At 44.7% G+C, this 71691-nt stretch overlaps 2 protein-coding genes and 1 long non-coding RNA gene across 3 annotated transcripts in view; 2 read left to right on the top strand and 1 right to left on the bottom strand.

Moving 5' to 3' along the window:
* The first annotated feature begins 11675 nt into the window (after nt 1-11675).
* LOC137904238 (guanine nucleotide-binding protein G(olf) subunit alpha) lies at nt 11676-44591 on the top strand. The gene is made up of 12 exons (XM_068748389.1): nt 11676-11814; nt 12080-12152; nt 12677-12731; nt 12825-12944; nt 17773-17870; nt 39224-39278; nt 39372-39445; nt 40217-40275; nt 40391-40511; nt 41144-41274; nt 42969-43036; nt 44445-44591. Exons 1-12 carry the CDS (start codon nt 11676-11678, stop codon nt 44589-44591), a joined length of 1140 nt encoding a protein of 379 aa, XP_068604490.1.
* Nucleotides 44592-47132: 2541 nt separating this feature from the next.
* Nucleotides 47133-60891, bottom strand: mppe1 (metallophosphoesterase 1). The gene is made up of 8 exons (XM_068749113.1): nt 60698-60891; nt 60488-60596; nt 58672-58775; nt 55485-55565; nt 54614-54722; nt 48594-48716; nt 48312-48452; nt 47133-47913 (listed from the first exon to the last, which is right to left on the bottom strand). The coding sequence occupies exons 1-8, from the start codon at nt 60889-60891 to the stop codon at nt 47728-47730; spliced, it is 1047 nt and encodes a 348-aa protein (XP_068605214.1). The 3' UTR covers nt 47133-47727.
* An 8910-nt stretch (nt 60892-69801) lies between these two features.
* The window catches only part of LOC137905071 (uncharacterized), a 3892-nt gene continuing 2002 nt past the window's right edge, over nt 69802-71691 (top strand). The window contains exon 1 of the long non-coding RNA XR_011105831.1: nt 69802-70000. This is a non-coding gene — a long non-coding RNA (uncharacterized lncRNA). The remainder of the gene's footprint in view (nt 70001-71691) is intronic.

The raw sequence follows: 71691 nt of genomic DNA, 5'->3' as shown, positions 1-71691 counted from the left end.
GGGCTGCTTCTTTTTGTGTGTACTACAGTATAATGTAGGGCTGCTTCTTTTTGTGTGTACTACAGTATAATGTAGGGCTGCTTCCTGTTGTGTGTACTGCAGTATAATGTAGGGCTGCTTCCTGTTGTGTGTATTACAGTATAATGTAGGGTTGCTTCTTTTTGTGTGTACTGCAGTATAATGGAGGGCTGCTTCTTTTTGTGTGTACTACAGTATAATGTAGGGCTGCTTCTTTTTGTGTGTACTACAGTATAATGTAGGGCTGCTTCTTTTTGTGTGTACTGCAGTATAATGGAGGGCTGCTTCTTGTTGTGTGTATTACAGTATAATGTAGGGCTGCTTACTGTTGTGTTTACTGCAGTATAATGTAGGGCTGCTTCCTGTTGTGTGTATTACAGTATAATGTAGGGCTGCTTCTTGTTGTGTGTACTGCAGTATAATGTAGGGTTGCTTTCTGTTGTGTGTACTACAGTATAATGTAGGGCTGCTTCTTTTTGTGTGTACTACAGTATAATGTAGGGCTGCTTCTTTTTGTGTGTACTGCAGTATAATGGAGGGCTGCTTCTTGTTGTGTGTATTACAGTGTAATGTAGGGCTGCTTCCTGTTGTGTTTACTGCAGTATAATGCAGGGCTGCTTCCTATTGTGTGTACTATAGTATAATGTAGGGCTGCTTCCTGTTGTGTGTATTACAGTATAATGTAGGGCTGCTTCCTGTTGTGTGTATTACAGTATAATGTAGGGTTCCTTCTTTTTGTGTGTACTGCAGTATAATGGAGGGCTGCTTCTTTTTGTGTGTACTAAAGTATAATGTAGGGCTGCTTCTTTTTGTGTGTACTACAGTATAATGTAGGGCTGCTTCTTTTTGTGTGTACTATAGTATAATGTAGGGCTGCTTCCTGTTGTGTGTACTGCAGTATAATGTAGGGCTGCTTCCTGTTGTGTGTATTACAGTATACTGTAGGGTTGCTTCCTGTTGTGTGTACTGCAGTATAATGTAGGGCTGCTTCCTGTTGTGTGTATTACAGTATAATGTAGGGTTGCTTCTTTTTGTGTGTACTGCAGTATAATGGAGGGCTGCTTCTTTTTGTGTGTACTACAGTATAATGTAGGGCTGCTTCTTTTTGTGTGTACTACAGTATAATGTAGGGCTGCTTCCTGTTGTGTGTATTACAGTATAATGTAGGGCTGCTTCTTTTTGTGTGTACTGCAGTATAATGGAGGGCTGCTTCTTGTTGTGTGTACTGCAGTATAATGTAGGGTTGCTTTCTGTTGTGTGTATTACAGTATAATGTAGGGTTGCTTCTTTTTGTGTGTACTGCAGTATAATGGAGGGCTGCTTCTTTTTGTGTGTACTACAGTATAATGTAGGGCTGCTTCTTGTTGTGTGTACTGCAGTGTAATGTAGGGCTGCTTCTTTTTGTGTGTACTGCAGTATAATGTAGGGCTGCTTCTTTTTGTGTGTACTACAGTATAATGTAGGGCTGCTTCTTTTTGTGTGTACTGCAGTATAATGGAGGGCTGCTTCTTTTTGTGTGTACTACAGTATAATGTAGGGCTGCTTCTTTTTGTGTGTACTGCAGTATAATGGAGGGCTGCTTCTTGTTGTGTGTATTACAGTAATGTAGGGCTGCTTCCTGTTGTGTTTACTGCAGTATAATGTAGGGCTGCTTCTTTTTGTGTGTATTACAGTATAATGTAGGGCTGCTTCTTTTTGTGTGTATTACAGTATAATGTAGGGCTGCTTCTTTTTGTGTGTACTGCAGTATAATGGAGGGCTGCTTCTTTTTGTGTGTACTACAGTATAATGTAGGGCTGCTTCTTTTTGTGTGTACTGCAGTATAATGGAGGGCTGCTTCTTGTTGTGTGTATTACAGTATAATGTAGGGCTGCTTCCTGTTGTGTTTACTGCAGTATAATGTAGGGCTGCTTCCTGTTGTGTTTACTGCAGTATAATGTAGGGCTGCTTCCTGTTGTGTGTATTATAGTATAATGTAGGGCTGCTTCCTGTTGTGTGTATTACAGTATAATGTAGGGCTGCTTCCTGTGTGTACTATAGTATAATGTAGGGCTGCTTCCTGTTGTGTGTATTACAGTATAATGTAGGGTTGCTTCCTGTTGTGTGTACTATAGTATAATGTCGGGCTGCTTCCTGTTGTGTGTATTACAGTATAATGTAGGGTTGCTTCTTTTTGTGTGTACTACAGTATAATGGAGGGCTGCTTCTTTTTGTGTGTACTACAGTATAATGTAGGGCTGCTTCTTTTTGTGTGTACTATAGTATAATGTAGGGCTGCTTCCTGTTGTGTGTATTACAGTATAATGTAGGGTAGCTTCTTGTGTGTACTACAGTATAATGGAGGGCTGCTTCCTGTTGTGTGTATTACAGTATAATGTAGGGTAGCTTCTTGTGTGTATTGCAGTATAATGTAGGGCTGCTTCTTTTTGTGTGTACTGCAGTATAATGTCGGGCTGCATCTTCTTGTGTGTACTGCAGTATAATGTAGGGTTGCTTCTTTTTGTGTGTACTGCAGTATAATGTCGGGCTGCATCTTCTTGTGTGTACTGCAGTATAATGTAGGGTTGCTTCTTGTGTGTACTGCAGTATAATGTAGGGCTGCTTCTTTTTGTGTGTATTACAGTATAATGTAGGGCTGCTTCTTTTTGTGTGTACTGCAGTATAATGTCGGGCTACATCGTCTTGTGTGTACTGCAGTATAATGTAGGGCTGCTTCCTGTTGTGTGTACTGCAGTATAATGTAGGGCTGCTTCCTGTTGTGTGTATTACAGTATAATGTCGGGCTGCTTCTTGTGTGTACTGCAGTATAATGTAGGGCTGCTTCTTTTTGTGTGTATTACAGTATAATGTAGGGCTGCTTCTTTTTGTGTGTACTGCAGTATAATGTCGGGCTGCATCTTCTTGTGTGTACTGCAGTATAATGTAGGGCTGCTTCCTGTTGTGTGTACTGCAGTATAATGTAGGGCTGCTTCCTGTTGTGTGTATTACAGTATAATGTAGGGCTGCTTCCTGTTGTGTGTATTACAGTATAATGTAGGGTTGCTTCTTGTGTGTACTGCAGTATAACGTAGAGCTGCTTCTTTTTGTGTGTACTGCAGTATAATGTAGTGCTGCTTCTTGAGTGTACTGCAGTATAATGTAGTGCTGCTTCTTGTGTGTACTGCAGTATAATGTAGTGCTGCTTCTTGTGTGTACTGCAGTATAATGTAGTGCTGCTTCTTGTGTGTACTGCAGTATAATGTAGTGCTGCTTCTTGTGTGTACTGCAGTATAATGTAGTGCTGCTTCTTGTGTGTACTGCAGTATAATGTAGTGCTGCTTCTTGTGTGTACTGCAGTATAATGTAGTGCTGCTTCTTGAGTGTACTGCAGTATAATGTAGTGCTGCTTCTTGTGTGTACTGCAGTATAATGTAGTGCTGCTTCTTGTGTGTACTGCAGTATAATGTAGTGCTGCTTCTTGTGTGTACTGCAGTATAATGTAGTGCTGCTTCTTGTGTGTACTGCAGTATAATGTAGTGCTGCTTCTTGTGTGTACTGCAGTATAATGTAGTGCTGCTTCTTGTGTGTACTGCAGTATAATGTAGTACAGTGTTCTGTGGTGTTATTGCGAGTTTAATCATGTTTATACTGGACATTTGGCACGAGATCTCTTCGCATTTATTTGGTAGGACGTTTGTTCTTTGACAACTAGCATAATATGATACGTGTTCGAGTATTTGTGTTTAGGGATTTGTCAAAGAAAATTTTGAGTATAATACCGGTATTTCAATGTAGGGGAGTTTTGAATTATGTAATAGACAGTATAACATTGCTACGTAGGCTTACAAAGATGTGCAGAGAGGCGTTTGGCCTGTACGATCTTGCTTGCTCTGATAAGTACAGTTAGTATAGTTAGTATAGTTAGTATAGTTAGTATAGTTAGTACAGTTAGTATAGTTAGTATAGTTAGTATAGTTAGTACAGTTAGTACAATTAGTATAGTTGGTATAGTTAGTATAGTTCGTACAGTTAGTATAGTTAGTATAGTTAGTACAGTTAGTACAGTTAGTACAGTTAGTATAGTTAGTATAGTTAGTACAGTTAGTATAGTTGGTATAGTTAGTATAGTTTGTACAGTTAGTACAGTTAGTATAGTTAGTACAGCTACTATAGTAGGTATAGTTAGTATAGTTAGTACAGCTAGTATAGTTGGTATAGTTAGTATAGTTAGTACAGCTAGTATAGTTAGTACAGCTAGTATAGTTAGTATAGTTAGTATAGTTCGTACAGCTAGTATAGTTGGTACAGTTCGTATAGTTAGTACAGCTAGTATAGTTAGTATAGTTAGTATAGTGTGCAACCAGTGATGTAAATATGTCCCCTATGATTAGCCTTGTCTGTTTGTATGTAATTAAAGAGTTATTGTCTATAAGCATCCACTCAAAAACCGCTTTGCGGAGATCTCAAACATGTTCTGTGGGTAAAGGCGTACATATATATATTTAGATTTATTTAGTGCTGTGTATCATAGTACACGTCACCTTGGGTGTGGTATGAGCTGTTCGGGGACCGTGGATAGAAAAGCACATTTTTGAGCTTACAGTATAATAGAGTGCATTTACGTATAGTGGCCTGTACTATGGTACAGAGTACGATAGTATCATAAGGTATGATTACTACATAGTGTGGGAATATAGTAGTATTATGATACCCAGCACCTTTTGACATGCAGCCTCATTGTGATCTTGGTCCCAAAGGGGAACCCGCTGGCCGTGGAGGCGTAGGATATCATTTTGACGTTGTTTTTGAATCATTATAATTGGCTCTGAACTTGAGCTCACCGGCTTCATTCACAGCAGGAGCTGATTTTCCCAGCATCCCGGTGTTGTGTGTTCAGCGTGTGTTTGGACGGAGGTGTTGTGTGAGGGCGGGGCCTCCCAACCCTGCTGCAACACTCTCTCGGGTCGGGACGCGTTTGAGCCGCTTCACACACAGCCTGCAGATCATTTAACCGCCACCATCGCGCCTTTCGTTTTCCAGCTGCTGTTAGGAGTCGAAGCTTTTCAGTCATCCATAAGTAGCAGTTTTTTTTTATGTTACCACACGTGCAGTAACCATCACACTGGAAGCCGAAGCAGTGTGTGTGTGTGCGTGTGTGTGTGAGCACACAATGACGTTTTATTTACACGCTAGTGCAACTGCCCCTTGAAACAACCACACATGCAGGGGCCCTGGCATGCGGAGAGGGAATAGGGCGAAGGCGCCGCCATGATCGCCGCACCCGGAGCAGTTTGCTCAAGGGCACCTCGGCAGTGCTCTGGAGGTAGACTGACCCCTCTCCAGCCACCAGCCACATTTTGTCTGGACTGGGACTCGAACCGGTGAACCGCTTCCCAGCCCAAGGCCCAACCCTCTGAGTCACTGCTGCCCCCCAAAAAAGTGTTTAAAAAATAAATTAATAAAAGTTAACAGCTTAACTTTCAAAAGAGAAAAGTGTTGCTCAGGAAGCGGCGCGTCGGAGGAGGAAGACCTCTAGTTGGTTCTTTCTTTGCCCTCGACCTGGAGGACTGAGGACCAATAAAATCCCAACTCATACACATTCACATTTTTTCAGTTGCTCGTGGAACCATACTGCCTGTATTTAAACGTCGTTGCTGTATATAATAAAGGGCATCGATTTAATTTCCTGGCTAAAGAGCTCTGGCTGCTTACACACAGGAAGAAATGCCTCATCCTGATGACAGTCGAGCGACTTGGCGGCTGCATGGCTTTAACGGCGTCGGCCGCTTTCTTTACCACACCGACTTCCAGGGCCGACGGCCCCCGGGGTCGCCCTACAGACACCGGCGCTGTCTGGTTCCGCTTAAACACCTTCGGGACGTCCCGCCCACCGGGTCTCCGGCGGGACTCTTGTTGCATGCCAGAGGACGGAGGTGGTTTGTGTTCCTCTGAAAGTGGACACCTTTCAAATAGTGTTAGATTTCAAGGCAGCTAATCTGGGTCGCTTTATCTGTTTGTGTTCGCTGCGGGTATGAAGTCGAATCCAAAAATGAAACGACGTGTTCAGCTTGTCGTGTTCATGAATACGTAATCCTCTCAAATGGAATCAAGTACTTAATATAGGTTGATCACTTCCTGCGTATCTCAACGCTGAAATCCTGGGTGAGCGTTGTAATAAATAAACACACGTCTGACAATAAACGACTTCCTTTTAAAGTTTTGTATTCAAATGCATTCAAATATCAGAGCAGTTTTGTAGGATGTAGTTTGAATACTTTACAGGTAAATAATAAGTGTAGTCGACATGAGACTCATGGTTATTTGATTATTGCACAAACATTGTAACCGAAATTAGGCTTTGTAAATCGACTGAACCTTGCATGTCAAATGTTGTACGACTGTCTCCGACAAGGATTTACGTAGAAAAGTACATTTATACTCGATGGTCATTCCACTAAACGGCTAAATCATTCAAGTACATTTTTAAAGTGTCAGAAACTGAGTGTGGGAATAAAGTCCGGCGTTGTGATGTGAGCGGCAGAGACGATGATGCTGAGCACAAGGTGTTCCCTTTAATATGGATCCTGTCCTATCTTTGGCCCCATTAGGTCAAAACCTGCAAAGCAGCAAATGTGTTCCTCCGGGAGAACGTTCCAGTTTCGAACACAGGAAAGGAAGCACTTTATTGCCCGTCCTCTTGGAGTAGATTGCGTCCGGGCTCATGATAATTTCTCTTAGAGCTCCTTAGGGCTCCTTACCTGGCTCTTTCATATCTCAGCCTTATCGCCGTACGTGAACCTCAACCCAATGGACTACTGCTGCAGGCCAATGGGCACGGCAGCTTGCAGGAAGTCGCTCATTGTTAGGCTTTGTCTTTTACCCACCCGGAGTAATCAGTAGATCCAAGCAGAGTCGGGTGAACTTTGCTTCTGTCTGAACGGGTTTTATCTTTGACCATTGCTGAACTTTGCTATGAAGGGCGCAGCGTTTCCCGGTTAACTTAATGAGCAGCACGAGGCGCTGGAGTGTGAATTATCACCTGATTTATGATCCTGATAGGCAGGCTGCACTGTGATTTGTCTTGATGCTCTTATCAGCTGAGTCAAAGTGAGCCATGTAACGTCAGCAGGACGCTGGACCGTGTACTCGCTTGCTTTTCCTGTAGATTAGTAAAGGCATCATAAAAAAAAAAAATGAAAGCAGCCTAATTTTAGCTGGAGATTATTTGGAAGAATGCTTCATTTTTTTTTACAGTGCATCCTTCAGATAACTTCAGGAAGTACAGAAGATTTACGCATAAAAACTAGGAAAGCACCGTAGAGCTCAAACGTCCACCAAGCTGCTCATTCCCGTCGCAATTGGATTTACACCATCCACATCAAAGGGTTCTAAATAATTCTTGGTGTCTTTATACGGAAACCATGAGAAGAAAAAGTGAACTAACTGATTTTTGAATCCATAAATGAGGCTTTCAATGTTAAAATGTAATATTGTTTTCCTGACCTCATTCTGGATCAGCTCCAGAAGACATCTTGCGCAATGGTTCATATCGGATCCCATGAGGTTCGGTGAGTGTGAATATTTTACAAGATATGATGTGTTATTTTTTTATTTTTAAAAGCCTCCATTATAATAGGGAACACCTGGATTTTTTTTTGTATCCAGACGGGAATCCGGATCGCTCTCACAATTTACCCATCTTCAGATCCATCCAGCAGTTTTTCTGTAATCCTGCTAACAGACAGACAAACACCATCAAAAACATAAAGTCCTTGGCGGAGGTAATGACCTCTTTTAAGTGTTACATCGTATTAGTTTTATCATTTTTAAAGTCAGGACGGCCATGTGTATGAAGATGAATCTATTTATGGTATAATTTTGCAGCTATCATATTTTCCAAATGACTCAGTTATTAGCAGTTATTTTTAAGGCCCTTACACTGCAAAAGTGTGGGAATGAAGCCCCAACAGCGTGGTTGCCATTAAAAAAAAAAAACAGGCCCACAATAAGTCTGAGAACAGTTAAAAGATCTTTGTCAGAATTTACTCATAGTCGCGCATTTATTTTTAAAGATACGTGTTCCAATGTTTCTTACAGATATAATAACAATACTTGAGATATGTCTGAAGACGTGCAGAAACATTCTTACTTTGAATTATAATTTGTTTCTGTTTTATTTTCCCCCACAATAAGTACTTTTTATTTCAGCTTATTGTGGTACATATGTGCCCTATTTTTAGGAACAAAAATAATTCTGAGTTTACGTTGTATGTTGTTGTATCACCGCATTCTACAAAGCAGTTTGTCGTCAAGTCTGGTTTCAGGTCATCAGAGGGAACCGTCAGCCAAAATGTATAGTGTGAAACATGAATACTGTATTCAAGAGAGGTAATGGGGTGGAGGAGGATTTTACAAGATATTTGCAGTATTGCAGGTTCAACACAAATAGACAAGAACACAGGTTTATTCCTAAAAGGCAGAATATTTGTTTACAGCCAAACAGAATTGTGACTCTTAAATGCAGCCTCAGCCTGCTGTGCTGCTTCCCACCACTAGAGGGCGGTGTGGGCCACTCACTTTTTTGACCTTGCACTCAGAGGTGGGCAGACAGGATTTTTTCCCTTCCCCTTTTCCTCTTTCGTGAGGGTGGAGGTGTGGTGATGTTTTCATGCCACCACAGGTGAAGTCAGGCCTACAGTTTTGATTTGCATGCTGCACAACATTGTTGCACTCCTAACACAACATGAAACCGGTATTTGTGTTGCATTTACATAATGGAGACAAGAATACATTCCTCGTTAGGTGTCGCACAAGCAACCATTCATGTTTCACGTGTGCGTGCGAGCCATGTGCATTTGCAGTATAATCAAGTGGTACCGTTGTAATTATGTTGTCTTTGTTTGGCCAGCGTTGTGTGTTAGTCGTAGCTCAATGGTGAAGCTGGCCCACCAAGATCGACCAGTTTCTCTTGAATGAAGAGAACTTCCTCCTCTATCTCCCGCGTGCTAATAGACATGCACAGAGACGTTAATCAGAAAGTATGTCTGCTAATGTTATCCACAAATAACATAATGATAGTCCACATGCACAGCGTGCTGAAAGCCAGTAAGAAGTCAAACCTGACACACGCACGCACGCACGCACGCACGCACGCACGCACGCACGCACGCACGCACGCACGCACGCCATTTAGTGAGGAGGAAGCTGCAGAAAGCCAAAGTAAATGTCAGACAATGCGCACAACTGTTTTTCTATTTCCTCCTTACTGGCCAATAAACGACGAGCCCTGCCAGAGTGCAGTTACTGTGGTGAGTCCTGTTTTGGCCAGGAAATTGATAAAAAAATATTAAACTGGCTAAATTGGGACGTGCAGTATTTTCAATAAGTAAATTGTTTCCCCAGAAAACATCACGAGAAGGTTGATGTGTGCTCAACATTGAGATGTGTTATAAACCAAATCATTATTTCTGTGGCATGACTATAACTCCATAGGATGATCAAACACTTGAATAAAGATATTAAGTATTGCTGTTTTATTATTATTTTAAACCAGTAAACCAGTAAACCAGTTGTTTCGCGCTCCAGCTAGTTTTTATGTTGAACAGCAGGAACGGTTCCTTTTTTTGTTTTTGGCTTGAAAAAACTAAACAGTTTGTTATATCATTGTTTCTGTTACTTGTGGTCATTAGTCCCAACAACATGTGATTCTTCCTTCGCTTACTCAACTTTTTTTTTTTTTTCATTTTGAATAATTTTGCAGGTTTTCAAGGGTAAGATTATCTTGAATTTACCCAAAAGGGAAAGATGAGGAGAAACGTTATGTTCCTCTTTCTGCTCCAGTCATTTATTTTGTGAATTTCTCAGAGGTCTCCGCCTTCAGGATGTTTAAATGCTGCGACCCCAGGCCCTAGATTGACGTACAGTATATCAGGTGAAATACCCTGTTTTTTGTTTATTTACTGCCTATCATGGAAGATGTAGCCTTCACTCGAGTAAAGTTCACAGTTATAGCCATATCTTTGTAAACCTTTCTAAATAATGATTGTAGGTTTTAGCAGTTAAGTTAAAAGTATTGCATTTTCTTCCAAGGTGTAGAAATATATCACACATGCGATGCAATTACTGTTACAGTAAATGTGATTATACACAAAAGTAAATGTTCCGTTAGCAAGATCACTCAAAAGGTTCTGAACGGATCTTGATGAAATTTGTAGGAACTTTTATGAATGTTACCAGGAACATTTGATGATCCAGAAGAGGTGCTGGATCAGTTTGAAATGTTCTGTAACATTGCAGTCAATGGAGCTTCAAAATGTGTTCCTCAATATCTCGGTTGATTATTGATCGATGTTTATGGAATTTGACACGGTCGTGTAGGGTGGGGGTCTCTATCTCACCACCGAAGTTGGATCCGATCCAGAATGGAATCAGGAATGCATGTTAGATTTTGACATTTAAAACTCCATTTATGTACTCCAAAATATAGTTAAAATAACTACACATCAACTCTGATTCACTTTGACTTTTCATGTTGGTGTATGAAGACACCGAGAACAATCTAGAACCTTCTGGTGCTGATCCAGATCACCATCTGGACGGTGTAGATCCAGCTAGGAGGAGGTCTGTGCTCGCTTTTCTAGTTTATTAATATGTAAGCAGCATTTCACATTTGAGTTCATTTTAACTTAATATATGAAATATTTTGTATGGACAAAATCGTAATCTGTAAAATACTATAATACAAGATTTTCCTCTGAATTACAGTTTAATTAAGTTTAAATACTCACAACATACAAGACCATTACATTTGCCCTTACTTGAGTACTTATGCTTTGTTGCATTGCAAGTTGTGATTGTGTCGTTCTGTTTTTGAATAAAGTGCATTTACCAGGATAAACTTTATCTTTTGCTCTCATTTATACCGCTGCACTTCTACATTCAGAAAGTTACCAACTTAAGATTTAAAACGCATCTTGCAAATGTTAAATACTTTTGTGTTAAATCATCAGTGCACCAATAATAATAATTATATTGTGACGTGCGTGAGAAAAGCCACAGAGCGGCCCTGAGACCGGCGGTGCAGGTGAAGTCCGCTTAAAATGGGCTGCCAGTTTGGGTCAGGGCCCCCTCGCTGCCTGGGTTGCCCGTTTGGGTCAGAAGAGGAGCCCCAAAGGAAGAGGAAGGCGCCCGTGCCCCCGGCCCGGGACAGCGAGCTGCAACCCGCTCCCCCAGTGCGGCGGAGCCGCGGCTTTTCCCCACCTCCACGGGCCACGGCTACTTCCTGGTGCCACAGCGAGAGGCAGTGCTGAGTTAAAGAGACGGAAATTCAGACACCGAGAGAAGAGCGGGGCTGAAGACGCGACAGGAAACCGAAACCCCTCTTTCTCTTCTTATTTATATATAGTTCTCTTCTCTTTCTTTTTCTTTAACCGAATCTTCGTGGGTTTATTTGAACGAGCGGGTTGGATGATGGTCGATTGCGGCTAAAGCGGAATTCAGACGTGGAACGTATCCCTTTCCTCCGACGGAGAAGCCTCGCAGATATTTCCCCTTTTTTTATATATATATATATATATATATTTTACATGAGACTCATTCTCTCATTTCGTAAAAACAATATCATCACAGTCATTTTACATTTTCTACGATTCCACAAGGAAGGGTCGGGGCGACGGAAGATGGGTTGTTTGGGCAACAGCAAGACTGAAGACCAGCGTATCGACGAAAAGGCGCAACGAGAGGCGAATAAAAAGATAGAAAAGCAGCTGCAAAAGGAAAGACAAGCGTATAAAGCCACGCACAGGCTGCTGCTGCTGGGTAAGCTGCGGGTGCTGGGTCGGGCTGGGTACTGGGAAAGCTCCGGCTACTGGCTAAGGGCTAGCTTGAAGTGCTAGCTAAGCCGAGCACGAAGCTCGGGGTGACAGCGCTGCCTGTAATCGGTCATGGGGGGGGAAGCGAAGCCCCACAACCTTCCACTACACCGGACAGATCTCCAGAATGTTCTCGCCAGCTCCGGTTCCGTATTCGTGTTGATTTGTTGTTGTTGTTGTTGACGTTTGTGTTTTCGTGTCTCTGGTCGAAGGTGCGGGAGAGTCCGGAAAAAGCACCATCGTGAAGCAGATGCGGATCCTGCACGTGAACGGCTTCAACGCGGAGTGAGTGCCCCCCCCCCCCCCCCCCGTTCCCCCCCCCCGTTCCCCCCCCCCCCTTATCATGCATGTCACGCAGAGGCCAGATAATCCATGTGAGAGGGTGAGGGTGAAAGGTTGATGGGCCTTATTGATCATTTGTTTTGCAGCAAGGCCTCGCTTCTTGCCTTGCATTGATCTCTTTTAAACCGGCCCGGGCACGTCAGAGGGCTGTACTTGTACCTGCACCTGTACCTGTACCTGTACCTGCACCTGTACCTGCACCTGTACTTGCACCTGTACTTGTACCTGCACCTGTACTTGCACCTGCACCTGTACTTGCACCTGTACCTGTACCTGCACCTGTACTTGTACCTGCACCTGTACCTGTACCCGCAGCTCCACCCTGCTGCGTGTTTGTAGTCCCATCAGTCACTCCTGCCCAGCTCGCTGCTTTGATGGTCTCTTTTGATGGTCTCTGCAGTGGTTGATTCGTTTGTGTGTTTTTTTTTATAATAACTGTTCCACCCACATATTTTGTCCCCATGCAGAGAAAAGAAACAGAAAATCCAAGACATTCGGAAAAACGTGAAGGATGCCATAGTGGTGAGTGCCGCCTGATGCTTCGCGGAAGCCGGTCTGCCTGATCACTGCACCTGACCTCGCGCTCATTGATGCTTGTGGCTTCCTGTTTTACAGACTATCGTGTCTGCGATGACCACTTTAATACCCCCCGTCCCGCTAGCCAATCCAGAGGACCAATTCAGGATCGAATACATCAAAAGCATAGCGCCGCTCTCTGACTTTGACTATTCACAGGTGAGGCTTGTGTAATGGTGAGAGACTCGGCGTTGGCTCGTTTCTTATTCTGGTCTGTCTTGATGTTTGCGTGGGGGTTTGATGGTGTGTGTTGTGAGCAGTGGCGGCTCCCTGACTTTCAAAGAGGGGAAGCTCATTGTCGGCCTACATCGTAAAATCTGTCAATTTATTTATACATCCTTTCCTTTTCAAGAAGCTGGTTTGTGATCCGGTCGTAGCAGGTCGCCGTCTCTTCGTAGCAGGGGAGCTGGAGTGACCTGCTACTTTCAGCACTAAGTCAGGCTTAGGTGTCGCTATTCAAGGCTAAGTTCCTCCTCGTCGGGAAGACTGTCAAATGGCTCGGCCATCGTGCGCACCTTGCTAGCTGGTTAGCTCACGCTGACCTAGCTAACAGCATGAACGATCGAACGAACAAACGATGAGACGCCAGCTCATTGCAGGGCAACTAATGTTTCCTTTCTTTCCAATTGACTCTTTTTTTTTTTATGACGATGTTTGATATTTTTAACAAAGAAAAACAAATAGCTTTAATTTTCCCTCAGCGAAAATGAATTTATGAATGAAATCACTCACTTACCTGAAACCTGAATTCCGCTGTTAGTTGATTCAACGGCTCGGTGAAGATTTTAGTCCCCTGATAAGGATACGTGTCGTATCGTTATGCTTTGGCAGATGAAACCAGAGGGGTCCCTATCAGTGTGTGATCTGTTGGAATGTAGATAAGGTTGTAGGTCACTTTTAGAAGGTGTGTTGGTTTTGTTCGTGTTGTCATGGCTCCTGGAACAGGAACGACTCGTTACAGAGCTGTAAATGTGCTCTTGTGATTTCGAATTCGAACCTTTTTTTTCTTTCGATCATATGTTTTCGGCCCTTTTGCTGTCGGTTGTGTTGGGGCTGACAACGATCCCTGACCCGTCACGTTGTGGCTGAGGTTCAAACTTTTAGTTTATTGTCATTACAGCTGAAAACATTGACAGATTAAAAGACAAAAAATCTGTAACTACTTTAATTCTGGCTTCTGTAATGTGCAGATGAGTTGCATATCTGTTTTATATTGGGGGGGCACTTAGAGAGCGTATACCTCTGCTGAAGCTGCACGAAATGTTCTGGATCTACACACCGCTCTGGACCCATCTCCATCTAAACACCTCTCATCAATTCCAAGGGCCAGGACGAGACTTTCTTGAAGTCCATTGACTTTTGAGATGTTTTAATATTTAAGTAACGTACGAAAATGAAGGGCAGCACCGTGGTCCAGTGGGTAGCGTCACAGAAAGAAGGTTCTGGGTTCAATTCCACCTGGGACCTTTCTGTCTCTGTCTGTTTGGGTTCTCTCCGGCTTCTCTCCGGGTTCTCTGGCTTCCTCCCATCACCAAAAGTCATGATGCGTCAGTGGATTGGTCGCTACAAATTGTCCGTGGGTATGAGTGCTTGCGGTCTTTTTGTGCCACCCTGCGGTGAACTGGCGACTTGTCCAGGCTGTATCCCGCCTCTCACCGGTAGTCGGCCGGGATAGGCGAAGCGGCTGAAGGCGAGAGGATGATGATCGTCCCGTCGTCAAGACGATGAATGAATGAAACGGCAATGAAAGTCTAACTTCCGTAATGGAGGGGATGATGTTGAGTTTCTTTGAGCTCTGATCTGTAGAGTCCGTTTGGCCCTTCAGAAGGGTGAACATTTATTGCTGTTTAATTGATAGGCGCTCCGGGTACTTCTGATATCTTTCTCTCACTTGCTTTTCTCAAGTTGGCATCAGAACTAGATTAATTGGAATAAGGTTCCTAATTGTGTTTCTTACACATACTACTACTTGTGTCTACACCAAGCAGGCTTTTAAATCTAGCTAGTATTTAGTTCCTGTGGCAGGTTCTCCACTTCCTTCTTTTCTCTCCATTCTATCACTTCACCTCTTTTGCCTTAAAGTTGCGTTGTTGTTCTCTCTTCTCGCTGCCACCATCATGCAGGATGTTCCCCAGAATCCCTCTCAGCAACTTTATTTCAAGGATATCCATTAAAAGGATTTGGGTGTTAATTTCCTGAGGAGGGGCCCACGGTGTGAGTGTCAACAAAGCAGCAGTAATCCGTGCTGCTGGGACGTTGTGTTGCGTGGGGGGATTATTTTTGAATCCATAAATGGGGTTTTCAATGTTAAAATTGAAATTTTCTTCCTGACCTGAAATTGGGTGGTAGGATAGAGACCCCCCCCCCCCCCACCCACCCTACACGACTGTGTGAAATTCCATAAACATCGGTCAATAATCAACCGAGATACTGAGGAACAAAATTTGAAGCTCTGTAATGTTAAAGAGAATGTCAAAGTGATCCAGAAACCAGGATCTCTTCTGGATCATCTTTTCCTGGTAACATTCCCAACATTCCCTGAAAATGTCATCAAGATCCGTCCGTAACTTATTGAGTTATCTTGCTAACAGAGAGACAGACAGACCAACGGCAGTGATGACGTGACCCCCCCCCCCGTCGGAGGCCATAAGAGTGGCTCAGTCAAACCACAGAAAGCGACAATGGCAAGATGTGAGGAAATAATAGATGCAGTTGTTACTAAATAACAACACTTAGATAGCAAGTTCATTAAACTTCCAAAAGGCGAATTCAATCAATCAATCAATAACTGAGTAGATGCGTGTGGAGGGTTGACTTTCGGTCTGTATTTTGTCTTTGACGCTTTTGCAAGGCGAGGCTTTCCCCTTGTCGAGCAGGGAGGTTCGGTTTTAGTCATGCTCTAGCTTTTTCTCAAATCTTTCTACGTTACCTTGCTGTAACAGTTGGCCATACGAAACAAGGCATCTACGCATGTGAATAGCATTGTGGGTACCTTCTGAAATGGGGAAAACTCAGAATAGTCTTCGACTGCAGATGTCTGTCTGATGCTTATTATTAACCTGCAACAACAAACAGATAAACTTCAGGCTCCACTATAGCGTGTTCTTGTTCTGCACCTTTCCCTCTGGGTACGGTATTTATTACTCAGTTGTGGGACGTGAACCTTGTGTAAGCGTTCAACTCCACCTGTTGCTGAGCCGATCAGTCTCAGAAGCTTTTCCTCTGTTTGAATGCTCTAGTTTTGTGATGCCAGGCATCCATTCTTAGATCCACGTTATGAAAGCCGAAGCGTCTCAAACCGCTGCTCCCTCTCTTCTGCGCTAGTCCTTCCTTTCGTTAAAGCTAAATCTGTCTGTTCTCTTTAACTGAGCTGGCCCATGAAAGTCAGGTCTCTCTGGGCTGGGTGACGATTATCTAACAGTCTTTTCAAATATAATGAGCATGCTGATGATTGCTGACTGATAAGTCAGCTGGTTGTCTGTCTCTCAATGTACAAAGGGATTCAGGGATCGTGGTTGTTGCTGGAAGTTTTTCTCTCGGGCCAAAGGTCCCTTTAAAACTTCACCCAAATGAATTCTCATGCCATTTGCTGCAAAACGTTGTTTAGGCCATTTTCTTCAGTCAGCCTGACCTACATGATTCCAGTGAAATATTGCATCACACACACAACTTGATTAACAATCGCTACGTTTACATGGACAAAATGTCTTTAATCCAATCAGAGTTCAGAGTAAAATTGTGATCGGATGCTCTGCGTTCATGGACCCTAAAAATATTGATCCGATTGGGACTTGCGTGTTCATGCATCACACTTATATTTTGACATGCGTAATCTATACCAAATATACCGTAAATAGTAGAAGAAGCCGTAGCGACTTCCGATGTAAACAAAACATGACTCCGCCCTTTCCTGCTTGACACTTCAGTGTTATTTAGCTCCTTTCCCCTGTTTGTGCTGTTGCGTTCCTCCTTTAATATCTCCGGTAACGTGTTTGTCTCAGATATTGACCAGTTCTGTCTTTGGCTCGCTCTGCTTCAGCTAGCTTCCGGGAATAGCAGCAGCGCGTGTAGCTGACGTCACACACATGCGCTGTAAGGACGGCTTCTACCGATACATGGGAATAAGTGTGTTCATGCTCCCTGATCGGATTATCAATCGGTATAAACCACCCCTCTCTATCAGAATAGAATCTTAATCGGATTGAGCTTGATCGGGTCAGACTAATCCGAATTGGGTGTGTGAAGAATTTTTATTCCGATCAGGCTTCTAATCCCATTAAATGTGTCCATGTAAACGCACTAAGGCTGATCTTAGATTGAGTACAGACAGACTCCACCATGAGAACCAGTGTTTGGTGATGGAGGGGGGCGGGGGGAGTGAAATTTGACTTGAGAAGAGCGGGGAAAAAGGGTTAAAAATAAAATAAAAGCTTGTCCACGTTCCATATATGGAATGATCATATCGCGAGTATCGAGTACAAATTGTTAACGTAAATATTTTAACGCTTCCAGATGAAATTCGCTGGTCGGATAGAGGCCCCCACCCTCCATGACTGTAATTATGACCATAAACATTGGTCAGTATTCAACCGGTATATTGAGGAACATATTTTGAAGCGTCATTGATTGCAACGTTAACGAACATTTCAGAGTGATCCAGAATCCAGGATCTCTTCTGGATCATCACCATCATCTGTTTATGGTATTATTCCCATCATTTCCGGAAAACTTCATCAAGAGCCATCCAGAACCCTTTGAGTTATCGCGCTAACGGTTGGATAGACAGACAAACGCTGGCGATTACGTAACGTCCGCCCCGCCTCGGACGTGCAATACCCAACGTGTAGAGATGACGAACCCATGAAGACCGCAAATAAGCCTTCCCTTAAACGGGAACAATGCAGAATACACTGGTAGCACCATCTTTGAAAGTTCTATGTATCGGTTTGCGTGTCTGTTTCTTGATATTTGCCGAATTTATCCACAGGAGTTCTTTGATCATGCAAAAAAGCTGTGGGACGACGAAGGAGTCAAGGCGTGCTTCGAGAGGTCCAACGAGTACCAGCTCATCGACTGTGCACAATAGTAAGTTCATACGTTAAAAGACAGTTTGTATTTGTTTTATGTGGTCTCGGTTACGAGTTAGCTTTGAGAAGAGGTTCTTCTTGTGCGCCGCGTTGCTCAGGAAACGGCGGTGCCACGAGTTTGGCTGTTCACCAACTACGTAGAACCGGCGTGCTGCGCGGTGACGCCGGTCCTCGGCGTCTCTCACTCGGCGTCCACGCAGGGATCAATGGGGAAATCACCTGGCATACCCAACACAATACCGTACAAACTGTCTATCAATAAACTTTATATATACTGGTAGTCGTCGTCTTACGACAACAATTGGCTCCGAGGGTTTTGTCGTATACCGACTCGGTCGCCCCGTGTTAAATTACAGTAAATTTATTATGCTGCGGAAAAAATCGGATGGGTGAGAAACTCTCACACTCGTTCTCTCGCTCTCTTTCCGGTATGCCGTAAAAAACCTCGGAAACAGACAAAAAACGCGAGCCGCATATGTTGTAAGTGGACGACTGCCTGTGTATGTATATATACACATATATCCTATGTACCGTATAAATGGCCTGTACGTATGCAAATATAAGAATATTTTGCCGACCGATAACTTGGCCGAAATTTATTGTGAACGGGGGTTTCGTTTAATGACTAAATCGTTTAGCGACCAGGTCTTCGGAACGTAACCTCGTTGTGAAGTGAGGACCACCTGTGTGTGTGTGTGTGTGTGTGTGTGTGTGTGTATGGGAAGTTTTTTCATATGTATATGAGATGTAGTCGGTTGTTCTTCCAGCAATAAAAGCACAAGACGGACTGCAATCTTTTGTCACACACCTGTTTTGTGTGTCGTGTGTGCGTGTGGTTAGAGCTCTGTGTGTACTGATATCATGTCGTATGTGAATATTGCTTACACGCTTATCCTGGGTGTGGCTCCACATACATCTGATGTCAGTTTGTGGAACTATTTGCTACAGCAAAGTGAAACGCCTGATGTGGCCTGTATTAAATGGTTTTTGTTTTTATTTTGAATCGCGCTGATGTAGTAAAGCTGCAGTGTTTTCATTTCAGTGTTGGTGATGCTAATAATGTACTGGTGGATGCAGTAGGTTTCTGCCTGTGTATGGGTCATGTCCCTCTCCTGCCTCTTTAAGGAATGCTTCGGATATGCAAAGCGAGTCACTGATTGCAATGTTCTCTGGATTGGCGTGCATTATGAGGACAAGTACGTTACAGAGCAACCCTCCTGTCCCAAAGGTTGACTCTCTCTATCGCTCGGGACTCGGTCAAAGGCTCACTTAATCAGGGACTGTGGTTGTTTTTCTGTTGTCAAACCTATTGTCCACATTTCATGGGTTTAGTGTTGAGGTGTTGTAAAAATGCCACAGCCAGTCAATTTGCTGTTTTCCACAATGTAATCCATTTCTGGAGCATAAATTTGGTTTTCGGGTAAGTCTTCCCTGGTAGTTCTGCCTGGAAGCAGCTTCTATAGAAAGGAGAGCGACAGTCGGGTGACGGTGGAGAGTTCCATGTATCCGTAAGGGGAAGCTCTGTGTTTGTCTTTGCTGCTCTGAGTCAGGCTGTGTGCAGTGTGACTGCACAATATGTTAAAAGCAAAAACAACGTGTTTGTTTTAGTCAATAATTCACTATCACAGTGATACCACATATTGCCATAAAATGTTCTTTCCGGACTCGGCAAATGCAGTGGTTGAAATCAGGAAGACGTTTTTTATATTGCGAGTCAGAGAAAAGCAACAGACACTTGCAACCAGTTGAAGGATTGAACAAACAACTGTCCTTTGACACGAGTAAACATTACCAGAGTAAAATCGATGCAGAGCAGACGCTCTATTCAATTCAAATGATATTGCTTTATGTGACTTTGCCGGTCCCCGTGTCCCTTCCTCGTTCCAGCCTTCTCCTTGTCACTTTTGTTCACCTTTTTCTCCATTCCTCTGTCCTCACTATACTCTCTCTCCTCTGGTTATTGCCCCTGATTGTTTAACAGCTTTAACAGTTTCAACTTTCACTTTACTCTGAAATCTTTAAATACAGTGATTTCTTTCCGCTAGATAAGCATTAGAAATCCCTTTATTGATTTGAAACATCAGATTATGTGTCTGTTGTCTGTTTATTGTATTGATCTGGAGTTTAAGATCTCTATGCTGATAGAGGGTTTCATGACAACAGAGCTGTGTGTGTTCAGGCCCGCTCATATATACAGTGGAACCTCGGTTCTCGAATATAATTAGTTCCGTAGTACTGCTCGAAAACCGAAAATATATTGCCCACAAGAAATAATGGTAATTAGATTAATCCATTCCTAGGCAACAGATAAATGTTCCTCTACATGCCTACAGTTATATTAATATGCAACTACGTGTATCTAAACAACAGAAAACACATAAAAGTGTAAATGATACGAAAAGCATAATCAAAGTTAATTTAACACGGTTCTGTATCATTTACATATTGTTTTGGCTGCGTGTCGGGAGACAAAGGGACGGTTTATTCCTTTGAAAAGGGAGTCCGCCTTCTTCCGCATGTCTTCGGTTCGCCTCGGCGCCATTCGTGCTTGCGTGTCTTCGTTTTGTATTTTTAACGGTTTATTTAACCTGGCAAGCTTTCCCCGGCTCCTCTCGTGTGTTCCAACACACACCTATTGTTATTATGACAGACAGCTTCAGTAGCCAACGTCGTGAAATGGAGGAGCGATCATAACTTTGGCCAATATTTAAAACTGTCTTGTTTGCAGAATGTCTGCTGTTTTGTTTTGGCTGCTCTCTGAAGTTGAGAGAAGACACGTTTGTCTTTCAGGCTTGTTTGACGCTGTCCATTTCCACCAGCGCTAGCTGACTCTCTCACAAACCTGCTGTAAGTCCAGGAGGCGTTCATTTTGTCTTTTACACCCGCTCTCTCGCATGTTTTTGTACTGAGCTTCCACAGACCTGCGTTGCTGCTAAAGGTTATGTTTAGGATCAGAAGTATGATACGAGTTATTCAATTAAAGGGACTTGACCTCAGCGGGGCTGTTTGTGGGAGAAACAGAGTAGCAGGCAGCAACCTTCCATGCTAATAGTCAAACACGCAATACATATAACAATGTGAATGCACATTTAAATGGTAATATATATAAATATAACAGTCCTTTTCTACACATTCATGGTGCTCAAATCTTTACAATGCCTCACATTCCTGCACACATTCTCACACCGCCGGGCCCCCGGGAGCAATTTAGCGTTCAGTCTTAGACACTTTGACATGTGGAAAATCGGAGCCGAGATTCAAACCACTGAGCTATCGGTCACTGGACGACCCGCTCTACCCACAGAGCCGTTTGTATACCCATGTTATTATATCTGCGCTGTCCTTCACAGACCTTGCTCCTATATGTTTTCCAGCACGCCTGCTGGACAGTCCATTGGACAGATGCACAGGAAGCAACTATGGGCCAGTGGCAAGCCCTTGTATTATCAAGGAGCGTGTCCATAATATTGATTCCTTTGGAATCCTTTCACCCATTGATCTGCCCTCTGATTTCACATCTATATGTTTTAGAGCACAGATATGTCTGCACGTTGATTGATCATGTGCTATTTTTAGCTTGCGGGCTTATTCTGTTGTAATACATCGGATTTGTCAGTGGCAAAATCAAATGCTTCATGAGAAAATCTGAAAAAATACTTCTTCTTTTTTCTTGTGTGGAAAAAGTTTGATGCAGTCAAGGGGTGTTTGATATTCACAAACAATTTTATTTCAACATTTTCTTGGATTTTGTTAGTATCAATAATTACAGAGTAGTTTTATTATACTTAAAAACTACTACTAATTTTACCTTCTAAGGTGTTTCAGTTAATTAGCTATGTGAACTCAGCTAATCAACCAATGCTGTGATTGTTGACTATTGTTATCTGGTTATTTCAACAAAATTGTGTTAGTTGACAGCGCAACCATCATATTATTGATTGTGCTGACAGTGAAAATGAGTTAAATACAGCAGCATTAAAGCTAATAAGTCATTCGATGAGGTTATGGGAAAAGGTGGTTGAGGCTAGACAGAAGTATTTGTGAGAAGCAGTATGGCTTTATGCAGAGGAAGAGTACCACAGATGCAACGCTAGCGTTGAGGCTAGCAATGGAGAAGTACAGGGAAGGTCAGAAGGAGCTGCATTGTGTCTTTGTAGATCTAGAGAAAGCCTAGGACAGGGTGACGAGAGGAACTGTGGTACTGCATGAGGTACTGCGGTACTACATGAGGTACTGTGGTACTGCATGAGGAAGTCTGGAGTGGCAGAGAAGTATGTCAGAGTAGTTCAGGACATGTAGGACAGCAGTGAAGTGTGCAGTAGGAGTGAGAGGGGAGTTTACTGTAGAGGTGGGATGCACCAGGGATCAGCTCTGAGCCCCTTTTTGTTTGCCATGGTGATGGATAGAATAACGGATGAGGTGAGACAGGAAGCTCCCTGGAATGTGATGTTTGCAGACGACATTGTGATCTGCAGTGAGAGCAGGTAGAGGAGAATCTAGAGAAGTGGAGGTCTGCTCTAGAAAAGAGAGGAATGAAGGTGAGCAGGGGTAAAACAGAGTACATGTGTGTACATGAGAAGGTCCCAGGGGGGACAGTGAAGCTACAAGGAATAGACGTAAAGAAGGTAGAGGACTTCAGGTACCTCGGGTCAACAGAGCAGAGTGATGGAGAGAATATGGAAAGGAGGTGAAGAATCGTGTGCAGGCAGGCTGGAACGGGGGGAGGAAAGTATCAGTATTTAAATGTTTTTTAACTGAATGCTTACAGGAGCATCATATATTTGTGGAGCCAAGTGGTGACTCTGTTGATGGGGTGTAATCTACCTATTTGAGGAAAAGAGAGGTGATAAGTTCTTATGTTGCCGTTGCATCGTGCTTAACTACCACAGTGGTAACTGGTAATAGTCTAGAGAGGAAGAGGCTGGAAGTATGCCTGTGTTCCGAGACTGGGTTTTTCCATAAACCAAGTGAACCCTTATATTGTTTCCCGTTTTGAGTACAAATAGAGGTAGGTTTTCAAAAACAGAGGAAAGGTCAGGATCAGAGTTGAGGACATGTCAGTGTTTGTTTAAATACAGGTCTTATTTCAGTAGAATGGACTACTGTTATAGAACATTACATAGAAAAACATGTCAGAGAATCTTCATTTTTTTCTTACTTGCATTTCTTATCAATAAATGTCTCTTTATATTCATCCCCAATAGAATGACAGATCCTTATCAAATGAAAACATGTATTAATTGGAAGACCCGTTTTCACGATAAAGCCATTATTTAACATGACCCACTTGTCTGAAACTTGCTGTTTCTTTTCCATAGTCTGATGGAGAATGTTAAAGTGAGTTATTTCCTTCAGACGACAATCATATATCATTTTAAACAAATGTGCACTTGAAGGCAAAATTCCTTTCAAAACATCCAACAAATAAATTGGCAGAACTGGGTATACAGATAGTGTCTTTATTTAGTTTGAAACGTACAAATAAAAATTGTTTGCAGAGCTGAAGCAGGGTTATTTCGTGACATGTGACTTAATCAATGGCACGTTGCTTCTGGGATCTGGATGTGTTAAGCTCTTGTTAGCACCTTTATGGTTCGTGTAGAGATGAGAAAACATTATCTGGCAAACAGTTTCAATTTTGGGTCTGGTTTCTTGTGGTTGTGTTGAAAAAAAGAAGGGGGGGGGGGATTGCTTGGTGGACTTGTGTACCACTGTCGAATTCGAAGTTGCTTTCTGTGGCGGAATGATTGCAGCGGTATTGTATTTTTTCAGTCATAAAGCATTTGTCTCTTGTGTGTCTGCACGCTATTGTGTAGTTGCAGATGTCTGGGAACCTTCACTCAGCTTGCTTCAGTCGTCACTTGATCAATGGCAACAAGAAATAACTTTGAATTATGGAATCTTTTAGTTAGATTTTGTTAATACTTCCTGGAAATTAGTGCCTTTCTGAAAATGTATTTTGTTTTCTTTATTTTTTTAGGCTATTCATAAAAGAATAGCGAAAACAAACAGGAATTCAAAACTTTTAAGGCCCGTTCGAATCGCCCCGTGGAGCCCTGGCTTGAAAGAGCTACAGTGTTCTGATTGACAGCGCGGCGGGTGAATGGTGTGAACTGCAGTGTCGAGTCCCGGCCAATCAGATGGAACTCCCAGCATTCCTGGCTACCTTGTGTCTGCTTCTTTTCCGTCAGCCGTGTCGCTGTCATTTTGTCCCAGAGCATCACTCTGCTGGGCCAGGCTTTGAGCGGGGGCCACCTGGACTTCGTGTCCCATGTTGACGAGGGATATTGACATTACATCCATAAGGTGACGAGTGGAGAAATTCCGCTGGCTGTTGATATGAATATGTAGATAAGAGTAGAAAGTCGCCCTAGCCACGCTAATTTTGCTAGCTGCGATGCTAGTATGAGTGTGTTCCTGCTTCGGGTTTGTTCAGCTATAATATGTAATATTGGATATGCGTGCAAATCCTTATGGAAGGAAGGCTTGTTGTAAAGTGAGAGCGCTCCATCAACTTGCACACCAGATAATTAAGGCTTGTGTGATGTGTCTAGAGGCCATGTGTTGGTAAAGGGTCGATTTAAGGATCGAATCCAACTCTGGAGGAGCTTCCGATGAGCGAGGACACGTTCATCGGCGGAGAACGATCCCAGACATTCCAGTTAAATGGATGGAGAGCCATCCCAAAGAACCCTGAGAGAATAAATGTTGCTTCAATGGCTGCCATGGTTTATTTTTACTTAATCTGGAGGTTAGACTGGCTCGTAGCTACCTCGTATGTTCAGTATCAAGCTAAAAAAAAAGCTGTCAAAGAAGGCCACTGCTCCATTGTTCACTTTACTTTTCAAAAGCTTGTAAGCTACAATTTTCACTCATCTTAAATAAATGAAACACATTTTCTTACCAGATCTTTGATTCAATTTGTCCAGTATTGACAAACTGCCTGCCAGAGCCATATATGTATTTGATGCTTTCAGTTCAATTAATTGAATCCAAGTCAATGGAACACTCGTATTGTGAGATGAGTGTATCGCTACAGCCATAATTGTCTATAAATAATATTATTTTAATAATAATAACTTTCTGAGAATATAGTCTATTCACTGCTGAAATTTCGGAAGAATGTGAAACTGATTTTTGGGTATGCAGGCTAGCTACTTTAGCTTTGTATGTCCAGCAGCAGCACTAATATAGAGGTTGTAAGAACTCGGAGCTTCTTGTTATCCATCCTGCTATGTATTATTGTTATACGTCACCAGAATTAAAAGGACCATATTAATGTGGTAATAATGCAGTGTGGTGTAGTTCGTCCAGGATGGACAGTTCTCTGCAGATCGGACTGTGGAGATAACCTTGAGACAGGCCGGATATGGTTCTTGGCCCAGGCTGATGCTGGTACTGGTCACGGGACTCTGTCATCAGCCTTAAGGCCACTGACAGTCATCTGAGGCACTAAAGTACTAAGAATGGCCAGCATTGTCAGACAGCCCCAGCCCCTGAAGGGCTACAGAAACAGAGGGGCTAAGCGTGGATGAGTAGAGGATTCTTCTATGAAACAAGAAACAACGGAACTACGATGATGTGCGAGTTTGGAAGAAGAAATAAATGACCAGTAATCTTTGTTCAGTAAAGAGAGCGTGTTGCAGCCGATGCTTTGGTGTGTTTTGGGTTCGGGTTAGGGGAAAGTGATTTTTAGCATCACTCTGAAAGTCCTTAAAAAAACAACCAAACCAAAAAATAAATACATGCATATTTTCCACCTCAGTTTAATTCATTGTCTGTTATTTTAGCACAAATTCAAATCCTAACAATTATTACACGCTTTTACACAGTCGTGGTTGAAGTACTTAATTTCATTACTTGAGTAAAAGTACAGATACTACTACTGATAGTAGTGATTTTGGCAAATCAATCATTTGCTTAAGTAAAAGTAAAGAAGTATTTGCTGTAGAAAATACTTAAGGACTGAAAGTAAATCGTATTAAGCACTGAATCATTTTGCAACTTCAAAAACAAATGTGTGTATGTATGTATATATAACAATACTTCTGAAGATGCATAATGTATTTTAGACTGTTCCTGTTCAGTTCACCGTGGTTTAACTAATCCAGACATAAATGAAAAAAGAGGAGATTTATTTAGATCTTGTTCATCACCAACAGGTAAAGTCACAATCAGACTCAGCCCAACTCTAACCGTGTTCAACAAAATGCACGATGGATAAAAGGCCAGTAAAACCAGTGAAAAGTCCTTACCAATGGTAAATAAAACAATTCACCACCATAACAACGTGATACAATAATCAAAGACATGAATTATTTGCTTTATACCAGCTAAATGGGAAAGCAATAGTTGCTCAGTAATAAATAAACAGCATTATTTACCACTAACGTTGAACATATCTCAATTCAAGTTGAACTACATCCTAGCCTTATGTTCTGTGTATTTGCATGAACCCTGAGCAAATTCAAGTCCAAGGCAGAAGTTTAATATGACTTTGTTAAATGAGGGGGACATTAGGTCGGGCCGGGGGTGTTCTGACGGAGTGTCTGCTTCGTCCTCGATGGTGACGGAAGTCATCTTTGTGTCACGAAAGCTTCAGCTAATAGCCTACATCCATGAGTTGTAGCGGCTACAGCTAGTTCCTGAAATCGCTCGCCTGAGCCACACGGCACCACTTCCTGTTGACGATCCATGTCCCGGTGCCACCGACTGTTCCTGAGTGTGGATAATGGTGCATTTTGGTCGATTTTGAATGGAAAAAACGCGATGATATGCACTTTGCAGATGTAACGAGGGCCTTTTATTAAATGTAGTGGAGTAGAAAGTATTAGTAGTAGTGTATCTGATTTATTTGTCAAATGTAGTGGAGTAGAAGGTTCTAAGCATAAAATCTACTCGAGTAAAGTACCTGATCCTCAAAAACAATTAAGAACAGTACTTAAGTAACTTTACTTCGTTACTGACCACCTCTGCTTTTACACAACTTATACGCCTGAAGGGAAAAAATAAAAGCCTTTAAACTAGATTGATAAAATCAGATGAGCCTGCTGTCAGCTGACTGAGTAAAAGACAAAGAGGGCACTTTGGAAGTGCTTTCGTGTATGTGTGTTTATTAATGTATCTGAGTGTGTTAGTGTGTGTGTTAATGTATCTGAGTGTGTTAGTGTATCTGAGTGTGTGTTAATGTATCTGAGTGTGTTAATGTATCTGAGTGTGTTAGTGTATCTGAGTGTGTTAGTGTATCTGAGTGTGTTAATGTATCTGAGTGTGTTAGTGTGTGTGTTAATGTATCTGAGTGTGTTAGTGTATCTGAGTGTGTTAGTGTGTGTGTTAATGTATCTGAGTGTGTTAGTGTATCTGAGTGTGTGTTAATGTATCTGAGTGTGTTAATGTATCTGAGTGTGTTAGTGTATCTGAGTGTGTTAGTGTGTGTTAATGTATCTGAGTGTGTTAGTGTGTGTGTTAATGTATCTGAGTGTGTTAGTGTATCTGAGTGTGTTAATGTATCTGAGTGTGTTAGTGTATCTGAGTGTGTTAGTGTGTGTGTTAATGTATCTGAGTGTGTTAGTGTATCTGAGTGTGTGTTAATGTATCTGAGTGTGTTAATGTATCTGAGTGTGTTAGTGTATCTGAGTGTGTTAGTGTGTGTTAATGTATCTGAGTGTGTTAGTGTGTGTGTTAATGTATCTGAGTGTGTTAGTGTATCTGAGTGTGTTAATGTATCTGAGTGTGTTAGTGTATCTGAGTGTGTTGGTGTGTGTTAGTGTATCTGAGTGTGTTAGTGTGTGTTAGTGTATCTGAGTGTGTTAGTGTGTGTTAGTGTATCTGAGTGTGTGTTAATGTATCTGTGTGCGTTAGTGTGTGTGTGTTTATTAATGTATCTGTGTGCGTTAGTGTGTGTTAATGTGTGTGTGTTAGTGTATCTGAGTGTGTGTTAATGTATCTGTGTGCGTTAGTGTGTGTTAATGTGTGTGTGTTAATGTATCTGTGTGCGTTAGTGTGTGTTAATGTGTGTGTGTTAATGTATCTGTGTGCGTTAGTGTATGTTAGTGTGTGTGTGTTAATGTATCTGAGTGTGTTAATGTATCTGAGTGTGTGTTAATGTATCTGTGTGCGTTAGTGTGTGTTAATGTGTGTGTGTATGTTAGTGTGTGTGTTTATTAATGTATCTGAGTGTGTGTTAATGTATCTGTGTGCGTTAGTGTGTGTGTTAATGTATCTGTGTGCGTTAGTGTGTGTTAATGTGTGTGTGTTAATGTATCTGTGTGCGTTAGTGTGTGTTAATGTATCTGTGTGCATTAGTGTGTGTTAGTGTGTGTGTGTCTACAGACGAGGCATTGTCATTAAATGTCTTTGGGTTTATTGGTGATAGAGTAACTGTTAAAGGCTTTGTTTCCTGTTAGTTTGACAGAACTGTTGGATTTAAGTGTTGTCGATGTCGGATTCAGAAAACCTTCAGCCTGCAGTCGAGTGAGCCTGAAGCGTCCCGGCGCAGCGTCCTATCACAAGCTCAGCTACAAATGCCTTTAGTTTGTTGCTAAACACCGAGGCGCTCCGGCCCGTATTCAGTTTCATCACATCAGAAAGATATTCACTTTGAATTGTAAATGGTGAATGTTATTCACTTATATAGGCCTCACATTCACCCATTCACACACACATTCACCCTCCAGTGGGCGACTGCTGCCATGCAAGGTGCTGCCAGACCCACTGGGAGCAATTTGGGGCTCAGCGTCTTGCCCAAGGACACTTCGACATGCAGACAGTCAGAGCTGGGATTCGAACCACTGACCTTCTGATCACTGGACGACCCACTCTACCAACTGAGCCACAGCCGCCCCAACTGTCTGAGAATTGTCTGTCTCAAATTGATGTCAATCAATCAAACTGCAAGAAAAAAAAACAAAAAAACAATACACAATTGTATTTTTCTGTGGACGTGTTTTTATTACGTCTTAAATGAACAAACATGTTTCCTGCTTGCTTGTAGCTTGTTAATTGCTTCCTGTTTAATACGAGCTGGAAATAATCTCTATGCCTATAAATAGATTTTTATTTTTGGGTTAAAATGTGCCTCCGTTTTAAAGGACAGACACTCGGAATGAGGCTGGTGAATGGCAGATATCTGTGATTCTATTACTGTGCACTACACACACACACACACACACACACACACACACCTTGCTATTGATTAGGAGTGTATAGGCACAGGCTGCTACAGGACAATCTCTACTTGGAGATTGTGGGATGGTTGTCCATAGACCCCCCCCCCCCTCCCTCCTCTCCCTCTCTCTTCATCAAGGCCCCCCCCCCTCTCTCTCCCCATTCTGTCCCTCCCTTCCACCCCCACCCCCCTTAGAGCTTATGTAAACTAGCTGTGGAGCCAGGGCAAGCTGAGGCTATTTTTAGCAGCAGCACTGCAGAGCAGAAACTGGCGGAGGGTCACGTGTGCACAGGCGAATCAAAGGGAGTATCCCGGCAATGCGCTGTAAACAAAGGGAAGGTCAGTAGCAGAAGGTGAGACACAAAGCGCCTCGGTGTGTGTGTGTGTGTGTGTGTGAGAGCGCACCTGTCCATACCTTCTCTTGACGCCCTGACATACAATAAATCATTTCAAGTGACTGAATGATGAGTGCACCCATATGCCCCCCCATACTCTTACCACTGCTAGAGGAACAGAGAGGGAGTTGAACTGATCACAGCGGGGCTTGACACGTGGGGAGACGTTTCTCTGTCTAGTCATCCGGCCCGAGCCGGCCTGGCGCAGTGGGCAGAGGAAAAGCACATGCGTGCGTGTTTAGCCGTAGCATTGGCGTGTTCTGTGTCATGTGGGACTTGTCCAGAGTTTGACCTGGTTCTGCTCAGGTTGTGGGGCCTGCAGGTCTGGCTAACGGTTGGGCTTGTGTTCGGCTAATGTCCAGCCCCACCCAGGCAGGTCCTCCTGCACCTCAGCAACGAGGCGACTTTCACCTGCTGTGGAATGCGATCAGAAGAGGCTAGCAGCTCTTTTTGGAAGCCTTTATGCTTTTCTGTCACCGTGCTTTGTTTGCCGGGACACTTGGAGCTGTCGGCGGTTTCATCAGGCAGCTTGTTGGCTAACTTAAGTCAACATTTGACTTCAACGAGGGCAACAGATAGGCACGAGTGGATGATCTATTGTTGTAGGTATACCGAAGCTTCTCTGCACCGATCAGATGGACAAGAACGTGGCCTTACGCCATGACGGCGGAATAGATCATTCCTCTTTGTGTAAATCTGCTTCTCTTGAGTGATACTTAAATGAACAGAACAGCGACTTGTTGCACTAAACTTTGTGTCTTCTTACATTTTGTGAGCTAATTTACCTTTATTGTGTAGCAGCATTAACTCTGGAAACTCTATTAAAAATATTAAAGGTTAAGCAAAACTTGCTCTGGTTCCATTTTCTTGATTGGTAGTATTTGTTTTTATTTCTTATCTCCACTAAGGAGGTTATATTTTCGCCAGCATTGGTTTGTCTGTCTGTCTGTTAGCAACATAACTCAAAGAAGTATGGACGGCTCTGGATGAAAGACGTTTGGAATGTTACCAGGAACAGGTGATTACATTTTGGTGATGATCCAGAAGAGATCCTGGATTCTGGCCTCTATCTTACCACCCAATTTCATCTGGAGCAGATCCAGAATACGGATACTGTTGCGACCCGGATTTCACCCATTTACTCAAACTGGAAGCTTTCTCTAAAAATCATATCTTTGAAAATATGCATTCAATTCACTCACCAATCGGAGTCATAAAGGGGTCCGATACGCACCATCATGCAAAAAGTCTTCTGGATCTGATCCAGAATGAGGTCAGGAAACAAACCTTACATCCATCCCTCCATCTTCAACCGCTTATCGGGGACCGGGTCACGGGGGCAGCAGGCTAAGCAGGGAAGCCCAGACTTTCCTCTCGCCGGCCACAGCTCTTCCGGGGGATCCCGGGAATCTTATATTTTAACATTAAACTCCATCTGTGAGGGTTGCTATGGTGACTGTTGCTGCTGGTTGGTTTCTGCCCTGCACACCTGCAGGCATCGCTGAACTGAACGAGACGCACCTGTTCCACATCTCACCTGATCGGCTGCTGCCTCCTTGGACCCGACTCTCTGGACAGTTCTGCCAGAATGTCCTCTCTGTTTCCTCAGTATTTTCAGGCTCTCCCGTTCTATGTGTCGTCCTGTGTTCCCTCGTTCTATCTTTAATACCAGAGGAAGCAGATGACATGAAAGTTAATTGTATTTATTACAGTCAATATATAAAATATAATGTGCAGCATGCATGTGCATTCAACGACACGTCTCTTCATACTTCCAAAGAACGGTTTGCACGGGGCGCGGCTCGGCGCTGTCGATGTATCGGAGGGTCCGGGGATGGAAGGACGCAAGGACGGCTTGGTTTAGGAAGAGACTGGGGTCGAGAGAGAGATAATGGGAGGTAGAGGAGTGGTGTGGACTGGCTGAGGTTGCCATGGGAACCCAGCTGCTAAAAGCAGGCAGGGTCAGTGCTAGAGGAGCGCTGGGATGCCACCCAGAGACCAGTTTGTGAATTGCACAAATAGCACGGAGGCCTTGCCTCGCAGCATTCAGGGAATCCGCGTGTGTAGACCTGGATAAAGGATCCATGAGATTATCATGGATCCTTTATCCCCTCAGTGTGGATCTGGGTAATGTCTGATCACTTGCCTGGTTTAGCCAGCATGGCTCAGTTCAGGCTTATGTAATCGGCACTGATCCAGTAGGACCCCCCCCCCCCCCCCCTGTCTGATATTACTCATTGGTTATTGACTTTTGATTAGGGGAAACGAGGAAAGGCTAATTTTCACTGGGTCAGTGGTTGATTCTCAAGTGGAACAACTGATTGGACATGGAGGCCGTGGTCGTTTCCAGGCGAGGGAACTGAAACCTGCTCAATAGTGTTGATTCGGCTATTTTTACTTGGTCTCCTATTCTTGGTGCAGAGTAGTCCAGCAGCCGACAGATACGCATATCGATGTTGGCCATCCATGTTGCTTAGAGAACCTCACGCTGAACTGTATTTAGGGGTGCGATCCAGGCCTTGCCGGTCCTGTTTTCCCGCAGTGGCTTGCATTTCTGTGCCGAGTGTATTTTAAGCTGAGTTAATGCAATGGTCCACAGAGACATTGAGCAGAGACAAAATGGTGTTGCAATGTATTTTACATTTTTATACAACACCTTTCAGAACCTGGACTTGATGTGGCCCTGGAAAGTGAATCGAGATTTAGCAGGCACTTTTGCTTACACAAGATTTGGTTTGACTTTCAGGAGTGTCTCCGCTCCTGGGTCTGTATTTAGGAAGTACCTACTGAGCCCTTGATGGGTTTGTCTAGTTTCAGATCCATCTCCCAAACTGCCCAGTGTTCCTGTTTGGATGAATGAGCTGGACCTCGGGCTCAGATCTTTCCACCAGGTGACCGGGAATCATGCACAACAACTCCACCATGTCTTTGTCCTGCTCGTGGCTCTGGTGCTGCCTGAGTGTCCTTTGCATTGCTGTCGCTGGTTGTGGCAGAATAAACAAACGGTGTAGTTAATATATGGCACAGGAACATGCGTTGTCCCCAACCATGAAGCTTCGGCCGAAGCTCCACTCCGGAGCTGCAGCTGCGATTTGTAAAGTCCTCAGTCAGTCGGAGACTAAAGTGAAAGTCCATGAACGGGCCTGAGTGGCGCAAAATATGGAAACTATTGATCTGATCCTCTGCACTGCTAATTAAAGATGGTTCTCTATTAGTCAACCCAATCATCAAATGAGCGCATGAGGCAGGGCACTGCTGGTTGCCTGTCTTTTCAAGAGGACTTTTTTCCAGTCTGTTCCAGTGATGATGTCATTTGTCTCTCTGTTTTTAGACACGTGCTGTTTTGTTGTGCACGCTTTGTTGAGGCGTGAGATATTAAAGAATCTGTTGCAGTTTGGTTAACCTCCCTGCCACAGCAAATTTCCTCTGGTTGCAGCTTTGCTTGTATTGGTTGTTTTTAGGGCTGCACCGATTTTTAAAAAGTCCTGACCTGCTGATACGGATTTTTTTAACAACTGACAGCAACACCTTCAATGTTCCAATCTTATTTTATTGAACACAAACTAAACTTGTGCAACAGGTTGCCCTGCAGACCTGCTATGAGCCTCCCAACAAAAATTAAGTACACGGCAGTATTTGCTTTTACAAATAAAAAGGAAATGATCATTAATAAAATAATTATCTACAGGACAAACAAACAAACAAAGAAAACAACCTAAACCACCAATAAGGTGACCTGAGTTTTAGGTTGTCTTTCTTGCAGTGCAAAAAGAATAAATGCCCAAATGCAGCAGCTTTGTGACGATTTCAATGTTAAATTGACAATGTAAAACGAGCTTGCAGGACAAAAAGCTCCTAAAAGTCAAACATTCTACAAAGAATAGTGCAGCATGTTTAACATTCTCATAAGTCAACGGGTATTAACAAGAATTAACACGGCATAGATCATTTCTGCTATTGCAGATGAGTCTTTTCTCATCTGCATGTCCAGCCAAGCTAAACAGGCACTTTCAATGCAGCAGGGGGCGGAGCCATAGGCTCGGCAAGTAGGCGGGCCTGTCAGTGATTTAAAGATCCCCTACAGATGCTGCAGGACAGCGTCCCTCATTTCTGTCTCAAACAGATACTGCAGGACAGCGTCCCTCATTTCTGTCTCAAACAGATACTGCAGGACAGCGTCCCTCATTTCTGTCTCAAACAGATGCTGCAGGACAGCGTCCCTCATTTCTGTCTCAAACAGATACTGCAGGACAGCGTCCCTCATTTCTGTCTCTAACAGATGCTGCAGGACAGCGTCCCTCTTGTCTGTCTCAAACAGATGCTGCAGGACAGCGTCCCTCATTTCTGTCTCAAACAGATGCTGCAGGACAGCGTCCCTCGCCCCTCTTGTAATGAATGTGTGTGCACGTGCACACACATCTTGTGCATGTTTTCGTACTGGGACGTCACAGTAAGAGAGATTTCTTCCAGAAGCGTTTCTGTTCTTGATTTCAGAACTACATAAACTACAGGATTGACTGGATGGTTTATTTCTCTGTTTTTGGGCTGATAACGACCCAAAGCCTCCATCAGAGTCTAGAAACACGGGAGAGTGACTTTCTCAGCATGTCCTCCTGAGACCCAGCCGCTATCATGTCCTCTGTAGTGGACACTTGTCCATTATAGAGGACGCATGTCAGCGGACTGGAGGATATGGGACCTTTAACGGCAGAGCAGAAGGAGACAGTGGCTGACTTTCAGACCTTTGCGGCGGTAGATAAGATCGGTTTCATATGTAGAAATCGGGCAATCACGCAAAATGAAGGAAATTGTGAAGCCCTTTAATGCCCCCCCCCCCCCCCGCCCCCCAGCATCTTCTTTTTGCTCCCTTTTCTGCTCGGTTGATGGCAGCATTCAACCCGGCCTACGTTGAGGGCTGAGGCCCCCCCTGCTTCTAGCATCTGTCAACATATCAGGGAGTGTAGATGAGCATGTGTGTGTGTGTGTGTGTGTGTGTTTATGCTACCTGCTGTGTTTTATGAAAAAATGACAAGACACAGGTTGACCAGGACGAGTCCGGTGATTCTGGCCACAATAAAGCATCTATACATAGCAACAGACCGGCCCACAAGACGAGTACAGTTTGTTTTGGCTAAATACAGAAGCAAGGCAGCCCTGCAGACAGAGAGAGAGAGAGCGAGAGAGAGAGAGAGAGCAGTGGAGTGTCTTTTATTCATCCTGGGTGGAGAACAAATCACTGCTCCAATATTCTAGCTATAGTTTTAAATAGAATTGAAGCCTTGCAGTGAAATCCTTAACAAATAATAAATCATGTGTGCAGCAAACACTAACAGCAGTGGAAAAATGGTTTATTATCCCTCGAAGCTGCTAATCTGACCAAATGAGCTCATCACGAGAGTCGGGTCACTGTGATGCCGTGGAGAACCCTTCTGAGTCCAGTAAAAGCACGTATTTCATTGGTTCTGAAGCCCGGCTTGTCTCGCTAGTCCTCCAGCAGAACAGCTGTAGTCACTGAAAACTGCACACAAACCTGATAAGGCTCGACAGCCGCACTCTAATCAATGTTATCTTACTCAACATTTCTCCAACATGTGCCCCCCCCCCTTCTTCTTGCTAGGTACAGGGACTATATTTGGCTCTGCAGTCCTCTACCAATAGAGCTTCTGTCACATGGCAGTCAAAGTGCTCAGTAATTATAACCTTGCTTGGTTTTTCCAAGCAAGGCCGACTAAAAATGCTCCCACATTGTTGTGGTGACGGAGGACGAGATGGAGCTGTGTGTGTGTGTGTGTGTGTGTGTGTGTGTGTGTGTGTGCCTGCTCAGAGGAAAGCAGTGTTTGTGATGCACCATTTTGCTGGTTTTGTTGGTCTAGCAAAGTGCTAATTAACAAACGGCTCAAACAAACATGAGTGTTTTTCAGTGATTTCCACGTACGAGGCTCTACATCACATGTGTCAAACCTGTCCAGTGGGGGGCCGAGACACTCCAGGTTTTCTTTCCAACCATCTCTCCAGCAGCTGATCTCACTAATTAGTTCCTTCTCTCAAATCAGAGGTGTTGATAATTACAATCACCTGCTTTAGTAGCCGGCTGGAAGGAAAGCCTGGAGTGTCTCGGCCCTCCACCGGACGGGTTTGACACCACTGCTCTACATGATGATGCAGTAATACCTCGACATACGAGCCGGCCTGCAAGGAATATTTTGCTTTGAGATCCAAGCATAAATTTGAGATGCTAGCGCGCTTCCAGATGCTGGCGCTAGCTGGCCGAGCGCTGCGAGCGCTTCCAGATGCTGGCGCTAGCTGGCCGAGCGCTGCCAGCGTGCTTCCAGATGCTGGCGCTAGCTGGCCGAGCGCTGCCAGCGTGCTTCCAGATGCTGGCGCTAGCTGGCCGAGCGCTGCGAGCGCGCTTCCAGATGCTGGCGCTAGCTGGCCGAGCGCTGCGAGCGCGCTTCCAGATGCTGACGCTAGCTGGCCAAGCGCTGTGAGCGCTTCCAGATGCTGGCGCTAGCTGGCCGAGCGCTGCCAGCGCGCTTCCAGATGCTGACGCTAGCTGGCCGAGCGCTGCGAGCGCAATTCCAGATGCTGACGCTAGCTGGCCGAGCGTACTTCCAGATGCTGGCGCTAGCTGGCCGAGCGCTGCGAGCGCGCTTCCAGATGCTGGCGCTAGCTGGCCGAGCGCTGCGAGCGCGCTTCCAGATGCTGACGCTAGCTGGCCGAGCGCTGCGAGCGCAATTCCAGATGCTGACGCTAGCTGGCCGAGCGTACTTCCAGATGCTGGCGCTAGCTGGCCGAGCGCTGCGAGCGCGCTTCCAGATGCTGGCGCTAGCTGGCCGAGCGCGCTTCCAGATGCTGACGCTAGCTGGCCAAGCGCTGTGAGCGCTTCCAGATGCTGGCGCTAGCTGGCCGAGCGCTGCCAGATGCTGACGCTAGCTGGCCGAGCGCTGCCAGCGCGCTTCCAGATGCTGACGCTAGCTGGCCGAGCGCACTTCCAGATGCTGGCGCTAGCTGGCCGAGCGCTGCGAGCGCGCTTCCAGATGCTGCCGCTAGCTGGCCGAGCGCTGCGAGCGCGCTTCCAGATGCTGGCGCTAGCCGGCCGAGCGCTGCACGCTTCACTCGTTCAGTAGTTTTTTTTCACCGTATTTGTGAATGTTCTTTATGAGTGATGGGTCCAAAGAAGGCGAGTTGTGAGGATGGCAGTGAGAAGAAAAGACGCTTGATGACGACGAAGAGGAAGCATGAAATTATCGATAATAACTGTGGTGTCCGTAAGCGATTTGACACGAGAGGAAGTACATCAACGATATGTACAATCCTTGAACAGAAGGATGCTATCAAGAACACAAAGCCTTCCAGAGGCACAACTATCATGTCTAAGTTTATGTAAGTGTACGTGTAAAGTACAATTACTGTAAAAAGTGTTACGTGCCGTCCAAGCCTCCCTCCTCCTCCTCCGCACTGCACACCGCCTTTATCCAATATTGTTTCTCAAAGTTAAAACTTATAATAAAACCACATTTTATACTACAGTCATACTGTATATCATTCATTATATAATTGTGTGTGTCTCTATATAGCAATTAAAAATGTGTTTTTCCATCGTTATTAGCGTTGATTTTTGGTGAGAGGCTCAAAACAGGTCTGCAGTTCAACCTGCTGCACAAGTTTTGTTTGTGTTCAATAAATAAGATTGGAACATTGAATGTTTGCTGTCAGCAAATTTGAATTGGTATCGGCCAAAATTGTCAGATCAGGACTTTTTCAAAATCGGTGATGGGCCAGAAAATTGCAATCGGTGCACCGTGAGTATTATTGTACTTTGGTGTCGATTATACTGAATCAGAAGATTGATTCATTAAAAAAAATAAAAAATAGCAACAATCTGAACAATTTATTCCAGTTCCACCCTTTCAGCTGAGTATTGGCTGTCTCCTTTTTTTATATGTCGAGACAGATTACATTTTTAGTTGTTTGAATTAAGTGATTTGATAATGACTTGGGTTTTAGAAAACGTGGCGAGGAGCACAATGATTGTGCACACAGCGTCTCTGTGCCCTCCAGTTGGTGGCAGCTTCCCCTCTAAAATTAAGAGTTAAAGGTCCCATGTTCTACCCTTTTTCCACAAGTTATCGCAGTTCTCAGACATGAAACATCTGTCTTTGGTCATTTCTGTCTCAAACAGACGCTGCAGGACAGCGTCCCTCATTTCTGTCTCAAACAGATGCTGCAGGACAGCGTCCCTCTTGTCTCTCTCAAACAGGTGCTGCAGGACAGCGTCCCTCTTGTCTCTCTCAAACAGATGCTGCAGGACAGCGTCCCTCATTTCTGTCTCAAACAGATGCTGCAGGGCAGCGTCCCTCTTGTCTCTCTCAAACAGGTGCTGCAGGACAGCGTCCCTCTTGTCTCTCTCAAACAGATGCTGCAGGACAGCGTCCCTCATTTCTGTCTCAAACAGATGCTGCAGGGCAGCGTCCCTCTTGTCTGTCTCAAACAGATGCTGCAGGACAGCATCCCTCTTGTCTGTCTCAAACAGATGCTGCAGGACAGCGTCCCTCTTGTCTCTCTCAAACAGATGCTGCAGGGCAGCGTCCCTCTTGTCTGTCTCAAACAGATGCTGCAGGACGGGCTGGCCCCTCATAAACCTGCCGTCTCCGCATCATTCTTGCCAGCGGCCTCGCCAAAGAGATTCTTCCAATGAGATCAGTCGCACCGGTAACTTATAGTCCGGTGCAACTGATTTATGTTTTCTTTTTCATGATGCAATTTTGACGAATCAGAATCAGAATACTTTAATAATCCCATAGGGAAATTATATATATTGCGGTTTATCCTCCGGAGTGACCTATAGTCTGGAAAATACGCTACTTAAAGACATAGGGAATTTAGCCAAATGAATGCTGTGTCATGAAGATAGATAGATAGACATTGATGTTGATGCTTTTGGTTACGCTGAGAGGTATTTTTGAAAAACAGAATTTTCTTGATTATCAGTTCAGAAAATTCATATTCTTGCTTTGTTTGCGAAAAAGCTCGTTTCCTGTTTGTCACTTTGCTTGAGTGACGAGTGCCTTAAGACGTGGGCCTTCACACGATTTTATTATGTTCGCATAATGATAATAAAGTATCTTGAATCTCGGATCTTTGCTTGTCACAGACTGTGCGTCCTGAAATGTGACTGTTGCACACTGGCCACACTTTGATGATGAAGCTTTGTGCAACCCGCATATCATGATAAACCTTTTCCACAAGTTGACGTGGCGTTTGTAACTGAGCACTTGGCACTAATTTCATTGCATTATCCAGACCAGGTAGGGGTCTATGTGCACCTTGTTGCTGCTGCTGCACATGCTCTCCCAGGGAAGAGAGGCAACAGCACGATAACTACCTTATGTAATCACTCTAGCAAGAGACAGACCAAAATAGCCCAGACTGAGCAGGCCTGCCATCTGGTGGCAGTCGGGTGCCTCTGCACCAGCGCCCGGAGCCTGTTGCAGGGAGCGTCAGACATGGTGGATCCCGTTTGCAGCAGTTGAGTGGAAGATTGCATTTAATGGATCGAGTACTTGGTGATAATGGATTTCAGTGTTGCTTTGGTTCTCTAGTTTGTTTTTGACTTTTGTGGAGGCATGCGTTATTTCTCTACAAATTGTACTTCGTCTCTTTTACTATTTACTTTTGAAGTTCATATGCAGTGACATAAACTGTTTAGTCCTTAAGTCTTATTAACCTTTATGTCCCCCTAGCCTATAGAAAGGGAAACCTAAATCTCCTCGCTCCCTCTCTTTGCAGTTTCCTGGACAGAATCGACTCTGTAAGGCAGAACGACTACACACCAACAGACCAGGTCAGTGTTCGCTTTCAGTGACCCTGGGACAATCTTCTTCTGAAGCTCGCTCATAGTGAACTTTGCTGAAATGGAGACATCTTCATCTTCTAGGACCTGCTACGCTGCCGAGTGTTAACTTCAGGGATTTTCGAGACAAGGTTCCAAGTAGATAAAGTGAACTTTCAGTAAGTCCTGCGCAGCTTTCACGGAACAATCACGATAAAGACATGACCTCGTTTAGTTGGTGTATTAGTTTATTCCTTATTGATATAACCGTGGTGGAACGCAGTACGAGAGGAGTACGTCGACTATGTACAATCCTCAAACACAGCACGAAGCTGTTATGTTTCAGTCTATGTAAGTAGGTGTATGGTACAATTACTCCCTCCTCCTCCTCCTCCTCCGCACTGCACACCGCCTTAGCCGCTATCGTCTGGCTCAAAGGTAGCTCATAATAAAACCACATTTTATTTTATAATTTTATATTACAGCAATATATCATTTATCATATCAGTGTGTGTGTCTATATTACAGGGTTTTTTCCATTGTTATTAGCATTGAGTTCTGTGTTTTTAGAAGGCCGTAACGGATAAAAACGTTTTCAGTTATTTAATATGGAAAAAATGTAAATTGAGAAAAGAGCAAATTGAGTTACGAGCTCGGAGACGGGAGCGAATTATACTCGTATCTCAAGGTATTACTGGAGTTGGTTGTTGATTTGTTCATGAGAGTATTGTTTAGTTTTGGAGAGACTGTGTGGATTTAGTTTCTTTTGCGGGGGGGGGGGGGGGGTCACAATAGGTAAATCACATACATGAAAGAAAACACATTTAAAATAGATTTAAAATACAGGCATTCCCCTGTGCCGAGCAGTTATTTTGTACGGTACAGTACGTACCTGAGAAATGCTGACGGTGCATTTTTGTTACTGACGAATGGGTTTTGTCTCATTTTAGCATGTTTGATGTTGGAGGACAGAGAGATGAAAGGAGAAAATGGATCCAGTGCTTTAACGGTGAGACTTGGAGCTTGATCCCGACACCAACAGCATCGTATCTCGTCTGCCTGCTAACGATATTGTTGCTTCACGCGTGTGATGCTGCCCTAAAGTCCGCCTCATCTCCTTCTAGATGTCACTGCCATCATCTTCGTGGTGGCCAGCAGCAGCTACAACATGGTAATAAGGGAAGACAACAACACCAACCGACTACGGGAAGCTCTGGACCTCTTCCGCAGTATTTGGAACAACCGGTGGGTCGTCACAATTCAGATGAACTTCAACTATTGAACTTTGAACTAAGTTAACAGTCTTAAAAATAAAATGCTGTTTGGTCCCCCTCCTCCTCCTCTTCTATGAGGGAAAGGGAATCAGAGCCTGTGTCACAAACTGATTGAATAACTGTAGACTCCTTGCAATCACACACAGAGATGAGCCCTAACCTCCGGCAGCAGGAAAGACATCTCAAGACAAAGCCATATAAGGACACGCTAACCATTTAGCAACATGTAGCATGCCCACCGAATGGGAAGAAATGTGGCTAGTAGCCATGGGGGCTATTTTTAACCACAATGAAACACATAGAAAAAAAGCCAAGAAGCCTGGGCCTGTCCAACGATCCGCGTTAACGCTCTGCAAGCACAACCCCCCGAAGAAGAGGGAATGGCTGCGGCAGAGTCTTTTTAAATACCCTTCATTGTAATATTTTACTCACCAACACAAACTGATGAAAAGGAGTCTCAAATATAGACGTATATATTTGTCCGTCATTCGTATCTAAATGTTCTGTGCAACATAACTCAGGATTTGTTCATGTGAATCAGGCCAGAGAGGTTTAGCGACATGGAAGAACTCTTCATGTGGTCTTTGTGAACTTGTTTTCCAGGTGGTTACGCACGATATCTGTCATATTGTTCCTCAACAAGCAAGACATGCTGGCTGAGAAAGTATTAGCTGGAAAATCCAAAATCGAAGACTACTTCCCCGAATACGCTCGCTATACCATACCAAATGAAGGTCAGTGCCACACGAACGCCAAAGAACCTTTGAAGGTCCCCCATGCTGAGAAAGTCACTCTCCCGTGTTTCTAGACTCTGATGGAGGCTTTGGGTCGTTATCAGCCCAAAAACAGAGAAATAAACCATCCAGTCAATCCTGTAGTTTATGTAGTTCTGAAATCAAGAACAGAAACGCTTCTGGAAGAAATCTCTCTTACTGTGACGTCCCAGTACGAAAACATGCACAAGATGTGTGCACGTGCACACACACTCATTACAATGCATTTAGTTTCAGTTTCGTTTTCAGAGGCTTTTCTGACAGAGCTGTTTGAGAGAGACAAGAGGGACGCTGTCCTGCAGCATCTGTTTGAGACAGACAAGAGGGACGCTGTCCTGCAGCATCTGTGAGACAGAAAAGAGGGACGCTGTCCTGCAGCATCTGTTTGAGACAGACAAGAGGGACGCTGTCCTGCAGCATCTGTTTGAGACAGAAATGAGGGCCGCTGTCCTGCGGCATCTGTTTGAGACAGACAAGAGGGACGCTGTCCTGCAGCATCTGTTTGAGACAGACAAGAGGGACGCTGTCCTGCAGCATCTGTTTGAGGCAGAAATGAGGGACGCTGTCCTGCAGCATCTGTTTGAGACAGACAAGAGGGACGCTGTCCTGCAGCATCTGTGAGACAGAAAAGAGGGACGCTGTCCTGCAGCATCTGTTTGAGACAGAAATGAGGGACGCTGTCCTGCAGCATCTGTTTGAGACAGAAATGAGGGACGCTGTCCTGCAGCATCTGTTTGAGACAGAAATGAGGGACGCTGTCCTGCAGCATCTGTTTGAGACAGAAATGAGGGACGCTGTCCTGCAGCACCTGTTTGAGACAGAAATGAGGGACGCTGTCCTGCAGCATCTGTTTCAGACAGAAATGAGGGACGCTGTCCTGCAGCATCTGTTTGAGACAGACATGAGGGACACTGTCCTGCAGCATCTGTTTGAGACAGAAATGAGGGACGCTGTCCTGCAGCATCTGTTTGAGACAGAAATGAGGGACACTGTCCTGCAGCATCTGTTTGAGACAGAAATGAGGGACGCTGTCCTGCAGCATCTGTTTGAGACAGAAATGAGGGACGCTGTCCTGCAGCATCTGTTTGAGACAGACATGAGGGACGCTGTCCTGCAGCATCTGTTTGAGACAGACAAGATTGACGCTGTCCTGCAGCATCTGTTTGAGACAGACAAGAGGGACGCTGTCCTGCAGCATCTGTTTGAGACAGAAATGAGGGACGCTGTCCTGCAGCATCTGTTTGAGACAGAAATGAGGGACGCTGTCCTGCAGCATCTGTTTGAGACAGAAATGAGGGACGCTGTCCTGCAGCATCTGTTTCAGACAGAAATGAGGGACGCTGTCCTGCAGCATCTGTTTGAGACAGAAATGAGGGACGCTGTCCTGCAGCATCTGTTTGAGACAGACAAGATTGACGCTGTCCTGCAGCATCTGTTTGAGACAGACAAGAGGGACGCTGTCCTGCAGCATCTGTTTGAGACAGAAATGAGGGACGCTGTCCTGCAGCACCTGTTTGTTATTTTGACCAAACACTGTCTCAGATAGTTCACATTTGTCTCTGGGGACTCCGTTAACTCGTGGGAACAGGAGAATACGGGACCTTTAACAGCAGCGTTGCGCCGTCCTTGTTGATGAGAGCCGACTGTTCTTTCAGCAACACCGGAACCTGGTGAAGACCCGAGAGTGACGAGAGCCAAATTCTTCATCCGAGACGAGTTCCTTGTAAGTGTGCCGCTGAATGTCTGTCTGACTGAAACGTTGATGAACGTCCAGCATGGCCTCCTCGTTCGTCATCTTCATTCCTGTGTTGCTTTGAACCCAATGGAAACGTGCGCTAACAGTCGTGTTGCTCTTCATCCAGTAGAAAGTCCAGACGAGACACGAGGACTTTGCTCCGGAGTCACTCGTGGGCCCCCCCAGGAGAGGACGGGGCGTCTCTGTCCTCAGACAGATTGTGTCTGGAGACAAAAATCACAACTAAAATAATAATAGTAATGATGATAATGCGTTATTCATTCACTCCATACGTGGTGGTGGTGAAGCTACTACTGTAGCCACAGCTGCCCCGGGGTAAATACAGCTGCCCCGGGGTAGATGCAGCTGCCCCGGGGTAAATACAGCTGCCCCGGGGTAGATGCAGCCGCCCCAGGGTAAATACAGCTGCCCCGGGGTAAATACAGCTGTCCTGGGGTAGATGCAGCTGCCCCGGGGTAAATACAGCTGCCCCGGGGCAGACTGACAGGAGCGAGGCTGCTAATTTGCATTCACACAGGCAACGACAGCCGGAGCCGGGAATCGAACCGCCAACCTCTCGATCATAGGACGACCCTCTCAGCGACCGTCTGTTAGGGGACAAGTATGTTTAGGGACCAGGAATTGCTGTTACGACGAGCGGCCTGCGCTGGCTCCTCCCCTTCCTGCCAAGAAGGGGACGTTGCTTCTCCAGTCCTCGTAGACGCTGCGCCGCGCCCAAACAGAGTATCAGGAAAAGACGAAGGTCCAAACGGCCGGCTGAGGACGCTCCTCATCGTCTCTCAGCTGGGCTGTGTTCTCTGACGGTACCGTCGTCATGCGTCAGCTATCGGGGGGCGGGGCGGGGCGGGGCGGGGCGGGGCAGGGCGGCGCCGTCCGTGCAGCGACTGACAGGGAAAAATAGCTGCCAAGTCATTTATTATATTTGGCTTTGTGGGTCACTTGAGCCAAGAAGAACCCGGAGAAAACCCAAAGACCCGCACAGATGGGATTGGAACCCAGTGCCTCCTCGCTGTGAGGCGAGAGCACTCATCCCTCCGCCACTGCGCCACCCCCAACACAATATGTGCTCTCTCTCTCTCTCTCTGTGTACACACGCACACACACACGCACCAGGATCACGATGGTATAAATGGCCGATACATTTGTAAATGTACATCTTTTTTGACGTCGCCAGGTCGTCGCTTAACGGGTTTCGTTTGACGATGACATCGTTTAGGGGCGGGGTCTTTTGAACGTAACGCCGTCGTTATATAATCAGTCAGCCGACGTGTTTCAGCGCCCGTCGGTACGACCCGAGCTGGGCCAACCACGTGGGGGGGGGGGGACAGGAAGTGGCCCGACGTGAGCCTTACTGCGCCTTCTGGTCTCTCCTCAGCGGATCAGCACTGCGAGCGGCGACGGCAGACACTACTGCTACCCCCACTTCACCTGCGCCGTGGACACGGAGAACATCCGGCGGGTGTTTAACGACTGCCGGGACATCATCCAGAGAATGCACCTGCGGCAGTACGAGCTCTTGTGATGGGAGAGCGCCTCTGTCAGCCTTCGGTGTTCTTCTCCACCATCCTGCATCCTCTCCCCCCCCCCCCCCCCCCCCCCGCCTGGCCGCTCCTCCTGTCGAGGACCATGAAGTACTACTGAAGTGTCAAATCCTCTTCCTCTTCCTAACTTAGCTTTTCGCCCCCCCCCCTCTCTGAGAACGACTCATCCCCATTTCACCACGGCGATAGGACGGTCGGGGTTACATTTGTTGTGCCGCTTGTTTGTCTTTCTTTTCTCTGCTTCCTTCTGAACGCCTCGAGTCCCGTTCATCCACGAAGCCTCGGCCGACCTCCTTCTGTGTCCTTCTGTTTGGCTTTGCCATCGGACCTGACTGGTGGGTGCGTAAACTACGCCCATGACCCCTGTGTGTGTGTGTCACCTGCCAGTTAAGGCTGGCATCCCCACCTTGACCTATGTCCCTTTCTTTTGCCCCCCCCCCGCCCCCGAGCTGCTGCTCCTCCCTGCGTGGCAGACTACTTGACTCCCAAACTAGACTAGAGAGGGATGGAGTCAACAGAGAGGAACCGAGTGGATGAAGAGATGAATGCACTTTGCCCCCCCCGCCCCCCCCCCCCAGAAGAAGCATACACACAATGTAGCATCACAATATTTATTACCCTGTCACAATGTTAGTTTGCTGAGCTACAGGGTGGACAGGGCAGCTGAGTGAAAGATTGAAGTTGGGGGGGGGGGGGTTATGAAGGATTTAAATGAAGGAAAAGGGGCGGAGCTCTCTGCACCTTCGCCCTGCTGCCTCCGCAGACCTGGACCTGCCTCCTTTCTACACACAAATCATCATTTTAGCTTCGACATGCTGACGGGAGGCGACGGGGGTGTCGTGGGGGGGGCAGGGCGGCAGAGAAAATGTATTCTTTTTTTTTTGTTAACTTGTACGCTGTACAAGGTTGGATTATCCTGTACAGACTGTAAAATGTAATATTATTTTGTACAACTTAATTGAAAGAAAAACAAATCTACTTGTAGATCTTTGTGCCTTGATTATGGCTGTACCTGTAAATGGGCTCAGATGTGAGGATGTTTTCCACTGCGCTGTACAGCTTGATGTCAATCTCCATCAGCAGCAGAAGACTGCAGATCGGGGACTTTCTCTCTAGAGTTTAGTTTTTTCTGGTTTATAAAAAAAAAGAGGAAATGCTGTTTAGTAAAAAATAAAAAAAATAGGGGAAAAAAAATCCTAAAAACCTGTATACATTATGCAAATTAACCACTTACCTGCAGTGAAGACCAGATGCAGTGCCATGCCTTTGTTTTCTTTCGTTGGTATTATTTTCCTCATTATTATTATGATTATTTCACAGCTTTAAAAAAAACATTGGAAATTCACTGAAAGTGTCCAAATTGCAACCTGGTGTTGTTTTAATAGGAACCAACATTTTTTTCCATATGAAGCGTGTCTGAAGTCTGTACTGATGTGTGTGGGTGTGCGCAAGTGTACATAAAACAGACATCGACTCACGGGCGCATCGTGTGTGTGTGCGTGCATGTGTCGTGTGAGGGCGAGTGTGCGTTGTGTGTAAAATTTTTCTAAATGTATGTACATGTAAATTTATAGGTCTATATAAATATATATGTACAATTATACATGTTTAATTATGTGTGTGCCTAGGTGTACATACTTATGTATGTATACAGTAAATATGTATACAAACACACATAGGAAAGCATGTTTAGAGTGGAGATGAATAAATGAGCGTGCAATATTAGTGATTCTTTGGTCCTTTGGAGCCACGGCCACTGGCACAGGCACTATGAATGTGTGAGCAGCACCGACGGGACGAGCTCTTCTCCTTGTACAAACAGCGTCAGCCTTTTAGCCTTTTCTTCTGCTACAGAACATGTTGATCCCCGAAAGTGTGTGAACTGACTGGAGGTGTGAAAGCCTTGTTGGGCCTGGGAAGATGACTAAATTACATTTTTATTTTCTTTAAATAAAGAGGCACATTAGAGGACTTTGCTTTATTTCCATTCTGGTGTCCAGATTTGTTGCACCAGGTTTTTGCTATTGTTGTTGTTCTGTTTGGATGCTGCAGGTAAGTGAGCGCTCTGCAGCAGGGTTGTTTGTGGTATTTATGCACACCTAACTTCAGCATCTCGTGGAAAAAGCCTTCTGTTTCATCGATTGATGAGCGGAAAAATATTTGAGTTCAAATGAGAGGGTTTTGCCTTTTGATGTAAATTTACTGCCGATCACTTCAAATCAATTTAGAATTTAAATTTACCCTTAGAATTTCCCCACATATATTTTAGCATTTTGTTTTTCAATCTTAATGAAATATTTTAATTATTATGGATATGTAAACTGAAAATTAAATCCTGCCAGTGATGAACACCTGATACTTTGAAGTATTTGTTTAGAATGACTAATATAAAAATCAAGCCCGAACAGAGACCTGATTTTAAACGGTAAGAAAGGCTCACATGTGACTCATGCAGTATCAGGAAGTGAATATATTTTGTATTTCTTTTAATGCATTTTATATTCGACATGACTTCGCGTTCATTTCACTTTGATCCTCGCGCGTCTGCAGCTTGTCTCCTTCCTCGGCTTTCCTTTTTGAGGCTTCAACAGAGCTCTCTAAAAAAACACTTTTGAGATTCAGATTTATTCACGTACAGATAATCAATTTTTTTTTGGGGGGGGGGGGGCAGTGTGGCAAAAACAATCACAAACATTTGGCACAGAATGTCAGTAATAAAGCAAACTCCGATGCGTCATGAAGACCAGATCCACGGATCCCTGGTCAGAGTGAGGCGTGACATGAGCTAACAGAGTGAAGAGACGTGAACAAATAACTTCGCCTTAAATCATTCCAGTATTACTATTTACACACATCCTGTCTGAGTACTTAATGACCCGGATGCTCGTACCTGCACCGGCACCACAGGCTGCGACAAGGTCAACGTCATCATCAGTGGACTCAAGTCCTTTAAAAACATTTAAAATATATATATATATATATATACTCGTGTCCTTCACAGTGGTGCAAAACATTTGGACAAACAATTGAGGTTGTATAAATGGATGTTTCTTCCCCTTCAGAGGAGGAACGGCACGTTTGCAGATCCTCACACAGGTGCACCCTGGGTGCTGTAGTTCACAGAGACTTGTGCTTCCCCAGAAGGCAGAGGCTGAGGCACTGGAGCAAGCCTTTCATCCACAGACAGTGGGCCAGGAGCAGCAGCAGCAGGCCGGCCCCCGCCGAACAGTAGACCCCGATCACCGTGCTCTCCTCCGGCAGGAAACACTTGGACAGAGCGAAACTACTGGGCGTCACTGATGCCTGGGCGGGGAGGGGGGTTAGAAGTCAGAGTTCACAGTGACAGAGGGGGGGGGCTGCCTCTAGAAAGTCAACCTTTATGTACCGGTAGGTCCGACTCCTAACTGCCTCTTTTAGTCCAAACAAGCCCTGCTTTTGTTGGAGCCCCACGTAAATGAATTAAACGGGGTTATTCTAATAATGTGAGGAGGAGGTTTGGCTGCATGTCTCACTACGACGGTTATTCCATCGCGTTTGTTGCTATATATACTGAATGTTGGACAGGATGTCTCCAGAACTCCTAAACTCATCTTAGAATTACTGTTCTTGCATTTGTTTCCCCAAATATCACTGAAATGTAAATATATTCTAGGATTGTTGTGACTAAATTGTTTCTTGGCCAGTGGGCTTCTTTTACTCACCAGAATGAAACTGGGATTATTTCTGTTCCTCCAGCTGAAGGATGGCACGCTGACTTCTGGGTACTTGTTGTCATGGAGAACCTCGCATCCACTGTGGGTGTGTCCACTCAGGATGAGGCGGGGCTTAAACCACTGCAGCAGCTAAATGGAGAACCAGTTGCTGCTCATTGACATCATCAGTTTCATCAGCTGTTTGTACAGTGAAGCATTCCTGTGTTTTCATTGGATGACAGCTCTTCAGAAGCAGAGGAGCTGTGCTCTGGCTGCAGATTCCTCCCTCACCTTCTGTGACGCGTCCTTTGACAGCACGTCATACTTCTCTCTGAACAGCAGGTGGCGCTCTTCAGGTGGCGCAGCATCCAATCCTGTGCAGGCGGCATCGCTCAGTCTGTACAGAGGATAGTGCTGGAGAGCAGGAAGAATATGATCGTCATCATTTACAGGTCGGGTGACCTTTAGGAAACGTCCTGAGAGTTCAGACGGACGGATGGATGGCATTCGTTTGTTCATTACTGAGTAATGAATGACCCTGAAAGGTCATTCTGTAGCTGTACTGTAATATAGTGAATTACATGCTTCACCACCCCACGCCACCAGAGGGCGTGGTGGACGAAGGGGACGCGTTTGGAATGCAGGAAGCCGAAAGCAATGACGTAGTGAGCAACTGTCCTGTCCAGAGCAGTGACGAATAAACCAACCCGACCTGAATATCATGGAGTGATTCCTTCATTTATGACGTTACCACATGTACTATGGTGTACTATGGTGTACTACACTACTCACAAGTGCTGACGGGATTAGATTTACCCAACAACCTGCTGAACAATTCGTTATAGAATTAGGTTTCAGATCTTTATCAAATATTCACAACGCTACACATTATGGCTGGTTACTAAACTCATGATTTAATGAGAAGAAATATTCAGAACCTTTAATGCAGTATATCTACTAGTACCACGCTAAAATACTCAATTCAAAGTGAAAATCTTTCTTCAGCAAAAGTGCAACTACTCAGAATCATGTGCTGTACACACATAACCATTCCCATAAAAGCAGAATACTGCAGTGAATACGTTATTATTATTGTACTGCAGGTACATCTGTTAAACCAGGGGATTATGTTATGTTATCAATATCTCTATATCGAAAGTTGAATTTGTACATTTATTCAGGTTTCTGTTTCTCATGTATACAATTACCTATTAGTAAATTGTAATGAAATAAAAAGCACAAAACCTATGGTGTAGTAGAGTTAGAAAGTGCAAGTAGACTGGAGAAGGAAAGAGTGCGGATGGTATTAAGTAAAGGGGAGTACGGGTCTGTATTTGGGACAACAGACACAGAAACCGTGCTTTCACGAGAGAATGGCAGCTCCAGACGTTCCAGCAGAGATGCAGATGCTAAAGCAGACCTTGTCGACAAACAAAAGCATGCAGAGGCAGTGAAAAGAGTGCATGCACAACAAGCGAAGGTTCATGAACTGGAGTGTGAATGGAAGCTCAAGGAAGCACAAATGAAGGCAGAAATCAAACAGGAAGAGGATGAGATTAAAGCGAGGCTGGCACAAGAAAAAACAATTTTACATCAGCTTGAAGTACACGAAGAGGGGTCTGATGGCGTTTTGAGTTATCCTGACCGCCATAACCCACAAGCAACGCCATTCCAGCCTCGCCCTGCACCTCCTGAAACGCCAATTGTTCAGGGTGCCAGCCTGGCACAAGCAATCGCAAGCGCATTAATATTGAGCCGCTTGCCTGTCCCAGAACCAGCAATATTTTCTGGTGACCCTTTAAAATTCATAGATTGGAAGGTATCCTTCAACGCCCTTATTGACCAGAAACCCCTCCCACTTAGTGAGAAAATGTTTTATTTAAAGAATTATCTTGCGGGCGAGGCACGGAAATCTGTGGAGGGATTTTTCTACCGCAACTCCAGTGCTGCATATCAGGGCGCCTGGGCAGTTCTAGAAGACAGGTATGGAAGTCCTTTTGTTGTCCAAAGGGCCTTCAGAGAGAAGCTCACGAAGTGGCCGAAGATACCGGCTAATGAACCGAGAGCAATCAGAGAGTTTGCTGATTTTCTTCAAGGGTGTGCTGAAGCCATTCCCCATGTTAAAGGACTGTCCATCCTGAACGACTGTGAGGAGAACCATAAACTCCTTAAGAAACTGCCTGAGTGGATGGTGCGCAGGTGGAGCCGTAGTGTTGTAGACGAGCTAGATAGATTCGGTGAATATCCCAGCTTTATACAGTTCACAGAGTTCATGCAGAAGGAAGCTCGAATAGCATGTAATCCCATTTCCTCCCCCCTCTTACTGAACATCAAACTAACAGATGAAAGGTTTCAGAGGAAAGCTAAAGCATTTAACACAGGGACTCAATTGAATAATCCTCCCCCAGAATCATTAGGATATTCACATCCTCTTCCTTTGGTGGGTGGATGGGCAGTTGGAAACAGAACCTAAGGAGTGTAGGATGAGAGTACATCTCTTCGGTGCTGCCTCATCTCCTGGTTGTGCCAACTTTGGCCTCAAGTGTTTAGCACAGCAGCATAAGGCCAGTCACCCTTTAGCTTCAGCCTTTGTGGAGAAGAATTTCTACGTGGATGATGGGTTAATTAGTGTTCCAACGGTGAAAGAGGCGCAGCAACTAATCATTGAGGCACAACAGCTTTGCAGGGTTGCGGGCCTGCGTCTACATAGATTTGACTCGAATAGAAAGGAAGTGCTCTCGTGTGTGGCGCCTTCCGAAAGAGCAGTGACAAGAGGCCCCCTTCACCTTAATCCAACTCCTGATAGTCGCACACTTGGCATCCAGTGGTCTCTAGAGAAGGACACCTTCACTTTCAGCATTGAGGCAAAAGACCACCCCCCTACACGCCGTGGCCTCCTGTCAGTTGTAGCTTCTCTGTATGATCCACTGGGGTTTGTAGCTCCCTTTACCCTGAGTGGTAAACGCATTCTGCAGGGATTGTGTCGAAGAGGTATTGGATGGGATGATCCAATTCCTGACGACTTGCGCTTACGGTGGGAGAAGTGGAAGGAGGGTCTCAAACAGTTAAAAGGTATCACAATACCCAAATGTTACCATCCTCAACATTTTGGTAACATAGTCAGGGTGGAACTGCACCACTTCGCAGATGCCAGCACTGCAGGATATGGCACATGCTCCTACCTAAGATATATGAATGATAAGAACAAAGTCCACTGCACTCTGGTGATGGCAAAAGCGAGGGTTGCACCCTCAAAGATCACAAGCGTCCCAAGATTGGAACTAGCAGCTGCAGTTACCTTAGCCAGAATGAGTGCCATGCTAAAGGTAGAACTCGAGATGAAGATTGACCAAGAATTCTTCTGGATTGACTCACGAGTAGTGCTAGCCTACATCAACAATGAGGCACGCAGGTTTCATGTTTTCGTTTCACACCGTGTTCAACTGATAAGGGAATGTACAGACCTGAATCAGTGGCACTATGTTGATACAAAGCAAAACCCAGCTGACCATGCTTCCAGAGGTCTTCATGCAGAAGACATCTCCTCAACAACCTGGCTGTCTGGACCCAAGTTCATATGGGAACAAGAGGTGCTCACACCACCTCAGTCCTCGACCGAGCTGCTCGTTGGGGATCCCGAGGTTAAAACCATCCAAGTACTAGCAACCCAGGTTGATGAGACGAACGATATGCTGAACCGTTTGAGCCGGTTCTCAACCTGGAAAACGCTTGTTAGAGTAGTTGCCAGAATCAAGAGACTAGGATCTAAGATGGACCCTCAGGGTGACGTTGTAACTGTTGATGAGCGTAGGAGTGCTACAGCGGTGTTGCTTAAGCTCGCCCAAAAACGAGCCTTTTCCCAAGAACTGCGGAAACTTCAAGACAGTCGTAAAGACGTAGCTCTTACAAGATCTAGTCCCCTCTTCCGTCTTGATCCAATTCTGGTTGGTGGACTTCTTTGTGTTGGTGGAAGACTGAAAGATTCAACCCTCAGTCAGGAAGTAAAGCATCCCATTATTCTTCCTAAGGCCAGCCATATCACCAAATTGATTATGTCTCACTACCATGCTCAGACCTGCCATCAGGGCCGGGGCCAGACGCTGATGGAACTTCGGGCAAATGGTTATTGGGCCATTGGAGGGAGCAAGACAGTTGCCAGATTAATACACACATGTGTTAAGTGTAGGAAGCTCAGACGACCAGCTGAGGAACAAAAAATGTCCGAGCTACCCAGAGAACGTTGTGACGCCTCAGCTTCCTTCACGTTCTGCGGTATGGACTGTTTTGGCCCGTTTCTCGTCAAGCGGGGCCGTAAGGAATGCAAAAGATACGGACTAATTTTCACATGCTTGTACTCTCGAGCGGTCCATATCGAAATGTTAGAGGATCTGTCCACAGATGCATTCATCAATGCGTTGAGGTGTTTTATTAGCCTTAGAGGAGCTGTTTACCAACTACGTTGCGACCAAGGCACGAACTTTGTAGGAGCCAAGAATGAGTTCAGGGAAGCCCTCAAGCAATGTGACACACAAGCGCTGGAAGCCTTTCTAGCAGATAATCAGTGCGAATTCGTCCTTAACGCTCCATCGGCAAGTCATGCTGGCGGTGTCTGGGAGCGACAGATCCGGACAATTCGGAATGTGTTGAATGTGTCCATCGCCCAATGCCCTGGTAGGCTGGATGATGCCTCGCTTAGAACACTGTTTTATGAAGCTATGGCCATTGTAAACAGTCGTCCACTGAATGTCGATGGAATCAACGATCCTAGATCACTGGAACCCTTGACCCCAAACCACCTAATTTTAATGAAATCTAAAGCTGCACTACCACCCCCGGGAAAGTTTGGGAAGGAGGAACTGTACGCTGCAAAAAGGTGGCGCAGGGTCCAGTATCTGGTTGAACAGTTCTGGAGCCGATGGAAAAAGGAGTACACCCTAAACATCTCCTTAAGGCAGAAGTGGCATCTACCCCGGCGCAACCTGAAAGTTGATGACATAGTCATCATCAAGGAAGATGCACTACCTAGGAACGAGTGGCACCTTGGACGTGTAGTGGAAACCACAAAGGGAACCGATGGCTTAGTCCGTCGGGTCAAGGTACGAGTAGGGGAACGGAAATTAACAGGGAGAAGAGACCGTCCCTCTAAATATTCAATCATTGAACGGCCTGTCCAAAAACTTGTACTTCTCCTCGAAAATTAATTTATTTTGCTGTCGTTTTGACGAAACACTGACCTCAGACATGTTGTTTATTTGTATGCATTGATGTGATTTTTCTTTATCGTTTTGCAAATCATGTATGATTCCTTCTTGTTTAACTGACGTTTACCTGAGTTCATTATAGCATGATTTGGTGGGAGTGTAAGTGTCCGTCTATGACGCATGACGTGTCACGTGACTGGGGCGACGCTGCAAGCCCCGGAACATGTATGGAACCGCGTATAAAGCCGGAAGAGTTCCGCCGGCGGGCGCGTGACGAACAGCTGGTCTCTGCAAACGCCGAGACAGGGACATGGTGCGCTAATAACCCGACGCCAAAGAAGAGCGCCAAACGATATTTTACGAGTTTGCACCCTTGGTATGCAGAGCGAGGTATGTCCGATACAATATGCTGTACCCTGCAATCTGACCGTTATGTCGAAACGCAGTATGCACTGACGAGTGGTTATGTTTTTTGTTTGATTATTTAGTTTCACGGTGTTTGAAGGTGCTTGAAGGTGCTTGAATAAAGTACGCAAAGCAACTACACCCGTCGGTGACTCTCTGCACTTATTTCGACGCCGGGGGCTGCAACAAGAAGTAAAAGTAAAAGTATATGAACCTTAAAGTCACACAACTTGAGAAAATCCACTTTAATATAATATTCCATTGGCTTTAGCAATGTGGACTAAGTTTAAAAAGTTATTGGTACTTTTAAATTCCCTCTTTCCCTAGTTTTCAAAGCTCAGCAAAAAAAGAAAAGAAAAAGGTGATCCGGGTGAGAAGTGATGTTTAACCTGCAACATGATGGGGCTTGTGGGAGGATACACCTGCGATCCGTCACACCCGTCCTTCAGTCCGTCACCAGGCTCAGAGTTCTGCAGAAAAAAGGTCCAGAGAATTCATCTGGTGTAAGAAACTCAGTGACAGATAACTATTCAGGCTAAATAAACACCATTGGAGGCAAAATTCTTATTGGCTGGATGAAGGAACAAAGTGCTAATCAAAAGGAGGTCCGTGGTTAATTTATGTCACGTCCCGGCAGCAGCAGAGCGTCTGCGAGTCGAGGGCGCCGTGAGACTCTGCTGCTGACTTCCAGAGACTTCTTCCCACCTGAAGAGAGCAGTTGATGTCTCGGGAGAGCCTGATCAGGGTCTTCTCCACCGACTGACAGATGGGGCACCCGTCTCCATGCAGGGCCACGCTGTTGACCAGCAGGAAGCTGAGGACAGTGGGACAAGTGTCAGTGACTGCAGCGTGAACGACAGAAGAAGCTGCACAGACAAAGGGACATTTATTATCATTTATATATTTGGTTTGATTTCATTTTAAATATTTCTATGTGAATAAAAATATTTATCCACATAAATCTTAGTTTTTTTTTCTTTTTTGGGTTGTTTAGGAAAGAAAACACAAATGTATAGACTTTTGGCAGATTTTCTGTGACTTACTGGACACTGAACCTCCACCGACACCACGGAAACGGAACAAAGGGGAAATCATCCCAATGTAGAATGAAGCTCTGTAACAATTCTAACAGCGTAAAAAAACCTGCCACAGACACGACGGTAACCCAGCAACCGCCACTGACTCAGTGAGCTGTCACCTCCGGTCCCTATTCTGGGGTACCCCCCCCCCCCCCCCCCCCCCCCACACACACACACACACACACCTGGCAAAACAAAATCCGGTTGTCAGAGGTGATGGCTTGGAGAGAGGGAGGGAGGGGGGATTCTGTAGCTAAAGATAAATGCAGTGTCTCCCTCCCTCCTCCTCCCTGTGTCCCCCCCTGCCTCCCTCCTCCTCTGAGCTTTTATTTACATTTTTAGAGCTTTGCATTTGGTCCTGTCTGACAACCTCTACATATTTGAGATCTCTGGCATCATCTCATTTTAAAGCCCTTTTCTTCGTCACCGACCGAGTCAGAGGATTCAACCTGCGATAGTTCAGAGCCACGTTCCTGCGGCTTCCTCCTGTCACTCACTTTGCTCCCTTTTTGGTGATAATTCTGGTGGAAGAGGCGTTGAAGACCTTCTCAAAGCGCTGCAGCTTGAACCAGTCCATCCTGCGGGGACACACCACAACCAGACTGTCACACGGCTTTATGCATCTCCCCCGATCAGCTATCGCTGCTTCTGTTCGGGGGATAAAACATGTTTCAGTGCACATTCAACGGCTCTTTCTTTATTTGGCACATTTCATATGAACGTGCATTCCAATATTATTTAATTTCCTTTCAAAAATATTACGAGAAACAGCAAGTTTCACAATTTAGGGGCATAAAAATAGAAAGCAGTCTCATTTCATGGAGCACATGAGAAACACGAAAACAAAAGGCTGGGAGGAATCCGATTGGTGCAAGAAATGAAATAAAATCACGAGGGGAGGGTTGAGTGATAAAGCATCCTAAACAAGGAAACAAGGAAACAAAGAATGCAGCCGGCGAGGTCCCGTAATGAAATGTAACTTCCTTCTGGCTGCTGTCGCAACTTTCTTATTGAGCTTTTGGGCAAAGCAGTGAACCAGGAGCTGCAGTAATCAATCAATCAATCAATCAATCAATCAATCAATCTATCTATCTATCTATCTATCTATCTATCCATCCATCCATCCATCCATCCATCCATCCATCCATCCATCCATCCATCCATCCATCCATCCATCCATCCATCCATCCATCCATCAATCAATCTATCTATCAGTATTAGATGAAGATGAGAAAAGTGGAAATTTAGTGGGAATTCAAATGTAAATTAGTTTTTTGTTTGTGACATTAGTTTAAATCTGTTTTATTTTGATGTTGTTGTTGTTGTTGTTGTTATTTTGGATGAAAACAGTTGGAGATCAAAGTTATATTTTGTATATCTCATTTACAGTTTTTCTCAGTCACTTTGGTACTTTTCTCAGATCAGAATGAAAATGGTCTTTGTCATGTTTTCATGAGGATACTTTATTCTCTCAGTGTTTTCCAATACAAAAAAAGGTCAGAACTCGGTGCCACGACCTGAAAATGCTCCAGACAGCAATATACACTACTATAGCCATTTGACAACTACAGTAGAGTAACACATTGCTGTAGTTGGGGGAGTACGTGAGTACAAGACACTAAACCCGTACGCTTCACATACTGTATATGTTCATCGCCGCTCTACAGCGTCGTGCAAAAGACAAATACACGACAGTCACTGATTTAGAACAAACATAAGAAACACCCTTTTGGTAGAGCTGTGCACAAAACGGACATACAGTAGGTAAATCATTCTGGCACATCCAGATGTTCCATCTGTCTGGACACATGTTCTCATCTCCATCACAACGGTTATCATCCTCTGCAATGCAACGAGGAAAGAGTCTCCTGGAGTGGCGCCTCCACGCTCTGCATGACGCTGCTGTGACGTCATCACGAGCTGATCCAGGGCCATTTGATAGGAATTGATAACTAGTGCAATAATCTTGTATGTAATGACTCAAGCAATGGAATTAAGACTATTAGTTTAATTGGGAACGACTATTCAGCATCCATAAGTATAGTTCGTTTTGACATAAGCAACTGATGATGTTATGACAGCGACTGATGCATGGAAGGAGAAATTGCTGCTATGATGAGCACAAATGACTAAATGTTGAGGAGGTTGAACTAATAGTTCTGAAAACTTTCATAGTGATCTGAGAAAAGCGCCAAAGCGACTGAGAAAAACTGTAAAAGCAAAATTTCTTCAATTCAAAACAACAACAAACAAATCCACAGTAGTGTTCTATGTCGGACTGGTTTATATTTTAAATGTCCTTCTTACACAACTGAAGCCTTTTTTTGTGACTTTCTTAATTTATCTGAAATTCTGGCTTTCAATATCATGTAAAAATGTCTTTCTAATAATTCAGTTGACGATACATTTTGGGACTTAATCATTAAACATTCATGCACACAATAAGAGGATCAGATCAGATCGGCTACTCCTCAATCTGGGGCACATGACCCACCTTCTTCCTGGACATTTTGCTAGCCTAAAATGGCTCAGGGTAGAAGACAGGGTTAAACAACTCAAAATGGGATTGGCATTTAAAATAGTCAATGCAGCTCTGCCCTCAGTCCCCTCAATCCCCGCATACCTGAATAAACACCTCCACAGATTTAGTGACACCCACAGCCACAACACTAGAGGGAGCTCAAACAACAACCTGGTTACACCCTCCTATAGGACTAACATGGGTAAATCATCTTTCTACAATACTGCCCCCCAAGGGTGGAACTGTTTGACTCCTGCCCTCAAAACATGCACCTCTTTGGCCTCATTCAAAACGGCCCTAAAAATACACCTGTCAGGGGACAGAAACGGAGATAGTCATCACGACTCTCTCCGGATCAACCCCCCCCACCACCCCCTTTTTTGTCCACCTACGTTGCACATATTAATTGCCTTAGTAATTTATTGTAATTTATGTAATCTATTGTCATTCGTTGTCATTTTGCATCAGTGGTGTAATTTATTTTTGATTTATTGTTAGTTTGCATCGGCGGTGTAAAATCATTTTATTTTTATTTTTCTAATGTTACTTTGCATCAATTGAGTTATTGAATATTGGTTTTATTTTTATTTGTATTGTTAAATTTGTATTGTTAATTGTGGATGATTTATGTACGAAGGACTTTCAACGGAAACAAGACCGCAGGGGCTTTTTAGAAATGCTCCTCTTAGACAGGATGTTTGACTGTACTTGTACTGTAATACATGCTACTGTGTGACTGTACTTGTACTCTAACATTCTATCTAATAAATATATTCATTCATTCATTCATGCCTGCAGCTCAATCCACGAGTTCCTGCTCACCTCTCAACAGGTGTTCTACTTCAATCGCTCCTTTATTCAGGGCTCTAAATGTAACTCAAATGAAATTACATTTGTGGGGAATAATTGTCAACATTGAATGAATGCATGCTTGATGCTGTAATTCAGCAGTTCACAATGATTTCCATGTTACCCCCCCCCTCCCCCCTCTGGCCTGACGTCTAACACCATGACTCAGTCGGTCGTCCCTAAATTGTTGTGCCATTTGGAGAAGGTTCTGCGAGGTGAGCCTTTTATTGGCATTTATGGCCGCTGTAGCTGCGTAATCAGAACCAAGCGAAGGGTCGGGCTGAAGGTCGCTAACAAACAGCAAAGCGTCTCACTCATAGTGGAAGCCGACGTCATGGTTCCCAACCAGAACAACCAGTTCTGTGTCAGCGGAGTGTTTGAACATCCTGTGGAAGCGTCGCACGTCGTCCTCCCAGTGCTGCAGAAGAGACGGACGACATTCAGAGCAGGTTCCCACCCAGCAGCGCCCGGAGCCGATGAGCCAGGCAGCGTCGACTCGCACTTCAGATTCAATTTAGCATCTGCAGGGGCAAGAACTGCACAAAGGAGCCCTTTAATGGCATCAGTTTGAATCCCGCGTTAAACACTGGCGTGTCTGTCCCACTGAAACACGGAAACACTGAAACTCTGAAACTCTGAAACACTGAAACACGGAAACACTGAAACACTGAAACACGGAAACACTGAAACACGGAAACACTGAAACACTGAAACACGGAAACACTGAAACACTGAAACACTGAAACGCGGAAACACTGAAACACTGAAACACGGAAACACTGAAACACGGAAACACTGAAACACGGAAACACTGAAACACGGAAACACGGAAACACGGAAATACTGAAACACTGAAACACGGAAACACGGAAACACTGAAACACTGAAACACAGAAACACGGAAACACTGAAACACTGGCGTGTCTGTCCCACTGAAACACTGAAACACGGAAACACTGAAACACGGAAACACTGAAACACGGAAACACGGAAACACGGAAATACTGAAACACTGAAACACGGAAACACGGAAACTCTGAAACACTGAAACACGGAAACACTGAAACACTGAAACACTGAAACACGGAAACACTGAAACACTGAAACACGGAAACACTGAAACACGGAAACACTGAAACACGGAAACACGGAAACACGGAAATACTGAAACACTGAAACACGGAAACACGGAAACACTGAAACACAGAAACACGGAAACACTGAAACACCGAAACACGGAAACACTGAAACACTGAAACACGGAAACACGGAAACACGGAAACACTGAAACACTGAAACACTGAAACACTGAAACACGGAAACACGGAAACACTGAAACACCGAAACACCGAAACACCGAAACACGGAAACACTGAAACACGGAAACACTGAAACACGGAAACACTGAAACACGGAAACACGGAAACACTGAAACACTGAAACACGGAAACACTGAAACACAGAAACACTGAAACACGGAAACACTGAAACACGGAAACACTGAAACACGGAAACACGGAAACACTGAAACACGGAAACACTGAAACACGGAAACACGGAAACACGGAAACACTGAAACACGGAAACACGGAAACACTGAAACACTGAAACACTGAAACACTGAAACACGGAAACACGGAAACACTGAAACACTGAAACACGGAAACACTGAAACACAGAAACACTGAAACACGGAAACACTGAAACACTGAAACACTGAAACACTGAAACACTGAAACACTGAAACACGGAAACACTGAAACACAGAAACACTGAAACACGGAAACACTGAAACACGGAAACACTGAAACACTGGCGTGATTGTCGGGGGTTCGCTTCCACCGCTCTGATTTTTGTCATAATGTGGGAAACCAGATCTAAATTCTGCAAGAGAACGCAGCAGCATGAAACGCAGCATCAATCACCATTATCATACAAACAACAAACTGATCGATCAAAGTGATTCCTTCCTCTGTCAGAGTGTCAAACAAACAGCTTCCAGATCCGTGTGAATAAGGAGGAAGCCGTCTCCTCTTCATCGAGCTGCTCTTCCTCCCTTGTCTTTCTCCTGAAGCAGGCTCGGAAGGGGGGGGGGGTTAGCAGGGGGGGGGGGGGGGGGCTCTACGTTACCTTCTGCGAGCTCCACTTGCCTTCGTCGAAGATGTCCCCCAGGATGAAGACCATTTCAGGCCTGAGCAGCCACAGCGCGGTCTGGAACGCTCTCTCCATCTGCCATTCTCTGCGCGTTCGGAGACAAGCACGCGTTAATGTGTTGCTTCTGTTTCCAGGTGACGCACGCAGAGCGCGCGCCAGGTGCGCGCGTAAAGGTAAGGACGCTACCTCCTCAGCTTATCGAACCAATGCCCCCCGACGGCTCCGAGGAGGTGGGTGTCCGACAGCACCATGGCGCGGATCGGTGAGCCCGCCGCTTCGCCCCGTGCGTGGCTGACCTTCGGCCACGCGCACTGGAGGATGGTCGGGAAATATATGAGATACTCGCAGAAGAAGAAAGCGCCGCCGAGGACGAGGATCATCAGCGCGGCCGCCGCCCCCCCGGCACCGATCCGCTCCATGTCTGTGTGAGCCGCTGTTCGGCGCGCTGGTGCTGATGGAGCGGTCCAAACGGCATCTTCTCCCCCGTCCAGGGCCGTCAGGTCTCCGCCCGGATGGGCCTCATGGCAGGGGGCGCGATCAAAGACATAACGACACAATGAGACCGAAAGTTCCACCGACGCGCTGCTGCAGATCAGCGTCTCTGATCGCAGCTCCTCTCCGGTGTCAAGTTAGAACAGAGTCCGGTGAGATTTTCAAAATAAAACAGGAAAATGTGTTTTACTCAAACTCACAAGCCCAGCTCGGGGCAAGATCTATTGTTATTGATTTGTTTTTAGAGAGAGGGGGGGTGTAAAATGCATCAAAACGTCAAGCGTTTATCAGGCGAACTGAATTAAAACAATAGATCTGCAACTTCCTGTGCTAGCCTGGCTAACTCCTGCTAGCTTGACGCGTGCGTGAGCCACTCGTCTAACCGGCTGGTCGGTTTGTTCAGCCGACACAGAAGGAGGGAAAGCTGACGTGTGCAACTTTATGTCAGGAACAGCAGATTTCACACTGAGTATATCACCGGTCCCCAACCGTTTTCCTGCCACGGACCGGTACCGGGCCGCAGCCCGGTGGTTGGGGACCAAACTGCTGCTGTCGGGGACACTTTAGTAGGTGTTCTAAGGATATGTGGCTATAACAAACAAACAAACAAACAAACAAACAAACAAACTTGAAAATCCTAAAACTGGCCTCTGCTTTGTAACTATGGTTACCGCGGCTGAGGGTTATGTAAATACCAGCGTTGGTTTGTCTGTCTGGCTGTTAGCAACATAACTCCAAAAGTTCTGGACAGATCTGAATTAAATTTTCAGGAAATGTTGGGAATTTTACCAGGAACAGGTGATAAGATTTGATGATGGCGATGATGATCCAGAAAAGATCCTAAATTATGGATCCGTTTGAAACTTTCGGTAACATTGCAGTCAGTGGAGCATCAAAATCTGTTCCTCCATATTTTGGTTAATTATTGATAATCTTTTCTGGAATTTGGCACAATCATGTTGGATTGGATCCAGAATAACATCAGGAATTTACATTTGAACATTGAAACCCCTTTTACAGATTAAAAAACAGTTAAAGATTCCCTATTCTACCCTTTCTCCACAAGTTAACGCGGTTCCCAAATATCTGTGACAGTCTTTGGTCAGCTTCCTCCGTGGGGGGGCTGGGCTCTCCCTTAGAGACCGGGTGAGAAGCTCAGTCATCCGGGAGGAGCTCGGAGTAGAGCCGCTGCTCCTCCGCGTTGAGAGGAGCCAGATGAGGTGGCTCGGGCATCGATTCAGGATGCCTCCTGAACGCCTCCCTGGTGAGGTGTTCAGGACACGTCCCACCGGGAGGAGACCATGGGGAAGACCCAGGACACGCTGGAGAGACTATGTCTCTCGCCTGGCCTGGGAACGCCTCGGGATCCCCCCGGAAGAGCTAGAGGAAGTGGCCGGGGAGAGGGAAGTCTGGGGTTCCCTGCTTAGGCTGCTGCCCCCGCGACCCCCCCGGATAAGCGGATGACGATGGATGGATGAAGTCTCAAAACAGCAAACCGACACAGCAGGACAGGGTCCCTCTTGTCTGTCTCAAACAGATGCTGCAGGACACGTCCCTCATTTCTGTCTCAAACAGATGCTGCAGGACAGCGTCCCTCTTGTCTGTCTCAAACAGATGCTGCAGGACACGTCCCTCATTTCTGTCTCAAACAGATGCTGCAGGACAGCGTCCCTCATGTCTGTCTCAAACAGATGCTGCAGGACAGCGTCCCTCTTGTCTGTCTCAAACAGATGCTGCAGGACTGCGTCCCTCATTTCTGTCTTAAACAGATGCTGCAGGACAGCGTCCCTCATTCCTGTCTCAAACAGATGCTGCAGGACAGCGTCCCTCATTTCTGTCTCAAACAGATGCTGCAGGACAGCGTCCCTCTTGTCTGTCTCAAACAGGTGCTGCAGGACAGCGTCCCTCATTTCTGTCTCAAACAGATGCTGCAGGACAGCGTCCCTCATGTCTGTCTCAAACAGATGCTGCAGGACAGCGTCCCTCATTTCTGTCTCAAACAGATGCTGCAGGACAGTGTCCCTCATGTCTGTCTCAAACAGATGCTGCAGGACAGCGTTCCTCATTTCTGTCTCAAACAGATGCTGCAGGACACGTCCCTCATTTCTGTCTCAAACAGATGCTGCAGGACAGCGTCCCTCTTGTCTGTCTCAAACAGGTGCTGCAGGACAGCGTCCCTCATTTCTGTCTCAAACAGATGCTGCAGGACAGCGTCCCTCATTTCTGTCTCAAACAGATGCTGCAGGACAGCGTCCCTCATGTCTGTCTCAAACAGATGCTGCAGGACAGCGTCCCTCATGTCTGTCTCAAACAGATGCTGCAGGAAAGCGTCCCTCATTTCTGTCTCAAACAGATGCTGCAGGACAGCGTCCCTCATGTCTGTCTCAAACAGATGCTGCAGGACAGCGTTCCTCATTTCTGTCTCAAACAGATGCTGCAGGACAGCGTCCCTCATTTCTGTCTCAAACAGATGCTGCAGGACAGTGTCCCTCATTTCTGTCTCAAACAGATGCTGCAGGACAGCGTCCCTCATTTCTGTCTCAATCAGATGCTGCAGGACAGCGTCCCTCATTTCTGTCTCAAACAGATGCTGCAGGACAGCGTCCCTCATTTCTGTCTCAAACAGATGCTGCAGGACAGCGTCCCTCATTTGTCATTTGTCATTTTGCATCTGTGGTGTAATTTATTTTAGATTAATTGTTAGTTTGCATCGGCAGTGTAAAATCATTTTATTTTTATTTTTCTAATGTTACGTTGCATCAATTGAGTTATTGAATATTGGTTTTATTTTTATTTGTATTGTTAATTGTGGATGATTTATATATGAAGGACTTTCAACGGAAACAAGACCGCAAGGGCTTTTTAGAAATGCTCCTCTTAGACAGGATGTTTGACTGTATTTGTACTGTAATACATGCTACTGTTTGACTGTACTTGTACTGTAATACATGCTACTGTGTGACTGTACTTGTACTGTAATACATACTACTGTTTGACTGTACTTGTACTGTAATACATGCTACTGTGTGACTGTACTTGTACTCTAACATTCTATCTAATAAATATATTCATTCATTCATTCATTTCTGTCTCAATCCGATGCTGCAGGACAGCGTCCCTCATTTCTGTCTCAAACAGATGCTGCAGGACAGCGTCCCTCTTTTATGTCTCCCTGTTAAAAGACAGAAATGACGGACACTGTCCTGCAGCATTAACTCCTGGATGACCGAGAACTTCCTGTTATTAAATCTAAATAAAACTGAGGTTCTGGTTCTTGGGCCAAAGCATCTCAGAAATGTTTGTTCTAGTGTTGTAGTTGAACTAGATGGCGTCTCAGTGTCCACCAGCACCACTGCCAAGAATCTGGGGGTAATCTTTGATCAGGACCTGTCCTTTCAGTCCCAGATAAAGCATATTTCAAGGACTGCGTTCTTTCACCTTCGGAATATTTCAAAGGTCAGGCACCTACTAACCCGAAAAGATGCAGAAGAAATAGTCCATGCTTTTGTGACTTCCAGACTGGACTACTGCAACTCCTTCCTGTCCGGCTGCCCAAAAAGGTCTATTAAACATCTCCAGCTAATCGAGAATGCAGCAGCTCGTGTTCTAACAGGAACCAGACTGAGAGAACACATTTCCCCTGTTCTGGCGTCTCTGCATTGGCTTCCTGTTAGAGAACGAATTGAATATAAAATCCTTCTACTCACTTTTAAAGCCCTCACTGGCCAGGCCCCTCCTTACCTTACAGAGTTGATTATGCCACATTGCCCCACTAGAACCCTGCGTACGTAAATGCAGGCGTGAACAGGATGGGATTGGCTACTCCAACATGTGTGCTTAATTCCAGGTTGATTGGGATGTATGAAGGGAATGTGCTTGGGTTCATTCGTACACACGGTTTCATACATCTGGATTTTTTTTGGCGTACGTTTTCTGGATTTGAGCGTACGCCATGCTTCTGTAGAAAATCCACGGAAGTCTTAGTACATGAGGCCCCAGATATTTGTTTCTGGCTGTACATGCGATCATTAATCAATTAATGAGACCAAGCCAAATGTGTTCTGGTACTATAATTGGAGCTGCAAATTAAAGCTGATATTTCCAGTTGTATTTTAACTCGCAGAACAAAAGGTGATTGTTTAGTCAATGTATTAAAAATGGAACTCATGAATACAGTAATCAACACCACTAGTACTCGACACGCTAGTAGATGGCCATCCACCATGAGCCTAGGTTCTGTCCAAGGTTTCTGCCTGTTAAAGGGAAGTTTTTCCTTGCCTCCGTTGCAAAAGTTCTTGCTCTTGTCAAGTTGGGTTCTGTCTTTCCCTGCTAATCCTGTAAAGTGCCTTGAAATGACTTTATGTTGTGATCTGGCGCTATATAATTTTTTTTAATTGAATGGAATTTAATTGTATTCAAGAAAAAATCTTTGCATGGATGAAAATATGTGATCTAATTGAACTTGAACTCAAAGAAAAAATAGATGATTTCTCGTTTCTTCATCAATTCCGTTAACATTTGGGAATTTTAGTCATTTATTTGCCCAATTGATTGTAAACTGCGTATTTTACCATGAACAACAGAAACTGAACTGTTGCATGAAAGGGATCTTCTGCATTTAGTTAAATCATGAACACAATATATTTTTTCATCAAATCTTTCAACTCCACTGGTCCTCGCCAGTGTTGGAAGATTTTCTGTAATGTTTCCCACATTCAATTAATTTAAGGCTTTTGTGTGGGTTCTCATGTGGACTGTCAGATAACCACTATGCCTGAAATCTTTCCCACATGTTTTACACTTGTAAGGCTTCTCATCTGTGTGAATTCTCATGTGCTCTATACAGTCACCATTTCTTGTGAAAGCTTTGCTACATGTTGTGCAAACATATTGTTTCCCTTTGGTCTTTCCGCTGTGCGGTTGAAGTGTGGGCTGAAATTCTACACCCTCTTCAGATGTCTCACGTCTCTTATCATGGCTTCCAGATGCATGACAGCTGTTAGAGAACAGCAGCTGGTCAATGTCTGCTGCTCCTACCACAGAGGTAATAACTGGCATATTAACTAAAGACTCATCCAATGCTGCATCTTCCTCAGATTTCAGGAACAGAATCTGATCTTTGCTGTGGTCTTTTTCTCCACAAGTCGGACTCAACATGAAGGTTTCAGTCTCCTGCTTCAGTCCAAGCCGCTCTCTCTCCTGACTGGTGGGGATTTCTTCCTGCTCCTCTTTCACATGTGGAGGCTCTGGCTCCTCTTTGTCCATAATGGAGTTAATCTCCTCCTTAAAGAGCTGCTGATCAGCAGGAACCTCCTCCTCCTCCTCCTTACAGACATGTTGCTGTGGACAATCTGGAGGACAGAGGACAGAAGAAATTGGACGCTGCTGTGATGAACACTTGTCGACATGGGAGGACATACATACATACTTATTCTGTGTGATTTCATTTTGGGTCTCCAGGTGATATCTAGCAGTCTTCACTGATGATCGATCTTCACTCAGTGTTTGTCACTCATTCCTTTGCAGGAAAACGTTGGTTGGTTTTTAAACTCTTAATCATCAACTGAAGGCATCCTGTTCAGCTGAAATACCTGCAGATGAAACAAAGTGAGTTTATTTTATCTTCTGCTACAACTGATTGTACCTTAACTTAAGACTTGTGTTTAAATCAATAAAAAAGGAGAATCACCTCCCTTAATTCCTCTAGAAACGACAAATATCAGTTAAAGAACAGGAATACCAATGGAAAAATACATTTAAAGGAAAAATGAAATATACATATATTCATAAAAAATATATACAGTATTTTTCGCACCATAAGGCGCACTTAAAAGCCTTTAATTTTCCCAAAACTTGACCGTGCACCTTTTATGTGGTGCACGGTGCTCAAAAATCACGACCGGAGAAAGCTGCAGCTGTGTTGCTAAACTACAACCGGAGAAAGCTGCAGCTGTGTTGCTAAAACTACAACCGGAGAAAGCTGCAGCTATGTTGCTAAACTACAACCAGACAAAGCTGCAGCTGTGTTGCTAAAACTACAACCGGACAAAGCTGCAGCTGTGTTGCTATACTACAACCGGAGAAAGCTGCAGCTGTGTTGCTAAACTACAACCGGAGAAAGCTGCAGCTGTGTTGCTAAAACTACAACCGCAGAAAGCTGCAGCTGTGTTGCTAAACTACAACCGGAGAAAGCTGCAGCTGTGTTGCTAAAACTACAACCGGAGAAAGCTGCAGCTGTGTTGCTAAACTACAACCGGAGAAAGCTGCAGCTGTGTTGCTAAACTACAACCGGAGAAAGCTGCAGCTGTGTTGCTAAAACTACAACCGGAGAAAGCTGCAGCTGTGTTGCTAAACTACAACCGGAGAAAGCTGCAGCTCTGTTGCTAAACTACAACCGGAGAAAGCTGCAGCTGTGTTGCTAAAACTACAACCGGACAAAGCCGCAGCTGTGTTGCTAAACTACAACCGGAGAAAGCTGCAGCTGTGTTGCTAAACTACAACCGGAGAAAGCTGCAGCTGTGTTGCTAAACTACAACCGGAGAAAGCTGCAGCTGTGTTGCTAAACTACAACCGGACAAAGCTGCAGCTGTGTTGCAGCTGGGCTCCATTACGTGCTGGAGCCTGACGGGCCCCACAGAAGCCTTCAGCTGAGGCCGAAAGAGGGAGATTCCCCGCGGCCTACTTTCAGGAGGAGGTGGGTGTCCTCCGTAAGGCCTCGGGAGCAGGGCCGCTCCTCTAGAACGGCAAACCGTTTTTAATCTAGCCGGATTTCTAGCCCACTATCAGGAAGAGGAGAGCGGCCTCTCGGCCTATGGAGGACATGTCTGCGATACTTTACCTTTGTGAAGCAGCGTCGTTCGGCGCAATGATCCGGGGCATGTGTCAAATGATGCTGATCACGTGTTTGATGACGTTTGGTCGATCCACGGTTCAGACGTCACTCACCTGGTTGAACACCTTCTCTTTATTCTCTTTAAAAAGCGACGTTTCCTGACCGGTTCTGTTGCCCTGCCTGAATCAAGTTCGTTGCTCTTTACTGGAGAGGAGGGTCAAACCTCGGATTCAGGAGGACCAATGTGGTTTTCCTCCTGGCCGTGGAGCTGTGGACCAGCTCTACACCCTCGGCAGGGTCAGTCGATCTTCGTTCCTATGATTGGGCTTTCTACAGTACACACAGATATTTGATATACGTGTTTGGGAACTGCATTAACTTTAAAGGAATGTTAAACTTCTCATTATTCTGAAATCTGTACTGCTTTGAATGGCTGATCACTCTGGGACTTCAGGGCCAGTTTCAGCATTATCATGCAGGTTGAGGCTACAGGCGTAGTCATTTCAGGAGAAACTTCTACATACAGGTGCTGCGGAGGTATACAGTACTCCAACCTGTCGGTGTCGTTCCTGAGAGGAGCCTCCAAAGACACAGAGACAAGTATTTCAAAACCTACTGATACTTTACCTCTTAACTTTTTGAAGTTTGCTTTGATTGGGCTTTCTAAAGTGAAATAAAACAATGTTTACAAAATGTTAGGAGGTAGTTTTGACATGTTTCCATAAATAAGGAATCACAATGTGAATCATTAGCAGCGGCTCCAGGAGATGGTTCAGAACCAGATCTGTGTTTCTGAGGCGTCTCCTCCACGCTGCTGTGGTCATCCTCATCCTCACTATCTGAGTGATGATGGCGAGATGAGCCATGCAGCGTGTCGGCAGGTCACCAAACTGTGTCGGTACTGTGCCGCTCAATGCTGCCACCTGCTGGATCCTGGAAATGATTACAAGCAAGCCAATGACAGACTCAACTGACGTACTGATTTAATGATCTAGTATAGGCTTCACAATAATATAATTTAAGGTATTTTATTTTAGATTGTATTACTTCATATAAATATAAATCTTAAATAAAAGTTTACATATCTTTGATATCTTTCAATAAATAATGTGAACTTGTCCTTCAAAACGGCCCTAAAAATACACCTTTCAGGGGGGCAGAAACGGAGATAGTCATCACGACTCTCTCCGGATCAATCCCCCCCCCCACCCCCCTTTTTTTTTTGTTCACCTACGTTGTACATATTATGTGTCTTTGTAATTTATTGTTATTTTGCATCTGTGGAGTAATTTATTTTAAATTTATTGTTATTTCGCATCAATTGAGTAATTTAATATTGGTTTTATTTTTATTTTTATTGGTATTGTTAAATGTCGATGATTTATGTACGAAGGACTTTCAACGGAAACAAGACCGCAAGGGCTTTTTAGAAATGCTCCTCTTAGACAGGATGTTTGACTGTACTTGTACTGTAATACATGCTACCGTTTGACTGTACTTGTACTGTAATACATGCTACTGTGTGACTGTACTTGTCCTGTAATACATGCTACTGTGTGACTGTACTTGTACTGTAATACATACCACTGTTTGACTGTACTTGTACTGTAATACATGCTACTGTGTGACTGTACTTGTCCTGTAATACATGCTACTGTGTGACTGTACTTGTACTGTAATACATACCACTGTTTGACTGTACTTGTACTGTAATACATGATACTGTGTGACTGTACTTGTACTCTAACATCCTATCTAATAAATATATTCATCATCATCATCATCAACCAATAACTGAGGTCAACATGTGAACGAGCAGGTTTGCGTTTGATTGTTTTGGCAGACGCGCATCCCGTTTGTCGCGCCCACGCGTGACGGGCGATACTGCCACGGTATCGGTCACGTGACCGTCTTAAAGCGATACAGACACAGCGCTCCGCTCTGAGCTCGACACGCAGTTCACACGAAGACAGAAGAAGAGTGATGAGGGACACGTGGACACGTGGACACGTCTGGAGGACAAAGGATTCGATTGAACACAAACGTCACGTGATGGTGGTGGACTTTTTAGAGGCAGCCCGATCCACAGCCCGGATCAGCAGGAGGCGGAAGACACGGCGTTCTCGTTCAGGCAGTCCCGGGGCGGATCTCAACGCAGCACAAAGGTCAGGTTCCTGATCCAGTCTGCTCTTGCTAGTCAGGTTTTCAACCCTTTTATTTTCATTTCTAGATTATTGTGTTTTTACGAGACTTTTAACCCGCTTAAATCCTTTTCAAGCGCGGAGAAGGGCTGCCGAAGGTCCGTGAAGCGCCGCAGGTCCGTGTCCGTCTGTCGAATGCGTGAAAGTTTAAATGACGTTTCGTTTGACTGTCTGTCGTTAAATGAATTGTGTATTAGCTGCATAGCTCCGAATGATAAAACATGAAGACATTACTTCTCAAAGTGACCAGTAACGACGACATCGTCTATTGATTCTTACTTCCGCAATCTCTCTGTCTGCAGTAAAATGACTCGAACCATTCACGACGGATCCGGATGAAAGTTTCAGAATATTTGGGGAATGTTACCAGGAACAGTTGAGTCAATTTTGGTGGTGATCCAGAAGAAATCCTAGATTCTGGATCACTTTGACATTTTCGTTAACATTGCAGACAATAAAGCTTCAAACTTTGTTCCTCAATATCTCTGATTATTGACAAATGTTTACAGAATTTGGCAAAGTCATGTAGGGTGGGGACAGGATGAGGAAAATGAGAGAGAACGAAGGATGGTAGAGGCACCTGTTGTTGATCAGGAAGTGACAAAGATTAGCGACTGTGAAGTTAGAAAGGCGATGAAGAACGGGAAGGCAGTTGGACCGGACGAGGTACCTGTACAGGTTCACGGTTACTTCATTTGCTGTGAGATGAGATAAAACATAAAACACCTTATATCCATTCAAACCATCAAACATACATATAAAACGTATACAACCGGTCAAAGTGCTCAAAGAACATTTCATCAGCCCCAGTAACCAAGATGTCATAAAAAGGTTTGCTAACCACAATAATAAGGAATAACAACACAAGATTATGATTAAAAAGACGAAGGATTAAAATACATGAGGAACTGCAGAATAGTGCTGAGTCAGCAGACTCGCCGCAGTCGAGACGAGGCTATTTTTGTACCTCTGAGTTCGGCACCTTGGCACTAAAAACCTCCGCCCAGTGGCGTCGTTAGGCCTATTTTAGGGGGGCTTCAGCCTAAAATATTCTTGAGCCCCCCTAAATAATTTTGGGTTGTTTTATAAAAAAAAAATATATATATTTTTTTGTTCAGTGACCAAAAAATGCCGAAATATTCTATTAAAACCGCCAGAATATATGTTTAAAAACATGTAACCTGTCATTATTGACTTAAATCTGATCATTAATCTGTTTCCCCTCACTTCATGATGTAAGGTAGAGAACCCGTTCCACCTGTTCTTATAGAGAATGCCCACATCACTGAAACTCCAGTCCACGTTTTCCTAGTGACCGCGCTAATTGTCGGTACCTGCAGCGTGTTTGACGCACACAGAGCATAATAGAAGAGCTTTAGGAGAAGAACGTGAACGGATAGATGAAGAATGGATATAAGAAAGTTTTTCAAGAAAGTAAGTTTATCACTGCTGGTAGTAACATTTAGTTATTGTGTGACACACTTAAGGGCAAACGCACAGATGCATTAGCCATGGAGCTGTATGGGAGAACCACAGCCCTGAGCCACGCCCACAGTCTCCCTGAATCTGGTGCAGAGACCTGCAGAACCTGGAGGAACCTGCAGGACCTGGAGGAACCTGCAGAACCTGGAGGAACCTGCAGGTTCACGCACTGA

Source organism: Brachionichthys hirsutus, chromosome 15 (genome assembly GCF_040956055.1).
Source record: "Brachionichthys hirsutus isolate HB-005 chromosome 15, CSIRO-AGI_Bhir_v1, whole genome shotgun sequence".
In the NCBI taxonomy this organism is placed as follows: domain Eukaryota; kingdom Metazoa; phylum Chordata; class Actinopteri; order Lophiiformes; family Brachionichthyidae; genus Brachionichthys; species Brachionichthys hirsutus.
The sequence above is the reverse complement of the archived record's forward strand: the minus strand, read 5'-3'. Positions and strand labels throughout refer to the sequence as shown.

Excerpts from the sequence above, each read along its gene's own strand:
- mppe1 (XM_068749113.1), bottom strand. The coding sequence starts at position 60,891 with ATGATCCTCGTCCTCGGCGGCGCTTTCTTCTTCTGCGAGTATCTCATA. Across the intron at positions 54,723-55,484 it reads ATCACCAAAAAGGGAGCAAA|CTTCCTGCTGGTCAACAGCG; the intron begins GTGAGTGACAGG and ends CACTGTCCTCAG. Across the intron at positions 47,914-48,311 it reads ATAATCCCAGTTTCATTCTG|GCATCAGTGACGCCCAGTAG; the intron begins GTGAGTAAAAGA and ends CTCCCCGCCCAG.
- LOC137904238 (XM_068748389.1), top strand. The coding sequence starts at position 11,676 with ATGGGTTGTTTGGGCAACAGCAAGACTGAAGACCAGCGTATCGACGAA. Across the intron at positions 40,276-40,390 it reads ATGGATCCAGTGCTTTAACG|ATGTCACTGCCATCATCTTC; the intron begins GTGAGACTTGGA and ends ATCTCCTTCTAG. Across the intron at positions 43,037-44,444 it reads TCATCCGAGACGAGTTCCTT|CGGATCAGCACTGCGAGCGG; the intron begins GTAAGTGTGCCG and ends GTCTCTCCTCAG.